Source organism: Brachyhypopomus gauderio, chromosome 5, assembly GCF_052324685.1.
Source record: "Brachyhypopomus gauderio isolate BG-103 chromosome 5, BGAUD_0.2, whole genome shotgun sequence".
Classification (NCBI taxonomy): Eukaryota; Metazoa; Chordata; class Actinopteri; order Gymnotiformes; family Hypopomidae; genus Brachyhypopomus; species Brachyhypopomus gauderio.
In genome coordinates, this window is record NC_135215.1 from 2,482,354 (window position 1) to 2,554,442 (window position 72,089).

The following is a 72,089-nucleotide window of genomic DNA, read 5'->3' on the forward strand; positions in this document are numbered from 1 at the left end:
CAGGGCATACACATAGAGATTGTTCATGCAACTGTAAAGAGAGTTTTTGGACCATAAGTCACTTATAGTAAAGCATTAAACTGACCACACACACCACACACTCACCCACACACACGTACCCAACCTTTCATCTCATTGATTTTGTTCAGCAGACCCTGAAGCCCACAGCAATTTCTAATGTTCCTTGGTACACACACTTATTGATAGACTGCCAGAGAGAACGTCTTTGGGTTTTTATAAGCGTAACCTGTCCGTGCTTGTCCAGTATGTAGGAGACGGTCATAATGTCCACCTGTGAGGTCATCAGTTCCATACCGAAGAGCAGATCACCTGCCACAGGAGAAGCTTGTTCAAGCCTCGGGAGGGATGGGTGTGTCACTTCTCACTTGATTCCATATTCAGACCTCAACTCTTATTCCCTAAACCCTTCCCTCAAATGAGACACTTTTCATGTAGTTCAAGAAGTGTAAGAAAGGAATAAGGCTGAGAAGGGAAAGCAATGGCCCTTGAGGGTTTGTCATTTCATTTTGTGGTGTAAAATATGAATGTCATGCCTTTACTATTTGTCTTATGTCCTAAATTTTAAACACATTTATTGTAGGAACAGCTGGCCGTTCCTGATGGAGAGAGAGCAACTAAGACACGGCGAAGACTCCCAGGATGCTGTGTGCTTCCCCGCAGGCTGTAAGTAGTTTAAATTGAAAAGTGTTAAATATTTAGTAAGTGTTGGTCCGTGCATTGATCTGATTTATTTAAATGTGTCTTATTAGTTTTAATTAGGTGTTGGAATGTCTTACTGTCATTTTGGATTGTGGGTATTTTAGTTATCAAGTCCACTCCCTGCCCCCTTCCTTTTTATATGGGTGAATAAAAAGGAGCATTTCAGAACATTTTTAAATCTCTGGATTCTCTGCTACAATATACACAATTCATCATTCATGTTTCTGTCCTTCCTACTATTCGTAATACTTTCATAAAAATCTCACAGGATGGTTAGTGTTAAAACAACACACTAAGACTAAAATGGGAGTGGAGTGCACAAAAATAATGGAGAGGAATGGAGAAGAGATGAAGTTCGGTTCTGTGCCAGCCGCACTGCACCCTGGGAAGAGAGAGGGCCCTGTGATCTGGCTCCTGAAGCCGGCCACAGACCGAGCCGCCCAGCAGGATGGTGGCTACACTAGACCTTCCAGCAGCACACATCACACACGCGGTCTTTCACAGCAAGATGACACTTTCAAACGTAACCGAGACTCAAAAAGATGACTCATCTCCAACCTGCTGGGCTGGCCTTCGCCTCTGAATCCAACTTGTACTTACATAGGTTGGTGGAATTTGTTTTTACTGAAATATCTAAATCAAAAATATATTAAACATTCCCAGTAATTACTAAGGAGCCCAGTTCCTTCAAGGTTTTAAAAATTTGTAACCGTGAATCTTTAATTTGTAAAAACAAATCTTTAATGTTTAATGTGAAATCACATGAGCACCAAAACTCATATTATGATTCCTGCCTATGGGTTACAATAGAACATGTAGAGAGACTCAGACGCCCAAGTGGCTGGTTGATAAAGCGCATGAGAGATAAGGAGCTAAAGGGAATTGAACTCTTAATTAAGATTGATCCAGTCCCACAGGGCTGGGACAGAAGTGTCCATAAATCTCAATGTTTTCTCACTCAGTTTGCTCTGAGCCATCATTTCCTTTGTCCCCCCCCCCCCCTCCCCCAGCTCTGTATTAAAGCTATAAAGCTGTCTTGAGTACAAGGGATGTTTTGAACTAAATTCCATTGTCTTCTGGGATTGTGGATTGTAAATCCTTTTAGGTCTCAAGACAAAGAAGGCCTAAACCGTGTCTGGAAGACCGATCCACAACCTATCCCCCTCCAGTCTAGACCACAATGAGTTGATGGCAATGCTAACATGCATGTGGAAAGGCTCCGTGATGCCTTGCCTGAGTGGTGGATGGAGGAATGGCCATGAATGTGTGCTTGATGCAGTGTAAGGCACAGTACAATGAAACACTTCATTAGAGCACATCACCAACACCTGTTGGGTACATAGAAACACCTATCAAGACATGTAACATTCTACCCCCCCTGGGGCAAGTACTATTTAGCAGTCCGGAGGTGCAGCCAACAACCGAGGCTTAGGTTGCAGATGTACTCTTTGCCATCTGTGGCCAGCAGTCTCCAAGGACACGACGAGCTTCACTGTGTCTGGAAATAAAGCAATTCATGGATCTTCACTTTTTTTCTTTTAAGGGAACCAAAGGTGAGCACTTTGTTGCCATTGGAAAAGTACAAATGTGCTCTCGGATTATTTGCTTTTAAAATAAAATGTATGCAATTGCAATTAAAAAACCAAAAACACTACTTTTTGCAGTTTGTGTACATGTACAGAGTAGATGAACAGCCAACGATGTTGGTTCTTTGTCCACTCTGAGAGGCTTTTCAACATTTTCAATGGCATTGTGGTGTGATATCAAGCCCACATGGGTTTGCCAATTAGCAGTCAGGACAGTGTGGCGATGCACAGCGTGCCTTGAGGAATGTGAACACTCTTCAATCAATTTCCTGTGCACTGAGAGGCTTAAGTTGGTTTTTCTGACAGAGGCACTAATCTGAAGAAAAGGTGGTTTTCCTTCACCTCTACAAATATCACAAGCTGTGAAAAAAGGTTACTTGTGATTTTGGAGAGAGAGAGAGAGAGAGAGAGAGAGAGAGAGAGAGAGAGAGAGAGAGAGAGAGAGAGAGAGAGAGAGAGAGAGAGAGAAGGAAAGACACTCTGTCGATCTCATAAACTCACAGCTCTCATGGGGAAATCAAGTAGAGAAAGTAGTCAGATTTCTACGAAAAACAACATTTCCCAGACTGCCCAAACTGAACAACACAGCACACAAGCCCACAGGCCAAATAAGCAGAGAAACCTTGGGGCAGCACATAACCTGCTTTGGTCTACTTGTGTACGTGGTGCTCTTTAAGCTGCAGATACGTGCAAAGTTTTCGGCCAACAATTTCAAACCTGTTTCTCCCTCATGTTTTCAGACGGCAACAAACTCTATAAAATGTTAATGAATATTCATATATACAAAATGGCAAGTGACAACCCTTTGTATGTGTCCAACACACAATTCAGGATAAGGCAGTCAGATTGATAAGAACATTATTGCATTGTATTGACATTTTTTGTTTGTTTGTCTGTTTTATTGGGGGTGGTGCACATCCCTAAAACCACATGATTATGGTGGGGTGAACGTCCTGTATGTAGATTCATCGCTGTGTCCTCCAAAAAACTGATAACATGCATCCTTCCGCCTCTCTCTCTCTCTCTCCTTCTCTCCCTCATCCATCACTGTGATCTGTTTATCTTCTTGCTGTGGAAACTGGAACTTGATGCAGTTGCTTTCTGAGATTGTCTTGTTCCTCCTACTTTGTTGCTGAAAGTGATTCCACCACTTACATCCCCTATGATAAATGGCCCTCACTAGGATCCTGCCATTCTAGATTTATCTACTCTTTGTATATATTTCTCCATGTAAATTCAATCAATCCCGTGATATTGACAGATATGACAATTGCTTTGGCTCACTCACCAGAGAGAGCATTATTCAACATCAAGTTGAAAAGGGGACCACTTGTAAATTGATTTCTTCTCTTTAGTCAGTCACCTCTAGTCATACTAAAAGACCTTATTTTAAAATCATTGGTATGGTAAAAAGGTCATTATTTCATTATCTGAAAATGCTATTGCGTTGTTAGTTACATGCACTGTAGTGCAAGGAGACTCTAAATCAAGGTGACTTCATAGTCAGGATGACATGATGAAAAAAGACGCCGTGCGAGTGAGCAACACTTGATTTCTACCCTGTTGAGCTCTTTGTGTGTGTGTGCTTTCAGTGGTTCACTCCTTCTGTCACATCCAATCACGTCTAAGCGTTTCTTCTGTGTGAGGCTCCATGATAAAGCAGGGAGCCCATCTGCCCAGTCTTCTCCCTACGGACGTGTCTCACAACACGCTCTGTTTGGTTTATACTTCACCTGCCTCTTTCAGGTGTAAGGCCTCTATCTAAATTGTAGTAGAGGGAGCTATTCTCTCTGAACCCATCTAAAACTCCTCATCTATAACTAAACCTCCACTACCGATATGTACTAACGGATGTATATATTGGTACAGTACATGATTGGACATTTAGTGGGCCGGTCATTGTTTGCCATACTGTGAGAGCTGTGGGGATTGGGAGGACGAACCACACAGACACAGCAGCGTGCTAGACGTCTCTTTCGCGCGCACATTGTTCGAGAGCTCGGGACATCTCAGGACATCTCAGGACATCTCGGGACATCTCGGGACATCTCAGGACATCTCAGGTATGTCTCAGGTACGTCTCCCTCCTCTGCTGCCTCGCTGTCTGTTCACATCCCAAGCGGCAGTGTTACTATTGTCGAGGTGCAAAGCGACGTGACCCTTTCCGTAAATTCGTGGCAAAAACGATCAACGTCTGCTTATGCTGCCACAGTGGAGCTTTCGCAGGCCCAAAGAAAACCACCATCAGCATGTCTACAGTCATCTTCACCCAGGACAACTCTCACTCTATTGGTCTGGCACCGGGTGACAGCATCAGTGCCTGAAGTAGTGCCAGGGGTCCACGGGCCTGCCCATGGCCTAGACCTCTACAGGTTAGAGGGATGATCATACATCTTCCTAAATTACCAGCTGTGCAGCATCTCCACACAGTTGTAAGTGCTCTAAAAAAATTGGGGTGGTACCTGGTGATGGAGAGAGGCACTCTCTCTCTTTTTCTCCCATCCGTTGCCTTTAAAGAAGAAAACTCCTGCATGGGGAAGACTGAATTGATGTGACATTCCTCTAAACCTAGCGTTTGACAGGACGGTGTAGGTACACCCTCCTGTTGATTACATGTTTAATGTGGCATCATACCACGCCGTCTTGCGAAGTCAGATGACAGACCTGGCTTGCCTGTTTCCTAGAGGTGCAATGGCAGATCTTTCTCTACAGTTGCTTGGAAAGCTCATATATTACGTGCCTTGTATTACAGGATTAAAGGATGGACAACCAGGTGGTTTTGCTGACACAAGATTATGGCTGTGTTCGGAATAACCGATTAAAAGGTCAGAAATGCTTTGCATGCTTTGCATTTTGACAAATCACCATGTTTTGATCACACGGATGTTGCGGTTCAAGCTGTCTGTTCCCTGTGCACTGGCTGTAAACAAGGGGAAGCTGAGGTCAGATGGGGAGCAGTATGTTTTATGGATTGCCCCTGCATATATTCTAACTTCTCAAAAACAGGATGTTCCGTTGGAAATGATCTATAGATCAGTTAGACTCTTGGAGTTACACTCTGATAGTTATCTTACTTATTTGCATTCAGTGAACGCATCTCTTAGATCCCTCATATACCCCACACAAGAAAAATGTCAGAAAATCATTTTTTCCCTGATCAATCCACTTTTGGTGTATTTTTAGCAATTTAGTTTTAAAATAAGACAGAATGTACATTGGCTTTTACTCAATTGACTTCAAACCACACATTTTCCTTCAAATTGCGTAGGCAGACTCTTTAGTTTGAGATTTCTCTGGAAAAACAGCAGAAGCTACTAGTGCCTGAGATAGGAATGTTCATCTTCTTCTGGTTCCATTACAGTGATACAGTGAAGTGTAAAAGGTTCCACCACAGTTGCTACCAAGAAACACATACGAATGTAAAAGAATACACTGAGTTTTCAGTTTATTAGCAGTGCCTTCTGTATACTGTATCTGCATCTGTGGGCAATCCATCTATTTTTGCTCAGTTCTTTGTATTCTTTCATATTTTATGTACTCAGCAATTCACTAATCTCTTTCATGAATTATCTATATTGAAAGGTGCAGGTGAGGCCTGGATATTTTGTACATAAATTCTTATAAATCAATTTATGCTGTATTTATTCTGAGTAAGCATAAACAATAATTACAAAGTACATTTCACAGTATAGATACAATAAAAAAACCACCTTTTGATCAGAACTGGGTCACTAATGAAAGAGACCTAAAAGGCTGACACAACACACACAGGCTGTAGGACTTTGATAATGTGGATTAGAACTCAAATGTATGAATACTTAAGAGTTACTGCAGGAGGACTGCTTCTGCAGCACAGTCACACACAACACGGGTTGTTTTTATATATCTTATGAGGGAACTCTACAAGAACTTGTGCAGAATTACAAAAAGTCCAGATTTTGTGTGTAAAATGCTTTGCAGTACAAAGTCAGGATTATCACAGTTCATTTTTTAATTGTCTTCACAGGTCTTCAGAGGGTACTGGGATTCGGTTAATAATCCATTAATTTTAATAATCCATTGTGCTGCTTTTACAGTTCTACAACAGTAATGCTCAATTGATTTTGAGCTCTGAGAACAGCCTTAGGAATCAGGGAGCAAGCCTCATAAACAGCTTTTATTTGACCGAACCTCCAAAGAGTCAATTCTGTAGATTGTTTATGCCCTATGTGTAAATATAATTAAGGTTCTAAAGATGCATCCCAGCATTACGTTATTGGAAATGTGTGTAAATTATTTCTGTTGTTTACTGATGTAAACCTATGATGTCATCATGGACATGGTCCAGCGGTGCATGTCTAAACATAAATGGAGAGGTGTGGGGAGGTGTGGGGAGGTGTAGAGAGGTGTAGACAGGTGTAGAGAGGTGTGGGGAGATGTGGGGAGGTGTAGAGAGGTGTAGGCAGGTGTAAAGAGGTGTGGGGAGGTGTAGAGAGGTGTAGGCAGGTGTAGAGAGGTGTGGGGAGGTGTAGAGAGGTGTAGGCAGGTGTAGAGAGGTGTGGGGAGGTGTGGGGAGGTGTAGAGAGGTGTAGGCAGGTGTAGAGAGGTGTGGGGAGGTGTGGGGAGGTGTGGGGAGATGTGGGGAGGTGTAGGCAGGTGTAGAGAGGTGTGGGGAGGTGTAGAGAGGTGTGGGGAGGTGTAGGCAGGTGTAGAGAGGTGTGGGGAGGTGTGGGGAGATGTGGGGAGGTGTAGAGAGGTGTAGGCAGGTGTAGAGAGGTGTGGGGAGGTGTAGAGATGTGTAGACAGGTGTAGAGAGGTGTGGGGAGGTGTAGAGAGGTGTAGGCAGGTGTAGAGAGGTGTGGGGAGGTGTGGGGAGATGTGGGGAGGTGTAGAGAGGTGTAGGCAGGTGTAGAGAGGTGTGGGGAGGTGTAGACAGGTGTAGAGAGGTGTGGGGAGGTGTGGGGAGGTGTAGAGAGGTGTAGGCAGGTGTAGAGAGGTGTGGGGAGATGTGGGGAGGTGTAGAGAGGTGTAGGCAGGTGAAGAGAGGTGTGGGGAGGTGTGGGGAGGGTAAAGGCATTGGATATATTTTTTTGTGTGAGAACTTATTGAAGGTGGCCTGTTATTCACTGAAGGATGAGTAAGCATATTTGAATGGAAAATGTAGGCACACAGAGGTCCTGAATTCGGAGTTTATACTGTGGAGAAAACACCATAAACCTTTGACACATGCTAGATGAATAGCAACTTGCCTCTCAAAACATCTCAATGAAAAACAATGATATAAAATAGTATGAAAACTTGCAAATGAATAATTTCAGTGTGAAGTGTTACTGGTATTGCAAAGAATACATTTTTTTATATACTTAAAAAAAACATTTTCTCATATTTTCTTGTTCTGTTTTGACCAACCATTAAAAAAAATGCTTGTAACGACTGACACAGAGGAGGCAGATGCAGGTGCTGACATGGGCAAGATTTATTAAGTGCAAATCTTAAAGAAGAGTTGTAACAGTCCAGGGTCATCACAGGCATTCAGATACAGAACAGTAACCGTAAAATACGTAAAGACATGACGGACTAAAGTAAAACCCCAAAACCACTTTAGAAACTAGACAGATACTTGGAACTGACAAAACAAAACAAAAGGCTTACACTAAATATCAGTGTACAGGTTCAAACCAGCCAGTAAAAACACAGAGGTTAGAAAATCAGGGGCTTCATACAATGACCAGCAAACAGGAACAAAAAAATACAGGGTTTAGCTACACAGTGAGACGAAAAACAAAACAAATCACCGCTGCTAACAACAGCAAGAAGGCGAAGTTACAAATGACAAGGGCGTGGCTACAGAGAATACATGGGAATACAAAAATTTGAGCACAAGGAATACAAAAACAAAAGCACATGACAGGAGAAAAAGGAGGAGCTAAAGGGAATATGAAAACAAGATATGAAATATGAATATGAAAACAGGTGGGGCAGAGCCAGATGTGACAATGCTGGCCTCTTAAAAGCAATAGCATAAGTAATAATATAATAACACTGTGTATTAGCAGCTAAAACACTAAAACAGTATTTCTAATACTAGTCTAACGGTGCAGTTCATGATTATAGAGTCATGATATTGGTCCTCTTAAAAAAGGTGATGTGATTGACGTGGTCACATAAGCCATTCAAATGGTGCATTTTTTTTTTTTTGGAATGTACCAAAACGGACAAATAGAAAAAAGATCGATGCCAAGTTCCATCCATCAAGTTCCGAAACACAGCATTCGACATTGCGATGACCACAAAGCAGACGTGTTAACATCAGAGGAGCTACTGAGAGCAGCAGGGAGAGGTTCTGCGTGATGTCTCCTCGCCACAGCTCAGATGCTCAAGAAGCGCACCAGGCGCTCTTCATAGCCGCTACATCACGGTGCAGAAAAACCATCCATCTCGTTTTCCTTCTTCTCCATTTCTCTGCCTGGTTCTTCGGAGGTACCGTGACACCTGCCATGCACTTGATTCGGCACAAATATGAAACCTCTTCACCGAGCTCTTCAATATTGTCTGCAATAAGGGGGCCTTCTGTGGAGATTCACTCGATGGCTTGTTTCAGATCAAGCAGATCTTCTCTCACTCCCCACTGTTTCCCATCTGTTGTCTCTATGAGACGAGGAGAGTAATTCGAGGCTAGACTCCAGATTCATCTGTAATATTTCCAAAGCTCAATAATTCATCAGTAACAAATGAATTGAGAGTATTGGTGTAACAGTACTCTGTAACTGAAATAGGTTAAATCATTAGATTAGATGAGACTGAACGGTGAGAACATTGGTAAATTGCCAACTGATCTGGAGAGCTATCTGTGCTGTTTGCACAGTCTATGTCTTTATGTTGCAGAGGAATACATCTCAGAAAGGAATGCCAAGAAAACCCCAATGCTTTGAACAATAAGGCATCTCCTATCTGTTTTTAACATGCAAAGCCTTAAAAAGACATAAAGGTGTTTGCGACGTTTGACGTAAGTGTGTTGTAGGCGCTCGAGTCACAAGGCCACTAAGTGCCCCGAGGAAAAGACCAAGGTCGACTGTGTTTAAGTCACTCGCCTGCTCCCGCCATTAATCAGGAGGGAGGTAGTTCAGTGCAACACGGTGGTGCGCTGAAACTCCCACTGATCTTCAAGGTCACCCTGCTTCAGCGATGTCACCCTGCACCTCCTATCTGCAGGAGCGGCCGTATGCTAAAAGGTAGGTCCACGACAAAGACTGATTTTACTCAATTAAACGGTCTGCCACAGAGACGAGGGATCAAACTAGCGTTGTTTTGTTGAAACGGCCCATACAAATGAAAATGGTATCATTAGCATCTGCTTGCTGTAGATGACGTTTAGCTTAAGGTCTTGGAGGTTTGCTTTCATTGTTATTACATTTCAGAGTAATTGTGTGAACAATGTCTGGTACAAAGAACTGCTGTCACCTTAAATCGAGTCCTCGTCCTACAGGTGAAAGAGACAGTCCGTCTTCTCCCGGGCCTGCTTGCAACTGTGCAGTTTATGAGTGAGATCCTGCCCTGAACAGCCTGACGGGGGCCTGGTGTCACATTCTCATAAGTCAAGGTAAGCTGTTGGGGCCTGAAGATATGAGATGGTATGATTCATTCCTCTGAACATTAGGATTCAGTGGTAATAGAAAAGAGGGAGAGGCCACAGCCCCTCTAATATGGGGATTTACTGCAGTGAAGAGTCAGCCATCTCGGGGGCACAGAAAGGGCCGTAATAAAAGCTGTCCTTTCAGTGCCCTAAGCTAAGGTGCCATGAATCAGGCTCCAAACACAAGGTGCAAAGAAAGACCCCAAATCACACTTTGTTGCACATGTACAATTTGAGGGTAACAGCACAAAGCTCATTAGAATGTAGGACACGTTCCTTTAATGTTGGGACATTGCAGTCACGACCAAAACATGAATGAATGAATGTTAATTCACCAACAGTTAATTCTTGGCTTTTTTAAAAAGCTTTGCTTGTGTTTTGAATACCGTAATGCAAATTTACATTTATGGCATTTCTCATGAATACTATTCCCACCTGGCACAATATCCATGCACATAAAAGAGGATACTTGGAGATGGGACAATACAAGGTAGCAATTATGCCATCATCACCTAAGAGTTGCCAAGCAACAGAAACCACCCATCTGGCTGTAAATTTCTATAATATACAGATATTGTGCCATGATAACCTGGCTGATCACCTTTAAAATTAAAGAAGAGTGGCGTGACAAGTCGATATTTATTCACTGATAGATACCTAATGAGAGCAGGGAGTTCGTTGTGACGGGTACATGTGTCCAGCAGGGTCTACAATTATTCATCTTAACTGTATTCCTAAAAACCTGATTTCAGCAGATAATATGGGGAAGGACATCATTAGTAGCAATATTGTATGGGGTTGGTAAAAGTGCCTCTAAATAATGCAGGCATTGTTTGCTCAAGAACTATTGCTGAGGACATTTTACCCTGGTTTAAGTGTGGTTTTATAAGCCTAGACTGCTGCTTCCTGGTTTTGCTAACTGCACACTGTAAAATGCTCCACAATCAGGGATTTGAAAATCCCTATCGTGAAGAGACCTCTTCAGTCACTATTTGCCTTGCTGCCATCGAAGGTCATTTGCTCAGTGTGAAATGAACTACTCAATAATCTTAAATCTCTCTCCACCTTTCACCTTCACTGCCTTAAATCCCATAAATGCCTCAAGTCTAAGCCAGTGCTTAGATTAGACATAAAAGAGACGTCCTCGATCATGGTAGGTTAGATGAAGTGCAGTAGTCCTCCTTAACTCACTTTACCAGCTGTGAGAAGAGAGAAAAGCACGTTATTTTCATAAAATCTCAGTATAAAGTGTTGAACAAATAAATAAAAAATAAAGTCCTGAAATAAAAAAAGAAAGAAGGGTAAAGTTATGATAGCTCAAGAAAGATTTGACAGCTCAAAGCTTTCTTTCCCCTTTTCACAGTACGTGAAGTCACAACACAGACTTTTGCTTGACAGTTGAGATTAGAGGAACCGTCTGAAGCATCTAGTTAACCCACGGAGGTCTGTGGTGTAAATCTTGTCACATTATGTGATTATATGGGAAGAAACTGAGTCAAGAGACAAGCATATGCAATAAGCCTAATGAACATTGCTGTCTTGTCCTGCCTGTATTCCCACAATAGCTCTCAGGGACTGTGGCATTGAGGGAACAGGGCATAATCCTGGTGGGGCGAGACTCGATGGATGAGCTCTTTAGAGTTGCTCTGAACTGTCTTTGATCATGTGCACCACACGTGAGGAGTTCTGTGGGACAGAGGGAAGTGAGATGATGAGGCACCTTTCTTCCAATATAAGGGGTTAAATCAAAGGCTCTTCTGCACTGTATATTTTCTTCAAGTATAAATTTAAGGACTTGTCTCAGGTTGAACCAGGCAAAATATGCATTATATATTTATCAGAATGAATAATATTAACCCATGTGTTGGAAGATTGATACTGTGAATTTCTACTGGCTAACATATTTCATACTTGGTTTTCCATCCACCGATGCCATGTTTTCATTAGTCTTCATTCCAACAAACTAGTGATCTTAGCTAATTAGAGTGTGATATAGATTAGTGCACAGTATTGTTGCCAGTATTGATGCAACGTTATGAATAGATTTTTTTTACAAAATACTAAACAGTAGAGAAATCATTCTGTCCTATACGTGCAGACCTACATAGATGCAAAGATGTAAGACACTGAAGCTTCCTGATCATTGTTAACCTTGCGTGGTCTAAAACATACAACTTTGCCCCTTGTAAAAACCACTGTGGCTCAACAAACATCAGAGCCACACTTGCTGAAAAGGGCATTCCTAAAGGCGGTTGTATATGGTGTGTTGCCCATTAATACCACAGAGCTTTAAAAGATTTCGCTGTGGAGTATGACTCTGACATACAAGAGCACTGCTATAAAGGAGCACAGCTATCACAACCCTCCTTACACTCACAAATGAAGTCATAGAAAAGGGAAACCCATTAGTGCTCCCGTCTTAATGACGGAAGTCTGTGTGGAAACAGGGCACAGACCCACAGACCTGCAGATCAAGGACAAAGCAGATGGATTGCAGAGAACTTTTTTATTATCAAAATAAACACTGATTTTACCATGTTCGTCGGGGAGTTTGTCATGGCTCAGAGGAACCGCTTGCAGCCCTTTAGATGCCCCACAATGTTGTTTTCATCATAGTATACAACAGCAAAGTACAGCATATTTTAAGAAGAAAACAATTCTAATATATTGAATAATCTGCACTGTCAGAATTCACACTCCTACGCACTGGATGTGTGAATGTCCCCTTTATTTTTTGTGTTAATCACCGGCTCTGTTCTGTGGCTGATGTTGTTAACCTTGTCTTAACCGTCAGCATCTGAATCATTTATCTACCTCAGACCAATTCAAGTTCATTATTTTCTGACTTATTTTCTTAACTGACTGTTTACCCTTTTGTCTTTTACATTTTTGTTTTAAGTTGAAAGATTGGAAGATCATTTTGAAGATGAGGTCATTTTTGTTGCCTTTTGACCTGTTTGCGTTCAGTTTAGACCCAGCAATGAGTGTAATTATTTGTTGTCCAATAACTAATAATTTTTTTCAGACTCCTCAAGGCAACCAATTAATTCTCAAATTAAGGAGATATTGAAAACAACAATGTACTTAAATCTTTCCAAACAAGCTAAAAGATGACTCTCTAAAAGTAATAAAACCATACCAAAGTCTTTTTGATGTTGTTTTTCCATAAGTAACTCGTGCTGAGACAAAAAAAAAGTACATTGGCTACAAGGAAAATTATTCATTTTGAAAGCTTAAATTTCCAATCTGACATAGGGTACTGGAATAAGCGCTGCCTGTTAGCAGGTGATTCATCTGTGTGATGATCTGGAGAGAGGTTCGTGCGTAAAACAACTTGTCTCTTTCATCAGGAGCGTGCCAGCCGCTCTAGTTTAAAAGCTTTGCTGAGTCCACCACCATAAGTGTGTCTTTCTGGTGAACGCAATTTTAATGCATCTCAGAAGTAGCGATGTCCTTCTTGTCTGTGGCGGTTTAGCCGGGGAAATGGGGGGGGGCATCGACGATTCTGTTAGCTATTATTCTCCACGGTCATGTATTTGAGAGCAGCGAAACCATATCGACGGGACATGTTCTGTTGAAACTCCTCTTTGAGCGTCTTGAGACAAACGCGGGTACTGTTCGTTGGAGCGGAACTTGGTGATGTCGAAGCTGGGTGCGTGGGGCATGTGGATCATAAAGGCGTTGGGCAGAACCACGAACTCGTATTCCTGCAAAGAGAACAAGTGGATTTATCATGTTAGAAAAAAAAAAGTATTTTTATTCATCGATAAAATCTGAAGTGGACTGGAGAGACATTACTAAGAACACAAAAGAGATGCAGTCTGAGCTTAATTCGTGTTTTGCAGGTATATCTCATTTCATGATCCCATGAAAATAAAAAAAAGATATTGCAAGGACTTGATGCAGTTGCATCTTCTTAGTGGAAAGTAATAAAATTCAATTCTGGCTGAGGTAAAGGACGCTGTAGAAACAGGAGGGGAATAATTCATGTGAACAAAATGAACCAAACTAAGAAATGTATGAAACAGACTAGATATTTTCAAATCCATCACTTTTTGATCCATGTTAATGACTCCAATAAATCATTTTCTTTAATCAAATTTACAAATGTTCTCATAAATTACCAGTTAGCAAGATCTGTAAGTGTATAATTTAATTAAGACAGAATCTTCCCAGGTTATAAAAATGTTGAAAAAAAAGCTTTGTTTAGTATCATACGAACTTTGCATGTAGATGCATAAAGAGGAAAAAGGTGTATTGATTATTGATTGATGGAGGACTAATGTGCTGCATGGTCTTATTGCTGCATTTTCTTATGTATGTAAGCTTAGCAAGATCAATGCACTGTGCTCTTATTGACTCATTATGTACATTATGCGCATTAATGCCCCATATCAACATTAAATTCTTTATTTATGTTTTTTAAATGTTTTCATAATAATAATTTCAGCTGCATTTTTGTCGAGTTTGAGGGAGCAGACACTTCAGATTAGATGCATTACCTGTGCGTCCAGCTCCATAATGTGGGCCACCTTGTTCCATCCGAATCCCACAAACCTGCGGTCGTACTCGGGACTGTCCCTCCGTACCATGACGTAGGGCTCAAAGTCGGCCTCCCACTGCACTCTGTACGGCGTCGTGGCCGTCCGCCATTTCGCAAAGTTAGTTGGGGCGTGGCCTTTTGTCCACACATGGTACCTGAGGTATTAATTAACAAATACTACAATGTACAAAATAGTAGAGAACTTAATAAATCATTAATCAAGGACATAATTAAATCTACGTTTATCATTCTAAAACATAGCACATTTTAAATGCAAATACATAGAAATGTGTAAAATCCACTTAGCTGGGGCTACAATTTAAATGAGTGTGTCCACTCACTTTCCTGTGAAACCACAGATCATAAATCAAACTGGTCTCATATGAAGGAAAGCTGTGAGCATGTTCCTTCATTCAGTTTACCAGGGCTTGCCCTAGATACCACACTGTAGGCTGCCACTGAATTTGCCATGCATCAGTGTTATTCTAAGTTCAAAAAACTGACTTGGGAGTCTCAACATTGTGCAAAGAGAAACATATGTTGAGCAGTCTGCAAATGACCAACTGACCGCCCTGATATAGATTTAAAGAAGCTAAACAATTGATGGAGCAAATAATCTGGTTTGGAGACTTAAATGGCATAATTTGAAATTATTTTAATCACGTTAATCCTTGTGACGAAAAGGTGTTATCAATTGCAAGTTCAACAGCATAGTATACTGGATAAGACTCCACAAATGAACCGTACTGGTCCCTTCTGTCACAGGCCGCAGAGTTAAGGTGATTTGCTTGGAGGGTTATATTTGCCTTATCAAGTTATCTACCTGCAAAATGACTGGGAGGAACTACTGTTCCGATGAGGTAATTGATGTAATTTAATGAGGTAATTAAAGTTACTGATGTTTCCATGCAGTTAGGGACCATCTCTGATCCCTACTGTACAATTAACACCATTGCAACCTCAAAGGCTGTATATCCTAGGGTTCTAATGGAGACCTTTTTTGAGCTGAAACATCCAAACACCATGTCTGGGGTTAAAGCAGCTATACCTTAGAAAATATAACAGCCCCCGAGTGCCTTCTCTCACAGACACTGGGAGCCAGTGACTAGTATGTTACTTTTAAGGGCAAAATACGGACAAAAACTATCTAGCAGGTGAGCTTCAGGAGCAGTAGTTTATAAAACGTTTACCTGAAGGTGAAGAGGGTGCCCATGTCCAGCTGGGACAGAAGTTCAGCCTTGGATTTGGGGTAGGACAGCCGGTAACGCAGTGTCTCAAATGCAGGCACCACCAGAGCCTTCTTAGTGTTACTCATGTCCAATTGGACCACCGACTTCCTGCAGGATCATCATCGTACGGTTCAGGTACTCAATACCAGCTGGTGCCCATAGTCTGTTCTATACAACGGCATCAGCATTCTCCAGAGCTTCTGGAAATTCTACTTGGAAAACTTCTGAAGCTTCAGAACTCTTAGACATCACCACAGTTTAGAGGTTTTACTGTGTCCCTTTCCAATCCTGTAGGAGCCGACCTTACCTGAGGTACTCGTAGAGTCCATACATGGGCAGGAAGTCGATGTCAGACAGGAACATGTAGGGTGTGTTGACCTGCCTCATGGCGACGTTACGCAGCAGGTTGACGGGGTAAAACTGGCCCTCCTTGTAGACGATGTGGTATCCCACGTTGCTTCTGCTCATGAGCACCTCAGAACCCTGAGCGTAGCGCAGGAACTGCTGGGCTTCTGCGTCCGACAGGTAGAGAGCCAGACTGATGGGGCCCTCCCAGTGTTTACAGATGGCCTCCAGCATCTGCAGTCTGCACCACACAAACATTAAAATTGTATTAGCCAACAAACCTTAATCTGCATTATCAAATTGAGCTGTTAGAAATGCAGGTTTTCCTGAAATAAATGGACAAATAACTCTTAGATGGTGCTTCTTAGCAGCATAGGACTTTAGCATGCCACTAAAAGCTTGGGAGAAGTCAATGAAAGCGTTCATTTATCAAACACGTCTTGCAAAAGAAAATCAGTAAAACCTTCATAGGCTGAACTTTATTGATGTTACCAAGCCAATGATGCCATTGTACCTCCATTAGCAAGACACTGTCTTGCAGAGCTCAGAGAATCTGCTGCAGTTTTTTATAAGGAGTTCACTAAAAGTGCAGATCTCAGTAGTATGTCCACTAGTTAGATCACTGTGGACTTCTATTGCACTCCTTTAACTGTAACTAATCAATTCTGACGATTAGTCTTTTATCATCAAGATAAGACAGATTTTATGTGATATATTGTAGTAGTTTAATGTAATTTTAAAGCTCTGTGAAATGCATCTCTGAACTGAAAAATGAGCTGCTAGTTCCAAGGCCTTGATAAAAGTCATCCCGTGCCATCTTAACATTAGGAATACCTGATTTAATACTGAAACACTGATCCTATTTGATAACCAGTCAAATTAAATGGAAGAAATATTAGTAAAGAAAGAAGAAATCTTTATTGCCTCTCAACATGAGTTAAAGATTTCAAAGTATCTTCATGACTCTGCCCACGAAACACACATTTTCCAATATAATTATTATTTTCACCAGGACACTTAATTTTATTCACCTTATGCGAGTCATTACAATTTTTCTGATACCTTCCTGAAATTTTAAGCAACATAAACATATAATGAATGGGGGGGGGGGGTCTTGAGTTCCTCCATACCTGTCCATAGAGAGCTGGGCCACCAGCGTGACGTCAGTCTGGTCTGCGCTGGGCTGGTACTCGTAATGCAGGAAGTAGAGGTGTGTGCGGTGAACGGTGAATCGCTCCCGCCGGAACTCATAACACGGGTCGTCCTCATCGAGCTCCAGCAGAGTCTTCTGGAGCTGACGCACCATCAGACACACGTTAGAGAGACAGCATGAAGGAGAGCATTACAGCACCACGCTCTGGAGACTCTGGAGACTCTGGAGACGGCTGCAACTAATACCTACATGCCTATTGTGGGAGCAGGTAACCACGCTGTTCACATGCACTGCAAAGTTGTATCTACTTCCTAATCATCTAGTCCACTTTCATGAAATTCTATCAATACAAATACAACTCAAGGTGGTGTACCTACATTCTCACTGTTGTGGTCGGTCTCACTGGGGCAGCCAAACAGCTCCCTCCTCAACAGGTTGCCGTCGTACTCCAGGAAGGTCAGGTAAAGGTTTCTGAAGAATTCTACGTGTTTGTTCTTCACCCGCAGCTTCTTAGGAGAGTTCCAGTGGATCACCTGTGTCATGAGACACATCACACTTCATATGATAATAATTAATTAGTCAGTACGTCATCAGCATGGTATATTGGTGAGATTCGTCTAAAGGCTCTATGGCAACTGAATCATCCATATAATGCTCCATACAAAACCACAAGCAAAGCCCTGTGGGGAAAAAAATTGTGTTTATTTATGCTAAGTGAAAATAGCATTAACCACACAGATCGCCTATTTACCCTAAATCCACTGACATCACATGCCAATAATACACCAATGAAATCTTAACCGTACACATGAAATTTGGCCATAATACTCCCGAGCATATCATGCAGGAGTGGTCTGATGAAACTGGAGCTGGCTACTGTGAAATCCGTCCCCGTGCATTAATTTACAGTGAAACGTCATGTCTCATCGCAAGGTCATATGGGTAGTTGTATGTGTACAATTTCAGAATTCAGAAGCCCTCTTGAAGGACACAGCCCTGACTGTCGACAAGGAGATGTCCTGACCAGCAGGTGCAAGTGGCTAAGCTTTTGAAACACATTAAACATTGTCTCATTTACTCAACAAGAGCAGGACAATTTTATGATGGCAGAATTTATTTGAAATCGTTCTTTTTTATATGTATTGCTATTTTCATTATTTCATGTTTATTTATTTACTTACTAAAATAGCTACTTATTATAGTTACTGATTCCTCTGTGGTCCAGTCTGTCATTCAAGCGGAATACTTTCTTCAATAAAACACCTTTCATTACACCTTCAGACCAAAAGATTAATGTGCTGCAATTGGTTAGGAGCAATTCAAAGCTTTACCTTGGTTAAACTGCATTACACAACTGAAATGTAGCCTACCATAGATCAGAAAAAAACATTTTTAGAAAGCACAGCCATATAAGTCAGAAATAATATAGTACTAATCGGACAAGAACAGTAATCAGGCACTGGAGTGGGCTGTTGGTAAGAATGCTACTCTAAGCACTTATCATGGCAAAGCAGTTTTATAGGTTTATATGAATATAGGTTATGGCCAGGTCAGTTCAATAAAGCAACATGATGCATGATTAAATGCATGATGAAATGCATGATGTGAATTTAGTATAAGAACTGCAAATGTTTTTTTTTTTTTTTTACATTGCAACATTGTAAACAGTATCAGGCATTATTTGCACAAAGTCTACATAGTATTCTGCTTACATTTAGAATACACAGTGTGATGTTTCTATGCACACTTGATGTAAGTAGTCAAATGGTACACTTGTGTAGATAGCATTACGTTGTTATTACAATTAGAGTAAATAGCACCTGCAATGCAAAGTTCCAATGCTCATTTTGGGATTTGGCATGCTATGTGATCAGTACTGACAGATGCTACACTGCTACATTTTACTGAGATTTTCCATCATTGCAACCAGCCACTGCTGGTGCTAAAGGTTTTGAGGGAGGTGCAAACAAACAAAAAAATCAATACAAAGGTACACAAAAAATGTTACACACATATCCAAGTGAGACTGTAAACAGTATATGCTTAAAATATATGCTAGTTTGGTCAGGATTTGCTCTGGTTGCTAGCTTAGCTACCAAGCTAGCATATAGTTTATTTAATGGCAGTTTATTTTTCAAAACACACAATCTTAAAGTCTTCACACACTCTCAAGTGTCCCACTGGAATTGCAATAGGTGGTACATTTGTTATGTATTTGTAACTTAAATATTTGTAATGTAATACAACCAAACCATTCAGTCACATAGCTATTTGTTGTGAAACAAAATACACTTAATTTCAAGGATTTCAAGTACTTTAGCCAAAATTCCAGCACTTTTTAAATCAGGAAAACGCAACATTAAAACTCAAGCATTTTCATGGATTTCAAGTACCCGTACGAACCCTGAAATTGGGTCTGTCCAATCTAAGCGCCTTTATCCTTTTTTCCTCAAATGAACACCTGGTGAAGCGGTTTGTTTGTACGGATATAATTAAATTTTTATTACTTTGCTTGAAATTTTGTGCCAACTTGAAATGAAACTCCTCTTAGTCAGCTAACGAGCTGTCAGAATGCTAAATTGTCAAAAGATAATCCAATCACATAAGAGGTAAAATAATGAACTATACTGATATAGATAAAAGTAGGCAGCAAACTTTAAGGCAACCAATTAAAGAGCTTCTTCAAATCACGTGCTTGCCAAAAGTTTAAGGACCTACATAGGCTTTGTCCAAAATGCAGTTACTTCCCTCCTATTCAGTACAGTAAAGCAGTATGCGATAATAGGTAGTATGTCCGAATATATAGTATGCATTAAACAGTAAGCGAAAAGTACCCAGATGGCTTACTGAATGGGGAGCCATTTTGAAGTATGTGATAGCAGCACACTGTCTTATCCCATGATTCAACTGAAGCACTTAATTATGATCGTGTGATGCCATATGTCAACCTCAGTCATACTACATGTAGTATGTCTGAGGTTGTATGCATACTGCCCAATCGCCTACTGAAAGAACATACTGCTTTAATTATTGTGCAGTTTGTACTGCATTGAAATCTAGTGCATACTGTTTAAGTATGTCATTTCAGATTGAGCCATAAACACCATTATTCTGGCGTTTCACACACAGGAAGCATATGGTATACATGTATGTAACAGAAATTAATCTGATATAATTTTTAATAACAATAACGGCCAGTACAATAATCCCTCGTTTATCGCGGGAGATATGTTCCAGAACCACTTGTGATATCCGAAAATCCGCGAAGTAGAAAAGGTATATTTATTTAAGTATTTATACACTATATTAAAGCTTTATAAACCCTCCCCACACCTTTACATAAACCTTTCCCATTCACTTAATAACCATCCCCACACTGTTCTGTGCATGTGTGCTTGTCCAGCGACCAGTCGTGTTGTTTACAATCTCATGTAGGCGAGTAGCGTCTCAGGCAAGTGATGCTGTTTTTCGTTTCCGAGAATATGCACTATTTACTGTAATTCGTACTATTTTATTATTTATAACATTCCTTTATTGTTATATATACATTTTTATATTTTTTATACATTTTGGGATTTTTGCATGTAAAAATTAATAAAAATATATATATTTTCCGCTGAACGAATTCCACAGAAAACCCATGAAAAATCGAAGATCTGTGAATTATTTTTCCCATTAATATCTTATAAAAACCCACGAAAGAGTGAATCCGCAAAAGCTGAAGCGCAAAGTTGCGAGGGATCACTGTATTACTAGTTTCATAATGCTTTTGTAATATATAATTTATATAAGTTTATATGTCTGAGTAGCATTTATTCTCTTCATAATTTGATGGGTGTGGCGCCCCAGCGCCCCCTACTGACGAGCCGCCACTGATTGTAGTAAACATTTGCAATTACATCCCTAAAACCAAAGATGGACATTTTGAACTTGGTTTATAAAGTCATAGTCATGTTTTAAAATTGTTGTACTCAAAAAACACACAGACAAACTGATCTCTGACCTGCACACATATAGATATTCCACACACATTAAGTCCTTCCAGTGTCCCATTTACGCCTTCCTCACCTTGAGGTCGGAGACGTCTCTGTAGCACTTCTCGGAGCGCGTGTGATCGGACAGCTGGACATTCCAGAAGCAAGGCAGCTGGTGTACCAGGAATGGGTTCTGTTTGATCACAGCGTTGAAGATATCCTGTAAAACACAACAGAAGGCCTTACATTCCCTTACATCAGATGCACACAACACACGGAATCTGTGAGAATTACTGAAATGGACTAGTCTCGTTTGATATAAAACAGCCATACCTCAAAAGACCTCTAAAACACCATATGACTCCATATGACCCGACTTTTAACTGACTACAACAGCAATAAACCAAATAATATACTCAATGAGAAAGAACAGGTGTTGGGCTTGGTGATTGGTAATCTAAAGGCACTAAGAAGACAGCACAGACTAAACTACAGGACAACAACAGAAGAAGATAAGGACTGACAATAGAGCCTTTTAAATTACACGAATGACTTTATTTGTTTATTTGTTTGTTTATTATGAATGGTATAATTTTGTAACTTTACACATTACATGAAATGGATGTGCAAGGGTGGTCACATGAGCTTTCATGATGTGTGTGTGTGTGTGTGTGTGTGTGTGTGTGTGTACCTGATCTGCTAGTGATGTGGACAACATGCTCATCAGCTCTCTCTCTGCTGTCAGTCTCCACATCTGCTCCCACCTGAGCTTCCTCAAACGATCCAGCAACAGAAGAATCACACCTGTAAAACACACACACACACACACACACACACACACACACACACACACACACACACACACACACACACACACACACACACACAGAGAGAGAGAGAGAGAGAGAGAGAGAGAGAAAACATAAAGACATAAACACACAAAATGTGCTTCCATGAGGTGAACATAACCAAAGGAGCAATCTGTACACCAATTAATTCTATGCTTTATGTAGTCCTCAATGACCATATGGCATGATAGCATAATGACATAATAGGGCATGATATGAAAACATTATGATATATAATGGCATCTAAGCTTGTGGTCTGTGTTGAGGGGAATACGCTCATTCTTGGCAAAACTCTCCAGGATTTTAAGAGAGCTAAGAGATTACACAGATGAGAAGGATATTGCGGGGAGGAGGGCACGGTCAGCTTTCACAAGGCACTTAGATGTTACCGAATAAGGAGATTAGATTATATGCTAAAAGACCAAACTTTAAGAATGCTTTAAGTGGAAACTTAAGGTAAGTATTAAACAGGTTTGAATCAGTCTAAAAACAATACCAACATTTTTATTTTACACACACATCATCTTGCCATTGTACTTGAGGAGGGAGCCACGGACTCACCAGTGTTGAAGCCTCTGCCGAGAGCAGGCCAGGGACGATGGTTCTTCCAGAGATTCCCCAAGTACCAGTCACTCTGGTTCTCCACCAGTCCCAGTACCTGCTGACCTGAGAGAGGGAGAGAGAGAGAGAGAGAGAGAGAGAGAGAGAGGCTTACAGATGCAGTACAGATGACACAATACTACTAGTTTCTCTCATTTTAAAAGGTTTTAAGTTTCATTTGTTTAGGTTTTTATCCTATCAGAGCGCTCACGTGCAAGTGTGCATCTATAATTGCCACTGGATGAGAAAGTCTGCTGAGCAACTTTAAATAATCATAGCTGACGCACAGATATTTCTTGCTGATTGATTTCAGATATTGAAGTTGCAGCCCCGGTTCTTGTATTAAACTGATATTTTTGTATGTGGTTGTGGATTGACTGTCTGAGCACCATATGATGTAACTTTCTTAATGAGATTTTGTTAATCTTTGCATACATTCTCTCTGTGTGTGTGTGTGTGTGTGTGTGTGTGTGTGTGTGTGTGTGTGTGTGTGTTGGACAGCATGTGTGTGTATGTGCATGTGTGTGAGTGTGTGAGCATGTGTCTGTGAGCAGGCATCCCTGGTGACCTTGTCAATGATCATTAATGTGTGTCCATGGCACATAATCTGCTTAAAAGTCACAGACTGATAGAGATCTCCTCCTGCTGCAACAATGATAATTGCTTTCATGTGATACAGAGCATCGCCTTTCTACATGCAGCTATAAATAGCTATTCCTAACAGGCACTCAGCATTCCTGGCTTAGGTTTTAATGTTCCTGTAAAGCAGTGTCAATGGTGCGTGGAAAGTTTTACTGTTTTGTAACCCTTATAAATCTCTAAATTGCCTGCATTGGCTTTTGCCTGAGAGGCAAGACCTCTAGTGAATACATCGCTGATTTGAGGATCAATAAGCAGAGAAGCCAACAGAGAAAGTTAATTAGCCATTTCAAGGCCGGAGAAGTTACAGTTGGAAGCAAAAAGAGTTGGGTTTGTATGAATAGACTTCAGGGGACATATTTCATGTAAAGTAAGAAAGGCTTTCTGACAAAGTCTGACTGCCGAAAAAGACGGTCCCTTACAATACAAATATTTGAAAAGAACACTATACAAAGCAAAGCTGCAAAAATTCCTAATGTTATGAAAGAGCTCGTCAGCCTAGGTTATAAGAGAGATGACATATAAAAATCCCAATTAATTTTTGAAAAGTATGCATAGTTTTGGGCGGCACGGTGGTGTGGTGGTTAGCACTGTCGCCTCACAGCAAGGCGGTCTGGGTTTGATTCTCAGTCTGGGCTGCTCTGTGTGGAGTTTGCATGTTCTCCCTGTGCCTGCGTGGGTTTCCTCCGGGTACTCCGGTTTCCTCCCACAGTCCAAAGACATGCGTGTTAGGTTGATTGATCACTCTAAATTGCCCGTAGGTGTGAATGCGTGCGTGTGTGTTGGCCATGCGACCTGCCCATGGTGTACCCTGCCTTCGCCCGGAGATGCTGGGATTGGCTCCAGCCCCCCCGTGACCCCGACTGGCGGGATTAAGCGGTTCAGATAATGGATGGATGGATGGATGCATAGTTTCACATTTACACACATACTTTGCTACACTTCTCTCATTTTCACCCACACTGAATTTTAGGGAGAGGAGGGTATTTGTTTTTTTTTTTGTATTCAAATTATATACTGACACATTGATTCAGGTGTGGATGTGACGGGCAGGGAGTGCGAACAAAAAGGAAGCGATCACGCCAAGTCTCAGGGAAAAAGGATAGTTTAATGAAGAAGTGCGCAAACCAAAAACCCGTGCAATAGTCCGAATTAAGGATATAATGACCAGCAGTCAACTGGTACAAAGACAAGACATATATAGGCAAACAAACGACCCTCAGGTGAGACGGATCACGGGCTCCACCCACCTGAGGGACGCACATGACGTCACCAAACAACAACAACAACAGCTGCTGTGGACGGAGGCGGCCGGTAGGGGGCCGCCTCACCGTGACAGTGGAATGTAAGGCTTTTCTCTTACTGTTACCTGTGAGGAAACCAGCCACATATATTGAGTTCTTTTATTCAGGGACACACTGTCCATCCCTGGCCTGAAAGGTGCATTAAGGCTGTAGAACAGAATATTGCTCACTGTCTAACAGATGTGGATAAATAAAGAGCAATCCGGTGTTGCACATGTGTTCTTGGCGAGTGATGTGCAGTGAGATATGCTTTAGTGTACTTCAATCAAGGGCCACTTTTTAGTGCCTGCAGCTTAGGCGCTCTGGATGATTTCAAATGGAGACATGCAGCTGCTCACTGAACCTACACAGCGTTCATATAATGGTATGGTTTCAGTTTCATTAGGGATATTATTGGGCTGCAATGTGGAAAAAATGCACAGATCCTACAATGAGCCCCTGAGGAACCCCAGTGATTGCAATAATGGCTCCTCCGGAGAAACACACGCAGGAGAGCTCGCTGTTCTGTCTATGAATAAAAGAGCAGGTGGGATGGTGCCCAAAGGAATGACCCCTTAATAAAGACTGATCCACTGCAGATATCTACATTGCTCTGAAATATTAGCCCCACACAGATCTCTATAGTCATCTTAGCCGTGCCAGTCTTTGCTATATCACAGAAGAAGTGATTTTATGGAATAGCAGAGTTTGTAGCTCCCTCATGCTGTGCACAGATTTACATGCACTTGCTAACCTCAGAGCTAGTCTGAAGGACTGTCAGGAGGGTTGACTGCAGAAAGCAATCACTATACTCCCTATACTTTCCTAAAAGTAATCAAATACTCAGTGTATACACATGTTATACATAGTCAAAGAATAATGCTGTCCAGGATGATAAACAAACTTCACCATTGAAAAGGCTTAAATGAATTCAAAGAGGACACGTCTAATAATGCAGATAATGACTGCAGAATACTAATAAATAACAAGTAAAGGATGAAAAACCTTTGAACTTGTGAAAGACAGCCCACAGCTCGGCGATGTCTGTGGCAAAGGTGATGTCTGTGTCCAGAACGATGACTTTCTGCAGGTCAGAGGGCAGCGTCTTGGTCAGAACGAGCTTCATGAGGCCGTAGATACCAGAGTAATGCTTGTTGGGGATCCATGAAACCTCAGACTTTAAAAAAAAAGAAATAAGAGTTAAAAATATACAGCAAATTATGTAGAAATTATGTGTTCAACATGACCTGCATTAGTTATTTAGTTCTAACCAGATTCCAGGAGTTCAAAAGGTCATGTCATGATTATTTATCACCCGGTTCAATGCACTAAATTATTTTCCTTTGTGGCTTAAGCTATTTAGCAAATCCAGACTGTTTACAACTTAGTCCTGGGCAGGACTTTTGCTTTCTGAACTATCAACAAATTCCCTTCTCAAATACAAAGTGCAGGAAGCAAACACCAGAAACAGCACAGTGTGAATTTGAACCACTGCTCTGGCGCTGTGAGCTTACCTAGAATCTGAATCATAACTTACTTTCAATTCGTCTGCATCATAGAAGTCCACGCGGACCGCCGGCACCATCCAGGTGTGGAAGAGAGAGGCCAGGATCTGCTGGGCGATGGAGTCCGTGATGAAGTGGAAGTGGAGAGGGTTCCGCCTGTCACACAGAAGGAACACTCAAGGCACTCTGAGCAGAAGGAGGAGTGTGTGCTGCTTCTTAACTAAAGTAAACACTCTAAAGCCCATTCTCCTTTAAAACCTCAACCAAGTAGAGGAGAGTGAGTGGCAGCGTGGGTTAAGAACCCTTTTGCTTAGTGTGATAAGTAGCAGCATTCTTAGCCGTAGCTTCTTACCACTGCCTGATTAAGACCGTACTTGAGATTCAAGTGGTTTTTTTTTTTTCCATTTCATTCAGTGTTGCCATGTTAGGCTTTTCGTTATCAGTAGATGTACCGGACATGGTGAGACTCTGCTAAAACACTTTCATAACTGTCCAATACAGGCTATATACATTGAACTACAACTTTTATTATTATACTTTAAACTATGCTATTGAGCATTTGAAACAATAAAAAGTGGAAGGTTTCACTCAGTCAGGGTGTGGCCTTGTTCTGTGAGAGCAAAGAGTATTTATTTATTTAGATAAGTCATAGAAACAGACAAAGGTTGGTCCGTGTTTGAAATCTCTTGGACTTTCTGCAGTGTGGGACATCTGACTGAGACACCCTGGTGCCTTCTAGGTAACTGGTAAAAGGCCAAAGTATATGAAATGCACATATCTGTCATCTGTGCCAGAGCTGCTTTCTTTTTTAAACAAGGAGAGGGCAAAAACGCCCCTCAACTGTCAGGCTGAATTGAAGTGGCACGGGAGAGCAAGACAGACTATCACGACTGTCACAGTACTGCGAAGGTGCCCAGTATTCACAAGGCCATGAGAATCAAGTTCCGACATTTGATGGGATCTGTGAAAGGAACACAAGCTATGAAGGCAAACATAACCCCCTTTCACGCAACAGCTATAGAAATATAAGCCACGCTTGTTTAGCAGTACACCCCAGTAAAACAAACAGCGAAACATATAATGGCGTGTCGGTTTCGCCACAAGGTTTAGCATCATAATTGCCACTGGAACTGCTTGCATATGTGCTATTCAGCAGCAGTTGCAATGCCGGGCACTGACCCTAACTCACAGAGGGAACACATGGTTACATAACAAAAGCACATTTTCAGGATGGAGGACACACACTGAGCCTAGAGCGTGGACTGTAAGTTGGCCGCTGATTTGGCAGGCTGCGAGTCAGGGAGCAGAGTCCTGCTGCTGTCATTATCTGGTAGCTCCGGGCTGAAGAGCAGGACTCCCGCTGTCTCCGTGCTGCGGGACACGGGAGGAGGTGCTCAACCTCACCAGAGGGAAGCTTTCACCGTGGGTCACGCCAACCGGCCCACAACACAAAGCGCCCCGCCCGGGAGACGGCAGCAGCGGCCCGGCTGGCCGCACGTCTCGCTGTGTGGCCCCCAGAGCTCCGTTTGGTAACATGGCCCGAAATTAGCAAAGGCTAAAGCTAGCTCCAGAAATTAGGATAAGTTCAGACACGCTTGGTAAGAAACCACATATCCATTACGACGGTCCAGCGGGATCCAATATAGACAAATTAATGAGCTGACAAACGGAAAGCTGCAATTACTTTTTAAGCTCTACCAAAAAAATAAAAAAAAACCTTATGCAAGCGAAACGGCATTATGTTTGAACTATTTTTAGAATGTGTATTGTTTCCATGGGATACATACACGCCACGGTTATACCTTCAACTTGCTGTCAGTGCATTATTGTGATACAGAGGAAACAGCCCCATTAATCTGAATGAAACACTGGAGGATAATTAAATTTTATGGTATGTCATGTCAAAGCCCCCGTCAGTCCAGCACTGTCTTCCAATGTTCTTTTGAAAAGAGAAAAATATATCATGTTGGAGGTAATGCAAAGGTGCGCTGCTGCTAGGTTCAAGTTCAAAGGTTGCTGAAATGTGAGTTAGCACGTGGCTTACAAAAATATGAAAACTGTGATTTTTTAAAAATATTTCTGATAGGGCTCTCTCTACCTCATTGAACAGTGTACACAGTGTACATAATATAGCTGTGATGTTAAATGATCTGTTAATGAAAGATTCATCTTGGACAGACATACTTAGCCTGTACTGAGCGTGCAGGAGGGGTTGAGATGACACTCATGAACTCATGAACACTCATGAACGGTCCCATCCAGCGCCTTTTGTTATAGAATAGTTACAGTATATTCATGAGGTGCAAACATCCGCAGGAGTGCAGGACTTTTACAGGTTTAAAACTGCATACCTGCTGGCGCTGAATGGCAGCAGGAAAAAAATGCTCAAGGTTTTGGAGGAAATTCGAAAAGAAGAGTGGAGAGTGTCTGGCCCCAACAGGTTTCAGGTTCAGACTGAGGAGTTTATCTGAAATCATCATTTCCAGATGCATCATAAATCTCTAGTACACTTGGCGTCTGCCGTACCGCATTATGCAACCTTGGCGCCCAGGAACGGCGCTTGAGATGACAGTGGGCAACGGTCTCGGACTGAGACTTCATTCTCTAATGCCAAACAATCAATTTGCAGAGCAAGCCAGAAGAACTATTTGTCCGCTTTCTTCTCACAACCTTCATCTCTCTCTCTCTCTCTCTCTCTCTCTCTCTCTCTCTCTCTCTCTCTCTCTCTCTCTCTCTCTCTCTCTCTCTCTCTTTCTCTCTCTCTTGGTCTTGCTCTTTCCCACTCTCTATTTCTCTACACTGTGGGACTTTGTTTGGGAGAAGAGGAGGAGAAATTGGATGAGAGCTGAAGTTCATGAAGGTTACGTTGCCAGGCAACAGTCCACAGTCGTGAGAGAAGCATATTCAGATTTGTAAGGAAAGGACAACAGTGCGGCCAGAACAGACAGACAGACAGGGAGAGAGAGTATGTGTGTCTCTGTCTGTGTGTGTAAGAGAGAGACAGGAAATTTGCTGATCGGACAGTAAAATCCGAAGTTACAATGAAGTCGCGCATACCTGATGACAATGCAGTTTTGTTTTGATTTTGGTTTCACACTATTGCAGTCGAGGTTAAAAATACGCCAGAGCGTACTGGTCCCCAAATGGCCCAATAGAGGAACATCTACTCAGAGTTTCTAGCCGAGAATGAGGAGGACCTTACCTGTGGAACAAGACCGACTTCACCAACGTCACCACATCTCTGCTGGCGTTGTACCCTGCGCAGACTATGGCCATATGAATTGTCTGAACAGAGAAAAAGTGAGATTGAGAGAGACGGAGAAAGAGAGAAGTGAATACATGCCATCAGGAGACAAAATAGTTCCTCTAAGCACTATTTTACATTTCTGAACGCTAAGCACCAATTTGGGTGTGCAGAGCTGCACTAAGGGAGCACTGTTTATTTTCTGTTTAAATCTCACTCCGATATCCAGATATGAATCTCACTACTGACTCTGCCTGAAAGCTCGTGTGAATACATTATGTCCTCATTATGAATACTGAATACATTATGGTCTCATTACTCTCATTAGTGCACAGTTAACACAACATGACATTTCATCTCAAAACTGCCTCCATAGTTAAAGCAATACTGAATTCAAATTAATTAATGGCTAACTACAAATTAGATTTTTATACTTTTTTTGTACCATACACTGCATGGTGAGTTTTCTTTACTCAAATATGAGATATGTGCTCCTAGTTGAAATACTACAGCACTAATGGCTTGCAAGACACTTTCCCCAAAACCAACCCAAAGTTGAGAAGGTCACTGTCTCAGACCACATGAAAGCAAGCCTGTAATTTCCAGAAAATGACACCTTACTAATTTAGTTACGAAGGTGCTAAGTGAGAATCACCTCACACTTGTCCACGACCGGCAGAGAAGCACAGTCAGAGCCGTTGCCCGCGGCAATGCCACGCTGCGCGTCCACGCGCCTCGACCCTTCTCCGCCAACATGGGCGTGTGATTGATTGCCATTGCGACCGCCGCTGTCAGGGTTGCTGTTGGTGGGGTTCCTGGGCGGCTGGCTCAGTTCTCTCCTGAGGGCGCGGTTCTCTTCTTCCACCTCTCGAACCCGCAGCTCCAGAGCCTGGCGCTCACCGGCGCCACCTATCGGCGTGGAGGACTGAGGCTCCAGTGGAGAAAGAGGCAACGGCTTCACTGAGGACGTGGATAGCCAGAAAAAAAAATAGATGGTAGTTTGCATATGTTGACATTTATCAAAAAAGAAAAGGTTGTTTTGCAAGTTGAGCAATAAATCAACAACACTGTAATGCACAACTGAATAGAGAAACCAAGGAGCACCACATCATCAAATAAGGCCAGAGGACACATGTTATTCTCTTCCAGTTATACACTAAAGCACACACATGCACACACACACACACACACAAACACACACACACATACAGACAAACACACCCAGTCCATTCATACAGCAAGAAAGTAAATGGGTGTGTGAGCTGTTATTACATGTATTGATCATGGTCAGGGGACAGATAGCTTTACTGTATGGCACCATCACTCATCTCAGCACTAAGCCCCCTGTGAAGCCTTCCGCAGGTAGGGAAGAGAAACTACAGAAAAGAAAATGAGTAATATGGATACCAGGCCTAAAGCCATTTATTACACTAAAGATATTTTCAATAAACTCCTAATCCACCATTCTTTAAGCTGGTGGTTGCCTTAAGAAACTCCATTTGTGTTGTTTTCCTACCAGAAAACCCTAATGAATGCCGTATGTAAGCAGGCAGACTGGATCTCAGGAGGCATCTTTGTGATGAAAATGTAAGACAAAATTAGATTCATTTCCAAATTTGACACCAGAGATCTTTTGGGCAGGGTAACCCCATTAAGAGGATACAAGGAGCATAAAGATACATGGAAGATAACAGTAAATGACGCATGGCAGATGCTGTGAACCACAGGTCGCCTCATTGGGTAAGTGAGCTCTGATAAGACTTTAGTGATATATAATCGACTTTTGTCTCTCCTTCTTTTGTGGCTGAGTCCATAATGAAGGCAGTTAAGGTTTTAGAGTAGTTCTCATAACACCCACAACCTCTTTAGTCAACAAAGTGGATGATCCATTCTGAACAGCTCTGGCCCATGCAACCTCGGACACTCACTTTCAATTAAAAACAGATTACTGTTGGTTTGTTTTTGATGCGCACAATTAATTTTACATCACAAAGAGAGAGAGGGAATTCTAACTGGGGTCGTGTGATGACCCAGGGGAAACAGACAGGGCTGTAAATTGCTTTGGAACATCGCTTTGGCTAAATGATCCTTGCTACTGTGTCCTTTGTCTCTTTTAGATGCTCTAATCAATTTGCTGAGGGAGTGAGTGTCTAGCTTGTGTCTCAGTGCCGAGAAGTGTGCTCTCGTCTGAACCTACATCCTGACTCGGTAAGCTATACAATGATACAATATTAGATATGTTTCATTCCTAGTTATCAGAAGAATGGACATGGTTTTGCTAAGTAATTTTCTACTGAATTTAAATAATCTTTGAAAGTTTCTTACCTAGACATTGTTATCCATGAAACCCTTTGTATTTGCATATAAAAATTAAAGTGTTTTATCTGAAGGACCAGAACCATATGGTTTCTAAAAGAAGATAAAAGCCCACGCCTATGGCGTAGCATGCAAAATATTAATCTTTAATCAATGTGTGTGTGTGTGTCTGTGTGTGTGTGTGTGTGTGTGTGTGTGTGTGTGTGCAATAACACACTAATTCTTTTTGATTCAGGGATTTACAGGCACCTGACATTGCATACCTTTAGCTGACTCATGTGAAGCTAAGTGCCTATAGTGATACATTTAGTACACAGCTTTCATTATCATTTAAACAATTATAGTAGTCCACTGGGGTTATCCATTGTGGGAAAAGTGACTTTGAAACTAATCTTAACCACATAAAGCACTTCATAAGCTGCATTTGATAAAGACTGGAAATGGCCAACAAGTCATTTGCAGTAAATGCATTTTAGGTTTTTTGAACTGCGGTCACAAAGACGAGAGCAAACATGGTAGTATGAGCAGTGATTTGCGTTCTAATATATTTACCCTGAGAGTCTGAAGAGCAGGGGGTGGGGTGAAGAGGGGGGGGGGGGGGGGAAGGGGGGTGGGGAGGAGCCATGACCTTGGCATGGCATTACCCTGCTGTTATTTCAATATTATTTCAACATCCAGCCAAAGCTCTTCAATGGAAGGGCAGGGCAATTTCATTCTGGCTCCAAGCCAAAATTGAAATGTCTCGGGAAAGGGCAGGAAATATAGTTTTGCATTCTGGGCATGTTAGGAGAGGATACACTGCCTGGACACCGGGTTACCGTAGCAGTAAACTCATAAATAAATGATGTGTAAAGCACAAAGAAAGGACCAAGCCGCTGTCCTGCCTTGTCCTGTGCTGCGATAAGACAAACTACAAGTGAGGGAGGACTTCTGTTTCGTAGTTTTTGAGTCAACTTTGAGGACTTCTGTTTCATAGTTTTTTTTTTTTTGTAAGAGCTGAACACTCTTTGCAGAGACTGATGCTCAGATTTGAGGATCAGATTTGAGGCTCAGATTTTAAAGTCTTCAATTAAATATGTTTTGTTCACTTAAAAAAATAAATTTCAATTCTCATGCCATCACAACGATGAGGTCAAATAGCCTATGAGTATTGTAAAACAATGATAAGCAGTAAACAAAACAAAAAAATCCCTGTCTGTAAATAACCCGCAAATGAATGGTGTGGTAGAAGTTTGTAATCAGAGATTTATTAGAGGCCTCACAAATCTCATGGCAAATCTCATCAGTCAGTAAGTTAAGATATTTAATCACTCTGTAATTTCAAAACACCATTTACAAAAAATAGGGAATATTTTATTGGGACATATACAGACATATCATGCAATATGTTTCTTTCTTAGCTCTGATCAACTCTTAATTCTGTTGTAGCATGAAGTTATGCCAGTAACAGTAGTTAGAAAGCATGTAGAACACAGCAAAACATGTTTCGTCTAATTAAATTTTAATTAAATTCATTTCAATTTAGATTAATTACTTTAGTATTAATTTAAATTAACCAGTTTAATTTACATTTTAATGAACTAATTCTATTAATTTTAAGAGGTAATACGTCTCTAATCATTTCTTATAGCTTTATAGAAAGTGCCACCAGTTTCTTCCAAAATCCCAGCGTGCACTTCTGATGTGATATAAACCAATTCTGTGTTGTTTTGTAGTGACCTTTCCATGTAGAACTCAAAGTCAACTATATATACTTTGATACGTGTTGCTAAGCTTGCAGAAAGCCTATTTTCTCTAAACAGATTAGTGCATTTTTCTTTGTGTTTTTCTTGACATTTCTCACTGCAGGCCGAGGTGAGTGTGCACTAGTCTTGTGCAGTGTAAGAAACTATTTTTAACTTTAACTGTTGCGTCAACAAAGGTCAGCCCTTTTGCCCTGAGAATGGAGACGTATTCCTTTCACACTCGCAGCTCATGACAGATAATCAAGAGTGTGATTTTTTTTATCTGGACATGTTTTGCTGGCATGTGTGGTCAGTGGTCAAATTCCACTTGTTTGATTCCTTACTGGATGCCAACGTTGTTGAAATTCTGATGGCTTGAAGGGTATAAACTGCCCTTTATTTGATGACTGCAAGTTGTCCATGTGCTCTGGGTAAACCACATTCCCACTTAGTTTTTTGTTGTTGTTGTTGTTGTTATTTCATTGGTATATAGCTGTATAGCAATGCTATTGCTGGGATTACAGTAGGACGTTTTTAATTACCTGAGGTAGTTGTCTATTGCAAGCCAAGGCCATGCGCTAGATCACTTAGTTAATATCTATTTTATCAAACAAATGTAGATCCCATATTTGCATTCTCCCTCCCTTTATAATCGTTAATTCGGATATATCCATGAACTCACGTGGTCCAGTGAAACCTTTTAATATAGTTTATCTAAGATAGGACAACACATTCAATTCCTTTTATTATAAATATGAAGACATGATGATAATATGCTGAAACGAATCAAGCAGTAAACCTGGTGCGCACATTTATTAGCCAGATTAATTGATGTACACTATTCAAGATGTGTTTTCCAATAAATGTCTTTAACAGTGGCTAGTGTTAGATTCTGAGGTGTAGGGGTGTATCTACAGGACCATCTCTGGAAGTGTTTCAATCCAGAGGCTGAGAAAGGTCTTGTCTTATGATGGATTTTTAAACCACTGTGTGAGTAATGTTTTTTTTTCACCTCAGCTGCTGCTTCAGGTATTACTGTAGATATTACTGTGACCTTTTCATTTTTCCAGGGTTACTGAAGGCCAAGTGATTATCAAGTCACTGCAGGACCTTTTTTCCCCTTTTCCTCACAAACAAAAATTTTACACTTTACAAACTGACGACAAAGGTAGTGCTAAGCATTTAGCAAGTTTGGCCTGTATTACACAAAAGCCCATTCAGGGGTGTCTGTATGTGTGCTTTTACCAGTCATAGGTGAGTAGCTTATAGAAAAGCCGTCAGATTGTAAGAATGTGGCAACTGCAAGGCAGGATGGGTATTTACAGACCAGACTTGACATGTCCAATATGCATTAATTCTTCAGCGTGAACTTCCTTTTGTGTCTGACTGCTGAGTCATTGTTGAGTGTAATGGGCTTTTTCTGGGTCACTCAGAAGCAGAATTATGTCAAAGTCTTCGTTATGCAAATGCGGCTTTCTTCCAACTTAGCTAATAATGTAAGAAATGAGAAAGGTCAAGGTGCCCGGATAGTGCTAATGAGAGCACATCTGAGAGAGAGAGAAATATTCTTTAGAAAGAAAAGGGAAAAAGATCACTCAACTATCTAAGGAATTAATGGGGGTTAAAATTTCATACACACTGTCAAACATCATGCCATCAGAGGCTTCAGACAGAACTTAATTAATTTATTAAGCCAGAGTAAAAAAACCCAGATACAACAAACAAGGTATGGTAAACATCACGAAAGCAGGGTACACCCTATTTCTACAGGCCTGGCAGCATCTGCACGGTCCAGAGCCCCTACCTGTGAGGTTGGCAGCAGACAGGTAGAACCAGGTGAGGGCTGGGACAAAGAGCAGAGCGAGGGAGGCAGCCAGGAACTTCCTGCGCCCACGACACATTCCCAGCATCCTCTGGGGCAGGAGAGGGGGCGTTCAGGAGGCTGAGTGACCTCTTTGTGGGAAGCAGATGTTTGTCAATGGGGGCATGGCACTGTGAAAAAGGTAGAGGAAAGACAGAAGGAGAATGAGGAAGCAAACAAACATAAAACACAATAAAGTAGAGGAGAACTATGAGGAGAGCAATGATTTCTCCATTTATCTCCATAGTTATGACACGCACACACACAGTCTTGCATAACATCACCTTGGGTTTTACAGAACAGTTTCCTTAGGGCACCTCAGCAATCTCTCAGCAAGATATAATGCTGTTTACCGACAGTGTGATCAAGCAGTTTGGTTACATCAAGGTGATATAAGGTTGTGCTACCAGTAGGAATATTGTAAGCAGATACTCAACAGTGCACAAGCGTACACATCCACACCACAGAAGAAGACTAGGAGACTCTGGTTTAAATTGGAGATGACCGATTCTGTTTTCTCCATCTCCACGAGGCAGCTCATACCGTTGAGTGGAGTAAGGGCAAATCAAAACAGAAGAGTGTGAAGAGAGAATCGTGCACCAGCGTTGTCTCCTCGGGTAAACTCCACATGATGTTCCCCAAAGGTGCAAGAGGAAAATCAATTCACCTGACCATAAGTCACACGGTCAAGTCAGACAAGCTAGTCGGGGTAGAAACGGATTGCTCCTGCACCCCCATATGATGCTCTCTAAGGAGACACGCTCACAGCGTGTTCCCACTCACGTTGCCACACAGGCCCGTAGCCCCGCCAGTGAGATCTGAAGTGTGCTGAGACCGGGGCCCTCTGCTCGGCACTACAGGCGGGGCAACAGTCGGTTTCATCCCTTACCCTCCAGTGGGAAGGATCCATATTTAGACATCAGCCCCAGGCAATCCAGTGTGACAGTTAACAAATGCGAGAGACCGCATGGCTTTCGCTGCCGCATCACCACCCAGATACTTCTGTTCAAGTCCTTGGGAATCATCAGCTGTGTATGTATGTGTGTGTGTGTGTGTGTGTGTGTGTGTGTGTGTGTGTGTGTGTGTGTGTGTGTGTGTGTGTGTGTGTGTGTGTGTGTGTGTGTGCAAAGGAAACCCGAGGCATATCGTGGTGGTAGCAGGGGGATGGGGACCAGGTGCCACTGTAACAGGCAGAGAGGACAGGAAGATGAATGGCAGGAAGCAACTGCCCCAAAAACAGCTCTACAGCCATTGTGGAGGGAACACACTGCAAGCGTAGTTAGAGTGAAGGCACCATCATCATCATCAGCAAGCTTGCAGACTAAAAGCATCGGCTGTACAGAACAGTGTAAATAAGACAAAATAGGGAGATTTGCCTGTTTATAAAATCACTTAGAAATCCAAACAAAAACATTACTTTGGCTGGAGAAAATGTCGAACCTTAAACTTCCAAACTCCAGTATCTTAGCCATTAATCTTAAGGTCTTTTATTCAGCAACTACTGTGAATTATTCAGCAACTCTACTGAAGCTAATATGAAAGGTATGCAGTTACAAGAGTGAGGAATCAGAGTTTGGGCCTGCCGGCATGTTCTTGGAGTGTAAGGGGTTAAGCACGATTTGGTGTTTTCAAAGTCACTTTGAAAGTCTGGGAGAACAGTGATTACATCCTTAAGAGTATTGGACTGTCATTCCTTTTGGTTAATTGGCTCCTAAACTCACACATGGGAAACAAGGATACTTGATGCCAGCACAGACTGCATAACTAGGCCATGCTGTGCAGCGGTGTCTTAACCAGCATATTAAGCCCGTCACATTTACTCCAATCCAACACCTCCCCCGTCTGAGGTAATTGGGAAAGTGTATTAATCTCTCCAACGGTAACACTCGAGGAAGAGTGCACCTTTCCCCAGCTTCCTGTCAGGCAGCCAGTCAGAGACGCTGGGAGGTGCAGATCCTCATTGGAGCACCTCCACTACACCGCCCGGGCCCCGTCTCTCTCTCGTTGTCCTTCTCCGTGGCCCCCTTCCTCTACCCACCTCCCTCCAACCTCACTCTCATCATCATCAAGAGGAGACGCTTGCACCGAGATCAGCAGTCCAGTGCATCATGGGGGTATGAACACGCCGAGCACTGCATGCCCGGGGAAAACGTCCTGATTAGAGGTGTAGAACATGTTTTGTTTTCTGTTACCTTGCTTAGCTCTCATTAACATGCTATAGGGCTATAGGAGACCACTACGGTTTGACAGACACCCTGTTGGCAAGGAGGAGATTAGGGTACTGGTGTGCTCTGAATAACAAACTGTAAGATAATAAAATCTGTGTTTCACAAAAAAAAGACTTGTGTCACTGCTCATATCAAAAACAACTCTCACAACCTGATTATTATTGCATAAATAGCTAATAAATAATTATATTATTCATATAAAACAATATAAAATAGTGTATCACCAGCCAATGGAGAAAGAATAGTTTATTTCCTTCTAGTAGAAAAGAGACACCAATGAAAGGAATAACGCCCCACACTATTACCCCAAAAAGGCAGAATGGTGAATGATTTCAAATGACCCCAGTGTACACACTGAAGTTGTGAAGTACAGAATAAAGTTCTTCCTTTTAACCATCAGGCAGTAATGCACATTTAAGCTTTTTCAGTGTAAATTTAATGCTTTTTTTAAGCCATTTCTGGACTTTGTAGAAAGACTTTATAAAGGAATACATTTACATTTACAAGAGCCATTCAAACCTGAAATATTCCTTTAAAAAGCACGAGTGCACAAACAATGAAAAAATGACAGTGAAAATGGTGGATAAAAACTGACTATATGTTGTGAATGGATGTGTGAGTGCTGGCGTGAAAATATACCAGCCAAAGCTGCTCATGAGTACTGTGATGTTAATGAGAGAAGAGACTCCTGCATAATGGGAATCATTCATTTGATTGCTCCCTTGATAATGCAACAAAACTAAAAATTAATGTGAAAAAGAAAAAAAATAGGGTAACACAAATTCAAGAGTATTGCACTTCTTACGTCAGGAATCTCAGTAAACACATGCAGTCAGACATAGCAGATTCTGGTGTCCTCTTCCATGGGACATCTATTACACATTTACTTCATAATTCTTCTGATGTCTTCACATGAAGTTTCGACAAATAAGGCCTGCATTTCCATATCAGATCTACACTGAGGTTCCTATACCCGACTTAGGAACTGTTAGCACGGTAGGTGCTACTACGTTCAAATACCATAATCCACACAAACACAGAACAAATAATTAATGTAATACATCAACAGCATCAACATTCATCTTCCAGTCCCTCAGCCATCTGTTTGACAGTCCTCCCCCTTATTTTCCACAAAGACATTCTGATCTAGATCAGCATGGCTATGAAGCAAACTTAGAACGGAAATAGGCCAGACTGACAACATGCTAAATTCTAATTATTGCTAAGTTCAGAATGTAAATGCACTATTTATCAGCCCCGTGCCTCATACTGAATCAGAACAAGCATCTGAATCAGAACAAGCATCTGCTTTTGTCACGGATACATGGTCTGTCTGTCATCTCGGCCGGCCTCAGTCAGTCACACGTCTGCTTTGTAATCTCAGAGGAACTGTCCCATAAGAAGCTCTTGTCAATCAATCTCTATACAATAAAGAGATTCACTCTCGCCATAAATGAGGTCTATGGAGTCTCGCCATCACACTCATAGCATACAGTCATTCTGCCGCGAGAAGCGCGTTCAAATATGCATGACTACATGTACATCAAAGTTTGAATACACACGCTCACACCTCAAACCCCTCCATTAACGTCTTATCTGTGGGGCCTATGGGAATGTTAAAGAAGAAGAAAACAGCATTCGGTGATGGAGCTAGCGCTCCATCCACAGTCCTGTGTAACGCGGTGACTCACTGCAATAGGGGAGGTCATTAAGCTCCGAGCTACAGAATGCCATATTAAAACTCACTCCACTTATGCAAATGGTGCTCTTAGAAATGGCATACAGCCTCACTTGAATCTATAATAAAAAATTAGCACATTAGACATCTGGAGCCTCCAACCATTGAATGACCTGCCGAGTTTGTCTTCATATATAATGTAAACACACGCCATAATATATGGCACACCTTCATCCCTTATGTTATGCTGTGTGTGTACATAAATGGTATATATGTTGTGTGTGTGCATAGCATGTATACTACTCTGTATAAAATAACGCTGCAGGAGTCAAAATGTCAGGTTTCCACATTAAGCAGATGTTTCATTGCAGACAGCGATCCTTCATCGCTGTGTAAGCTGAGCTGTGGAAGTATTTTGCTTGCACAGCCAACGAAGGACCTCTTAGGACCTCTTAGGACCTCTTTCTGAAATGCCCTTTGTTTCTTTGGAAACCTTGTGTCCTACACTAAAGACTTTAATACCTCTGCATCTTATATATATGGATCATTTGTGCATATGTGCAGACACTTTGCCTGTCAAGACTTTGATAAAGGGGTTGAGGTTATGGTCTGTGAGACATCCACTGGTATGTGTTAATCTGTTTTAATGTGCTACACAACGCCAAGCCTTTGATATGTTGTGTATAAGGTAGCATCATCATCATCCCTTAGGCCAGGGGTAATCAATTAAATCTTTCCGCGGTCCATTTTTGGCAGATAGCTCAGACCTTAGGTCCGGGTTCGCGGTGGCGAACGAAAGTTGTTGAGCGGGGGGGGGGGGGGGGGGGGGGGGGGGGGGTGGCGAACGAAAGTTGTTGAGCGGGGGGGGTTGAACGTAACACTCAAATGGGTGGTGACCGTAACACTCGTCTAAAAATAAATTCTCCGTTTTAAAATATAGTCTCCCGTTAAAATTTTTTTGGCATTTGGGTCCGTATCCAGTTAATCAGGAATGTGATTGGGTCCGGACAGGACGGCGTTCGGGTCCGGATCCGGACCGCGGTCCGCCATTTGGTGATACCTGCCTTAGGCAGTAGAGTATGAACAAATATAATAAGTTTGAGATAAAAGGGAAATATAAAATCAGCAAAAGAAAGCATATCAAAAATACAAAGAGTTTCTATGTTGCCATGGGGTGTTAGGGGGGTGGGGGTGGAGTCTAGCTGTGCCCAGTTTGCAAATTAGACAGGTCCAGTGATTGCAAGTGATGAAATGTTTCTTCACAGTATATTTTAAGCCAGGTGAGGCAATAGGTTCAGTCGAGGTAGTGTGAATACAACCATTCCAGGGACCATGGAACTGGAGGTGGTTATCAGAAGCCAGGTAGAGTTAAACCCACTCGGCCCATCAAAATGCACACGGACCTGCAGTTACGGATGACGAACAGTCACACAGAGATCCACGTCTTTGTTCAGGCTGAAAACAAAGATCTGAAATCTATTATGAACTGAAAAAGCAGACATAGTGCCACTGACAAATACTGCTGAGGTCTGAAAGTCTCACAGAATCTCATTCAAATCTTCTGTGCCAGCTGGGCCATTTAAAAATAATGAATAATGCCTGAAATAGCAGATATATATATATCCAGGTTCCTGAGTCTCCACCTCCATGGTGCAAAGTTTTACCAATGGAAACCAAAGTAGAGTCCATACTGTCTGAGGTCCACGGGAATGCAGAAAGCTATAGTCTTACTAAGAAAAGAGGTGGGAACCAGGTGGGAGAAATAGCAGGGTTCCTCTTACCCCACACCGATGCGATCAATGTGCTAGCCACACAGTCCAAACCCACGCAACACCCATTCACTCGCTCTCTCACTGAGCACTCAGCGCTGCGTGGGTGGCTGTTTAAATGCTGAATTGGCAGGCTTCACGTGCTTCAAAGAGTGGCATGTGTTAGACTTCATTCGCCCACGAATGACGATGAGAGTGACCTATAGCAATGGGAACTGATGTCGTACCGCTGCAAGAGAAAACGGGCAAAAGCTAAAATCACGGTTCTGCAACCAGAAACTGCAGCCTTTTAATTTGTCAAAAGGCATTGAGAAATTACTTTTGTGGCATTGAGCAGGTCCCTACACTTCCAACATGAAATCAAACTCTATATCCATCCAATTGGGAAATTTCCTCAAACAAACTTTTTTTGTTTGATTATTATGGTTTGTTTTTGTAGTTCGTAATGGAAGTCGGTGTATTTGGGGCAGAAACGCTGTCGTGTGAGCTAGTGGAACCAAAATATAAGCAGTAGCAAAGCGTACAGTTCTACATTACAGAAACATGAGTGTTGCTGTATTAATTTTGTTAAACAAGAATCATGCACAAAGCTTAGCACTACCTCAAAGTACATGCGTTACACTGCAATAATAAAAACATGCTCCTGGAATCCCACCCCACAGGTTCTGCAGAGCCCTGAGCAATGTTGTCAAATGCTTTCTTCAAACATGTGGAGTATGGCTCCAAAGATAGAACATCACCCCTTGAGAGTTTCCAGCAAAGCTCGTCAAGTGTGTCGACAGGACTGCGTCATACGGTGGGACCCTCGTGGTGTCCCACCGTGACTCCTCACCCGGCTGTGTGTTCTGCTGGGCCCACGGCACCAAATGACTACATACACAGCACAGAATGTATTTAGATACAAATACTCATTGCTTATACTTTCTGCTGTGCATTGGTGGCAACCGCGGGCCTCGTCTGTAAACTCTGAGGAGAGCCAATGGGAGGTGAGTAAACACACTGACAGTGGGGAAGGCAGGAATGAGGGGGGTGGAGTTAACTGTAGGGAAGGGGAGAAGGACTGAGGGAATGAGTAATCGGAACGGAATCTGTTCGCTTCAGAGGAAGAGCGCGTTGATGCTAGTAAGCTAAGATAAACCGAAGGACGATTCACTCATGGGTCAACGTTAAAGCATTTAGCTGAGCAACCATTGACAAAAACACAAATAACTTGAAACATTTTTTTTTTTATCTTCTATTAAGTATAACTGTCATCCCTTGCAAGAGCCCTGCTAGTTCAGGGACATGTTTAACCACTTGCATAACAAAGGTTTGTGTTCGGCTGACAAGGAAGCGAAGCACATTTTCTGATTGAGGTTGGGGTGGATCCCTGGATATACAACTGTCCAAAGGGAACACAAAGTTCTCTGATCCCACTGGCATGCAATCTGCCAAGCAGCCGGGCATTGGAACAGGAGCAGGAAAATATTGGAAGAGCCCTGGTCCACTTGCCCGTGTGTCTAGGAGCGGATGAAGAGGTGCCAGATGAATATGGGGGCGACGCAGGATGTAAGTGTATCCGTACGCAGCGGCGTCAGCAACACTGAGCATGTGGCACTGGGGCAAAACAAAAACAAAAGCAAAACACCACACCAGCAAAAAAAAAACAAACAAAACACATGCAGCAAATAACATCCTCAGAAGAACAGAGGAGCATCCCAACACCCAGCCCTGACGCTCAGGATCGTCATAAGCTCCTGCCAAAGTAATTACGACCAACACTCAGCACTTCATAACACGAGCTCTCCCGCTATGTACACAAGCAGTGCAAGGCTGCGTTTATGTACGGCTGACTTGAAAAATGCATCTGTTTTGCATGGTAATGGAAAGTACAGGCTGATTACACTTTGCACAGCATTGTCTAAGTGACTTAGCAAACACGATAAAAGAAACCCTGACTTTTGCCATTCAAGTTTTCCTTGTTAGACACGACATCCTCGTACTAAGGCATTTCATTGTGCAGTGACTGTCAGAGGGTTAAGCCTTTGTTCCTTCTTAAAGTCAGATTCAGTGACACGTTTCACCTTAATAATCAATGGGGACACTATTATTCAATCACCAAGGGTCATGCAAGTAGCACAATATGCAATCGTGGAAATCTCAGGATAGAAATAAGGTCATGGAAATAGGGCATCCATTAAATTCTACAGCTACAAATAAAATTCTTCAGGGACCGTGATACTTCCTGTTTCCATTTTAAGACAGAAAGAGGAGTAAATAGGTAGGTTTAAGGAAAGTTTAGATATGCCAGTGATGTTTGGAGTTTTACCACGACCCATAATCGTAAGAGTTGCAGCTCATGCAAAACACATAAGACAATTGTAATGACTCTAATCTTGAGCTTTAAAAGAAGCTATTGCGTGATGTCTCTTGCTAATTACAGTCTGAACATCAACTATCACGGGAACCACACAGACTAGTATTTAAAAAGCATTACAGTGTACTTTAATTTCGGAAATGTGGCAATTCGAAGTCCACAAGCCAAAATGACAAAGACTAACTTTTGGAAAAACTGATCTCAGGCGAAAAAAAAATATACGCTTCAGAATACCATCAGGGTGACCAAAATTAAATATCTCAGAAAGCAGACAATAATCTTGAAACGTGATGGCCCGCTCTTTTGCCTCAAGTAACAGTAACGAGTAATGTATACATACAGAGCTTTAAATATTACTGCTTGACTTAATGTTGGGGCTGAAAGTTTAAATTGCTTTAATAGCTTAACTTTCCCAACAGCTTAATTTGTTACCGATATCTCTGAGTAATGTATTTGGTGTGTACATTGGACGTTTGTGGTGCCTTTAAAACTCATTTGTTAAAAACTCCTCTATGTGTTATTATACAAATCTGCAATAAATATTTACACCTAAAGTTAAACTTGGCAGATTTTTATTTTTTTTTCATTTTGCTGAGATGTAAAGATGCAACGGAATGACAGTGCTATTAGCCAGTGTTTGGAGTTTGCTTACCTTCAGAGATGATAGCGACAACCCCGCTTCGCAGCCTCAATGGGCTGCTGTACAGAAAGCGTGGCTATTTTAGTCGGTAACAGGGTGAAATATTGAGCTCGGCTAAAGCGGCGTCAGGACCCTCTGCGAGCGAACAGCTCCCACAGCGCGCAGACGGGCGCGAGCACACGGACTCGCGGGTTTCCCTGAGTGGACAGCTCCGTTTCAGCGCGGACCACAAGACGACGGAGCTCCCGTCGAATATGGCACGCAGCTCGAATAAACCCTTCGCTTGCGGACATATGCATTAATCGGTCAGTCTTGCAAGTTTGGGAGACGCATTCAAACAGGCCCTGCTTCCCATTCGCCTCCACTATGCTGGAGATTCTGACAAAACGACATTACGAGAGTTCTCCTAACTTCCCTACAATGATATCAGACAGTGATGGAGTTCCAAATACATTTACACACAGTCGCCGTCGTTGTCGAAAAGGACTGCGCACTGAGCTAAGAAAAACCGGGGCAATTCATTCAAAAGTTTCAACAGATTTTACATTGTCTGTTTTAGATAGGTGGTAAAACACAACGAGGACGTGGTACCGGTATGCTACGGCGGTAATTCGGGTTATTCCCCAAGTGTCTTTCTCGACAAGTGCCTCACACAAAAACACAGCTATGACGGATCGTCGAGTCAATATGCACTGCTAGGAAAGTTGCACCCAGACGTACAAATTCCGCATTAAAAAGAATGCGATAATTAAAATTCCACTCTCGTTCGGCTTGTCATCACAGTCCCAACATAGAAAGCGTGTCTGTGTTCATTTCTAGACTACCGTTTCATTCCAAATAGTCCACAGTGTCCGAATTCAGTCAATGCAATAGGCCTGTTTTGTCCACTATCTTTCTTTTTTTATGATTCATTATCTAAGACCGCCCCAAATCGCTAGTTGCATATATGCTCTGTGACGGCGCGGTATACTCCGACAGTGGCTTGAACACAACAGTCCCTTCATCCCAGCATCCTCGCGTAATGACAAGCTCGGAGGATCCAATCCACGCGCACCTCAAAGATCTTCCTTTTTCTGCAACTGCGCTCGGTGTAAAACGTGGCGAGCTATTCTGTGGACTGGACTCTTAAATTTCTGGCATGTAAAGCCTGGTCTCACCGCACAACACAAGCGAGATAAGAGACGGGATTGTTTCGCCTTCTCTCATTGAACATCCCCTATGATTGGTTATCTCGACGAGACAAACTAAGGTCTGAATAAACTACGACCTGTGCTTTTTTTTGTGTTTTAATAATGAATTGTGATGAAGGAATTAAACACAATGAACGTAACTCGCATGGTAATTGTCGCTACTACGATGGGTGGGAATAAAACCCGAAAATTTCTCATTAATTACAATTCATAGTCGATAATTACGTCGTGGCTAAGAAGATAAGTCACGATTGTGCTTGAAGACACGAAAAGATAAATCAGTAGAGTTTTTACTGTAATACAACAGACTCTATGATATGATTAGCTGTAAAACTAAACTGGAACGTTTGATGAATATCATAGTTGTTCAGAAACTACCTTTTCCAAAACTTTATAGAGAAATTGCCGTTTTGAATGGAGCGAAAATTATTTAGGGGCTTAGTTTGAATATTCTGCTTCTAAAGAAGTAGCTGAACTAGCCTATTACATGTTTAAAACGAGATAAAAACAGAAAGTACATTTAATGTTCACCCCTTTTGGAGAACTCGAAACAATTTACATATATTTTAGACACAATAGACATTAAAAGCAGCTATGTAGTTGACTGAAATAATTAATTTGTGAATTTCACTCTTTGTTAACTCTTTGTTATAAAAATTGTATCTCAAGGTGAAGTCAAGATTTTGCTAATATCTGTGTTGCCATGGCGCAACAGCACAATAGAAATAATCATGTTTCATTCTCTCCTCCTCTCTTACCCAATGAGAAGTCTTTAATTAGTCATCGTTAATGAAGGTCAGAAACACTGGGACGAATTGTTCGACTGAGTGAAGATTTCAATGGACCTTCTTGTCATTTGCATTCACAATGACCCAACTAGGGCATAACACCCCATCACAGTTTTGAAATAATGGTAATAATGTTATGACTGGTAGGCCATCACAGTACTGCTAAGTGCAATATCAGCCCCCTGGTGTTTGTAAGAAGATTTGGAGAAGAAAGAGGCAGTTAGTAATTCTATAGATGCAAACATAATGGAAAGAGCTTATAACTTAAAGGTGGACTCAAAATTGCAATAAATGTAATAGCAGAAGAAATCAGCCCTCTGTAACAGGACTATTCCTGAATGTGTTTAGCATCGAAAGTCAGGGCTGACAGAAGTGTAGAATGAGCCGCCACTAAAGATTGATCTGCTCCACTATGTGACATGAAAAATTAACATAGTTGTTTTATCACTACAGGCAAAGTCATTCTGAAAGAGCAAGTGGGAAAGAACATGAAAGAGCATCTTGGTAGTTTGGGAGCAAGACACACATAAAAACACACACACACACACACACACACACACACACACACACACACACACACACACACACACACACACATACACACACACACACACACACACACACACACGCACGCACACACATACACACACACACACACACACACACACACACACACACACACACACACACACACACACACGCGCGCACACACACACACACACACGCACACACACACACACACACACACACACACACACACACGCACGCACACACACACACACACACACAAACTGTGTTTTCCTGCTTTTCTCAGTACCTGGAGCATCCATGTGTTTTGTTGTGCCTGTCAGATCTAATAATGTCTAAATAATTACCCTCCGTGAAACAACAGGACAGAGCAGAGAGCACATCTGTGAGTTCCTCCCCAGAGGCTGGCTTTGGTGACAGAGTGGAGATCTGAATGGATCTGAATCTCTGCCTTTTTCAATTTACCTTCTTGTTAATGAGGATCAGGCTATAAAGACACTCTGTGCAAAGAAGAATTATTCCCCCCAACAAAGGGCAACCAAATGAGGCAATATCTCATTTTTTCCCAACTCCGGTGAATTGATTCTCAGTGTGAAGACAGACGGAGTCTCTTAGAACATGAGGTAGGTATCGCAAGGTCTGAACAATGTTAAAATCTGCCAGCACTGGAGATTAAGGGAACTCAACCCCAAACACAAACTGGCTGTCTCTGACTAATTCATATGCTCAGCTGCACCTCAAGAAATTCAGAACCACAAACCACAGATAAACTGCAGGACCTTGGACAGCTCCTTGAGGGCAGGGGAGCCGCACTGGAAGAGTATTGTCAATAGAGAAGTAGAATACATGAAAGCAATACTTACTCTCTGTCTTCTCAATAAGTCTTCTTTTTCAAGGATAAAGTATAAGGCTGTATGAACTCTTATACTACTGAACTGTAATAATAGTGTTCATGTTATTTATAACAGACTGCAGAGCACCAGAATTCACCTACCAAAGTTGAATGCAGAATTAGTACAATATTTTAACTGTAATGAAATTAGACAAAAATGCTTAAATGAAAATGCCCACTGAAAGCATGGGGACAGGAAAAAGCACTGCATTTAATGAAGCCATTTTTGGATGATCTGTGCATAAATATACAGAAGATCCTTAAATGAAATGCAACTAACTACTGGAAACCTGCATGGCTACTGCAAACTTGCAAGATTCCTGTAAACCCGCAAGACTCCTGTCAATCCTGCAAGGCTACTGTAAACCTGCAAGACTCCTGTAAATGTTCAACTCAGGGTTTTCATCATTTCATCATTTTCATCATGGAATCGGTCACCTTAGTCTCATTGTGACCAACAACTACTGGGGGAAAAAGAAATATTAAAAACCTTACCACAATAAAGTAGAGATAATAGTCCTTCCCTAATTTGGTTTACTTGGCTTGAAGGCCCGGTCCAAACACCTCTTAATGACATGTGGTTATATTGGTTATTATAGAGTGTAATTTTTTACATTCAAACCACAGCCCTTATATTACTGGAAAAGAAGAAACTGGTTTACAGATCAATGCTGGCTCATGTGTATGGGAAATTAATCTTAGTGTCTAGTTCTGAAAGGGGAGTCTCTTTGGGTTCTGCCGGTGTTCTTCATGACAGAATGAAGAATCAGGTCGTTGTTTATGGCTTCAAAGACGGAGCACCTCTGTTTAGCATTACAAGCAAAACTCAAGCTAATAGGCCCTGGTTCATAATTACACCAGGAGTCAGTGTGTTGGATACTTCAGTATTCCGCAGCACAATGGAGCCGGTTGTTTAATTCAGCCCTCGACATGAAGAACATGAGCGGGGCCTGCAAGTGACATGGAAATGAAACGGGAGAACAACCGTGCGGTTATACCGCTAAATTGACTGCATATGCAAAGTAATAGCAGTAGATAATGACTACTGTTTTGACTGTTGACTGCCGCTTTGACTTCATGTAATGAAATATGGAGCATGCAAAGTTAAAGTAGCCCTAGATGTAGAAGCATAAGGATGAGCCTATATTAAAAGCACACAAGGTGAAGACGAAGAAGTCACGGAACCTCAAAGTGTAAGTCGCACTCATTTGGGAGGTCAGCCTTATTATCGCCAGCGGGCTACAATGGACTCCCAAATTGATTTAATTATTCACTTAATTTAACAAGCCTTTTGCAGAGATTAAACGGGTGATCAGCTGAGCAGATTATTCGATAACCGAATGCTTAAGCATTCCGAGAGGTACGCCACGCGCGATGTGAAATGGTGCGCACAACGTAACTCAATAAGGTGTAGAAATAGTGTTCCGACGATATTCAAACACAGATCAGCACTTAGTGAAGCGATGAAGTGAGAAGAGATGGAGGGGGAAATAAACACTTCTGAGTTGTGTGAATAATGCCTTGTGCCACTTATTCAGCCTTTTGAGATTTGCATTAAGTCGCAGCTTTGACGTCTCAAGCTCACAGCCCTCAAAAAAAGCTGAAACTGCATACAACATTTGTGTACTCCTCACCACGGATTAGACTACAGTTAGACCATTGACGGAGTGTTTGATTAACACAGGGATAAGAATTCACATAATACACTCCAATAATACACTTACAATATGGGAGCACTCAGTTGTCACATTGAGCATCAGCAGAACAATACATCCATGCAGGTGAATAAAGAAGGGGAAAAGTACACGGATTTAGCTTGCCGAAATTGATCTTGATCTTTAAGACATTAAATAAAGGTTTCCATCGTTCTACATAATGTTGAGGGGGAAAGGCACAGAGGTGATTTGTCATAATTATCGCCACAAAAAAGCAGATATCACACTAAATTAAAAAAAGAAAGAAATATATAAAGACCAATCTCTCCATGGTGTAACAGAGCACTTTTTTACTGAAGCTGCGAGTAAACAAGCCCAGAGGCCATTTAGATGTGTTTTTGCTAAGGCAGTTGCTAAGAGGGAGTCGTGTATTACCAGCATATGGGAGAAGATGATCTGCTCTGAACATTGACAGTACTAGATTGTGTCCAGAGGTAGACCTGAAGACAGCATTCTCCCAAGCTATAGCTCATTACCAAATACACACAGATGGCAGTCAGTTAAAGAGAGCTTTTAAAGCTTGGGTTTTATCATTTTCCTTTTTTGTTCTTGTGTCCAGTTACTGTCTAGGCAGTTACTGTCACGAACCATGTTTCAATTAAATGTCATTGACACGGAATTGTAATATTATACTGTAATAAAGATATTTAATAATTGTTATGAGAATTTTTATGAGATTTAGAAGGGAACCCACAGTCAATAAGCAAATCCATTCCTAATTTAAACCGTTATGCTATAAAGCACTTTACAGATTTCTATGTATTGTCACCAGCTAGTGAGTCTTGACTTCACTATCCCTGCAGTACAGATTGGAGCATCAGTGCTGATACAAGTTCTGATACTGATTACCTGCTGTTACAAACTTGTGAAAACCTACTGTGTCTTCCTGAAAGACGCCAGTGCACGCATCATGGATGACCATACTGAACCCAACTTAAGAGGGATTTTTCCCCCCAGAATTGCTTAACACGTCTTTATACAGGCAGGCATTAAAAAGGACAATGATGTTCACAAATAAGAAGTCACCCTTGAAGCCCTTTAAAGGAAATCAACATTAATGTCCTTTATGCTTGTGTGCAGTGTCATCACTATTCCATTTCACAACCATCCACCCCAAATCAAGATCAGACAATGAACTCATGGACTGCATCAAGGAGCTATTGTCTCAGTATGGTGATGCCTGTTGGCCTTTGGGTTAAACAGAGGAATGAGGAATGAGAGTTATCCTGTTGTTATTCGCCTGTGCTTTGCTTGGTTTTTATTTTTATTTTTTTGGTCTGATAATCTGTCTTTTTTATTCTATTATTTATCACTAGAATCAGACCTGACTCAGCCAGCCTTCTCTAATGAGATGGTTTATGTATGCTCAGCTAATTAATTTGTGATTTCCTCGCATTAAGCATGATATGCTATCTTTAGCCAATATTATTTCCTATTAGAGTGCTTTAATCCAGAGTGAGAAATTTAGTGAGAAATATTTTCTACATCTAGTCAGACAGAATTAAATGCCTTTGTGGTTTTACTGTTCTGTTAAGAAAAAAAATTCTTTCCACCAGGTATTGCTGTACTGAATGCTGTTCTGTTTACAAGGGTTATATTGACACATGTTCATTTTTATAGGCTGGATTCACATTGGCAAAGTGAAATAACAGGAAAGTAAATAACAGCTTTCAGTTTTCAGCATGGCAATAATAGTGTTTAAGCAGCTTGATCCAAACTAAAAATCTGATCTCTAGTACATTTACAGCAAAGACATAAAGACGTATAACATTAAAGGCAGGGCACAAACTAAACAACACAGACATGCATTTACTGTAAATCCCTAAGGATCCGTTATTATAATGTAAAAACAAACATGCCATATTTGTCAATTGTGATTTCCTCCCCAATTGAAGTTAGTCCTCCACACACACACACACACACACACACACACACACACACACACACACACACACACACACACACACACACACACACACACACTAGTGATCACTAGGGGGCTGTGGTGCCCATGTGCACACACACACACATACACACACACACTAGTGATCACTAGGGGGCTGTGGTGCCCATATGCACACACACACACACACACACACATACACACACACACTAGTGATCACTAGGTGGCTGTGGTGCACACGTGCCCAGAGCAGTGGGCAGCCCTAGACCTGCATCTAGGTAGCAGTTTGTGGTTCAGTGCTCAAGGGCACTTCAGTCATGTCCTGGGGGCTGGGAATCAAACCCATGACCCTCCGGTCACAAGAGTAGTTCCCTAGCCATCAGACCATGACTGCCCTTATTGCTGTTATTATCATGCAATCACAAGACTGATGTCATTTGTCTTCCCAAATGACATCAGCACTTGCACCTAAACATTCTCTTTCAGTCTGAGGGAACGAATGATCAAGAGCTGATGTAGCAAGCCAAGCCTGCAGGTATAATACAGCATGGGTAGGTCTTTTTTGTAGTAGGTCTATACATGATAGGTTTGTAGGTTCAAACTGACACTAGAAAACATGTACGCATGTACGCATCTCACCATAGCCCAAACATATAGTATGAAACCAAAGCTTACACAAACACACAGCTGTGATTTATGAGGTACATCAAAATAAATCTTCTTAGGTACATTAAGGGTGGGAGCGGGGGAAGGTACTTTAACCATATATACCCAACCTGATGTAGTCTGAATTAAAAGCAGTATAGTGCAGTATCCATTTTCATTGCACCAGAGGAAACATTGTGCGAGCCTCCATTGATCTAAATTACTCAGGAAAGATTAAAGTCTACATGCAAGCGCCATATTTACAGAGTGGTCTGGCATAAAGGCTGGGGCACATGTTGGCCACTCCCCTTTGTGAGACAAGGAGAGAGGATGTTAAATTGTGTGCACTAAGGTGGAATTATACACAGAATCCAGTTGAAATGGTGTATAAGAACATAATATTCTTTAGGCCCAGTTCTGATCTGTGAAGAATCTGTGATCTGTTCCTGTTTAGTCCCCCCCCCCCCCCCCCCCCCCCCCCCGACCCTGAACTGGGTTAAGCCTTTTAGAAGATGAATGATTGAATGAGTTTTGGGAATGCCATTCACCAGTCCGGCAGAATCTATATATACTATCTTAAGACAAAACTCTGAATTTATAAATTAATTATGAATACTGGGTTGAATGAGACTTGTATCTGGCAGTAGTGGTGAGGAAAAAATAAAAATGATATATATAGTCAAGTAACACTATTACATCAGGGGGAATTTACAGAATCAGACACAAAACTATTTCTTTGAGCAATCTAAAACTGATCAAATGCAGTAGGGAGGTGTATTTGCTTGTTCATTTCAGTATTAGTTATTTAGTGCACTTACTGATAAATCTTTGGGTTGCAAATTCAACATGGTTTCCACTACTGGGAGAACTGCACACTGCAAAATGTTCTAGACATAAAGCATGATGTAACCGACAGCAGGAATGCATGACATTAAATTATTACGTAAGATATGAATATGGCACTTGGGTGTATCTAATGAAATGGAGCTAACTGGATGCATGTTAAAAAAGGAGTAAAGCACAACACATTTGATTTAATACATCATTTAAAAAAGTTAAATTAATGCCATTTAATGTTTTGTTCAACGCTCTGGTAGTATGTCAGCTCTCTCAGTAATGTTCACAGCCTTTCATATATCATGCCTAGCCTTGAATACAGGAAAACCATCTAACTAGCGCAAGAAAAATGCAATATGTCTTCAGCATATGCTGAAGCTATAACTTAATTTTTGTGTGGCAAGAATGTCTGAGAAGGATACAAAATATAGGAAATAATGAAGTCCAATTATTAAAGTCCCTGTAACTTGTTCCAGTTACTTTTCACCATCAGTTTTGATCTCAGCACAATGAGAATGAGGAGAATGATCCTGAGCCAGGACTCTTAGCCTCTTAGTCCTAATACGAATAAATGCCCTCATGACGTCAGTGTTGAATAGTTGCCGAGACTCCATTGGGACATTTGAAAAGGATTTGGTGGAATTTTTTTTTTCCTTAAAGGTCAGCAACAATTTATTCTCCTTTGAATCAAACAGTATGTTATTGTCCTGGGAGAAATGTCTACCTTTTTGGCATAGATAACACTGGTATGACGGCCTACGTGCTTCCCTTCCAAGGTTGGATTGCTATTACTCAGGACATGTCAGAGCTGATAAATACTCTAACCAGTGTCAACAGAGCCTACAGTGAATGAGTAACCTTAAATATTACCCAGTGGATCATTGTCAAGCCCACACACAGCCATTAAACCAAAGGCATCTTCACGACTGGGAGACGCGTATGTGCAAAGATTTGGAAAGTTCACTAGAAGTGATTCAGTTTCCACGCTGAACATGTATACAGTCTGTGTAAGCATCAGACTCATGAGCTTATAATGACATAACCAAATAAGCACATTTTTCTACTTTAGGGCAGCTGAGAAATACAGTCTTTTGTGTATTACCATTATTCACCACATCATGCTGTATGCTCAGAAAGGGGCATCACTGTGAAGCTGAAAGGGTTAAAGGCCAGAACTGAGAACTATAAGGAACGGGTTTGAATAAAGTTGAAACGTTTAGACAGTTAAAGGCTATTTAGGCAACAAAACAATGTTTTAATCAAAACTCCTCTGTTTCTGTATCTTACCTAGTAGAGTAAGTAGAACCAACTGCTAACGACAGCAAGGTCAAGGACCTGACTGCCAGGGAGCACACATACTGTCACTCTGATAAATATGTAAGGTGCTCCAGATAAGCACAACCGCCAAATGCTGAAAACATACTGAAAAATGTAAAACGTCCTGAATCTTTCATTTCCTTGGAACACAACAAATGGTGCGTTCTATACAGAAGCCACGAGTGACTATAGAAGACTGTTGATAGATGTATGACGGAAAGCACTGAAATTGAGTTCTATTAACCAATTAATGAATACCACAAATGCCTAGTGGTTGTTTCTGGTGTGTACATTATGGTTCAGTAATTTGTCCATTTGTTTTCTCTTAGGCATAATGAAATTCACATATTCAAATAGAAACAGTACTTTGTGCTGTCCCATTATGTTTAAAATGAACACTCCATTAGGGATTACTTTTTTATTATTCTTTGCAGTTCTTGTTTGCTGAAGGAATGCAGCTCCGATCTTATTTAACATATGTTGCAACAAGGCAAAAGCCCTGAGAGAGGTATTAGGCAGATGCAGTGTGCGCTCCGTGCACTGCACTGAGCCTGCTAAAACAGGATATGACAGATCTGGGTCCTGGGCACAATAAGAGCTCCACATTACTTTAGGTCTTTTTTCCCAAGGCCAAATCTGAACTCCTGTAACCTCAAGACTCCTTGTTTAACTTGTAGACCAGGAGGAAATCACTTCTGTTGCATGTAGAGCCTGACGAACAAGGACAATACAAACCATACTACTTTGTTTTAAATGGTACAGGACAATATTTCCATTTTATGACTGTATTCTTGAGATGTTTTAGTGTGTAACCTACATAGTATGTGCTCTTTCTCACAATCAATGACATATGTAGATGCACTGGTCAGCCTGTTGTCCAGTGTTGGCTGAGGAGACACATTTTATCCCCCCAGGATGCAGTAACAGCTTCACCCTTCCTGCTGGCCATGTCCTTTGAGGCCTACAGAAGCCTAACTCTCCCTATCCTGCATGTTTTTGTAAATTATTCTGACTTTTCATTTATGATTCCTTTAAGGTTTACAGTGAAGTCTAGGTTTTTTAAGTTTTCATCTCTGTTCCTCAGCACACTGGATTGTAAATGAATAACTAGAGAATAATAAGATTTCACTTATGGTTTTTAATCCGTACTGAATGATTGATTTATTTATTGTAATCGCTATATGTCCCCAATTCCAATGGACAAAACCAGACTGACATAATTAAAAAGCATTTGTCATGTTAAAACATGTTTTCACACTTCTCTTCTGTCTAAATATTTATCCCAGATCTCATGAGACTAACAGAAGCTTTTCACTATGGTTCATGGAGCTTATTATTTCTAAAGCCCTCTTAACAGTAAAAAAAAATACAACGAAAGACACAAAAGGTATCCAAGTCAAAACTGAAATAATAATTCCAGTAGCTTTTGTGAATAATGAGTGCTACCAGAGATCTTGGTTCAGTCCCTTATTATTTTTAAGGGGGAGTGATGAGAACACAGTCGGTCCTAAGCATGAGACGTGACTGAAACCATGAAACATGGCGTCAAGCTGTTTGCTGGAAGGAAGAAAGCAGACGCCACAGTGAACCCTGCAAACATATCTGCGCTGGCCCACCGTGGGCTAACCGTGGTGTCTACTTCACCTCTCCAGCTAAGAGCTTTACACCAAGCTTCTTTTCTTCTCACTACGCATGGTATGTTTTCGTGCGTTATGAGAAAATGATTATTGTGTTGTTTTACATGAGGGTTGCATGAGGAAAAAAAAATCACATATGCTGTAATAGGAGGTAGCTGCCTTCTGAAGAGGATTTCTGGATTATCCCGGACTCTGCTGGCGACTGTCCAAAGCTTTTCTGTTTTTTCCTTCGTCTGTATTTGTCGAGGTATTTTATATGTTTGTTTGTTAATGTTTTGTTCTTTTTTTTACAGCTGCCTGCTCTATAGACGGATACAGTCCCCTGCTCTATAGACGGATACAGTCCCCTGCTCTGTAAACAGATACAGTCCCCTGCTCTGTAAACGGATACAGTCCCCTGCTCTGTAGACGGATACAGTCCCCTCCTCTGTAGACAGATACAGTCCCCTGCTCTGTAGACGGACACAGTCCCCTGCTCTGTAGACGGATACAGTCCCCTGCTCTGTAGACAGATACAGTCCCCTCCTCTGTAGACAGATACAGTCCCCTGCTCTGTAGACAGATACAGTCCCCTCCTCTGTAGACGAATACAGTCCCCTGCTCTGTAGACAGATACAGTCCCCTCCTCTGTAGACAGATACAGTCCCCTCCTCTGTAGACAGATACAGTCCCCTCCTCTGTAGATGAATACAGTCCCCTGCTCTGTAGACTGATACAGTCCCCTCCTCTGTAGACGGATACAGTCCCCTGCTCTGTAGACGGATACAGTCCCCTCCTCTGTAGACAGATACAGTCCCCTGCTCTGTAGACGGATACAGTCCCCTCCTCTGTAGACGGATACAGTCCCCTGCTCTGTAGACAGATACAGTCCCCTGCTCTGTAGACGGATACAGTCCCCTGCTCTGTAGACGTATACAGTCCCCTGCTCTGTAGACAGATACAGTCCCCTGTTCTGTAGACAGATACAGTCCCCTCCTCTGTAGACAGATACAGTCCCCTCCTCTGTAGACAGATACAGTCCCCTGCTCTGTAGACAGATACAATCCCCTCCTCTGTAGACAGATACAGTCCCCTGCTCTGTAGACGGATACAGTCCCCTCCTCTGTAGACGGATACAGTCCCCTGCTCTGTAGACGGATACAGTCCCCTGCTCTGTAGACGGATACAGTCCCCTGCTCTGTAGACGGATACAGTCCCCTCCTCTGTAGACGGATACAGTCCCCTGCTCTGTAGACGGATGCAGTCTCCTGCTCTGTAGACGAATACAGTCCCCTGCTCTGTAGACTGATACAGTCCCCTCCTCTGTAGACGGATACAGTCCCCTGCTCTGTAGACGAATACAGTCCCCTGCTCTGTAGACGGATACAGTCCCCTGCTCTGTAGACGGATACAGTCCCCTCCTCTGTAGACGGATACAGTCCCCTGCTCTGTAGACGGATACAGTCCCCTGCTCTGTAGACGGATACAGTCCCCTGCTCTGTAGACGAATACAGTCCCCTGCTCTGTAGACGGATACAGTCTCCTGCTCATTTTGCTGCTGTTTTAATACTCTCAGGAGTTTTAGAAGCCTGTTTTGTTGCTGTTATTTGTTTGTTTTGCCCCCTGACTTTTCTTTGTTTTTGTTGTCTCTTTATGTCTTTGGGCATTTCCTGTGAAAAACCAAGAATGCCATGACAAAAAAAAATTGCACCAAAAGGGTGAGAAAATATTGAATTAAATATTAAAATATAAAATTTGTTATTGCTCTGAGACTTATTGCTTTTTCTATAAACACCTATTATTCCAGTGACAAGGACCAACAAATCTGGCTAATCTGGTGTGAATTTAAGATTATTTTCAACAGCTTCATTAGCAGGTTCATACTCATATAGCCGTAAGATTCTGATTCTCCCTGCTTGCATTATTATATTCAGTTTTGCTTGACTGGAAGTGTGGGTCAGCAAGCTGTCAGTCAAGAATCTTCACAGGAACACTAGTCCCATAGCCAAGTCTGTCTTAGCTAGGAGTTATAAGCCAATTTGTTTGATTATAAGCAGTGCTTTTTAATAGACTGTTTAATATTTCACTATTCTTTAAATTTTTTTTTTTTACAATATATTACCCTTTTTAATCTTGATCGTTATATTGATTTGTTTCCTAATGTGCCTTTGTAAACTCATGCTTGGAAGCATGATATTGATGTAAACAGCAATGTGGCCATTTTGGTCAGTTCAACAAAGCATGATCTTATGAGTTCAGAGGTCGCATATAAATTGGTTTGTTGGGCCAAGATGTTTGCCTGCTTACGGGATACATATTTTATGTATAAATAAACAAAGAAAAGATGACAGTTACTAAAAGAAAGTATTGTTTGTTGTTCTTTGCTATTGGTGTTTGGTTTAGCTGCCAGGATTGCAGAAAGTCCAATTAGAGTGTTGTGACCCCAGCTAGATTGGTCTGTGCTACCAGGCCGTGTGGGATATAATCATTTTATTCCATATTTGACCTTTTATACATTACCAGAAGGCAGAAAATGCAGCCACCATGTCGATTTCTTCATTTTGCTCACCATTATAAGCTATTGTTCAATAAGGTTAGGGCCCCAATCTTTTCCTAACTCCTCACTTTAGTGGTCAAAAGCAGGTGGAATCCTTATTTGCTATATTGCTATGTTGTGTTTCACTGAAGTCCTCTGCATGCACCGGTAAGGTAAATAGTGGATCATAGAGTTTCTTACTGTCAAATGTTAGGCTTCGTTAGTATGAGAGCTGGGCAGTAACTGAAAATGTAACAACAATACATAATCACTATACAAAACGTTAACCCTATAGTCACAGAACAAAATCATTAGAATACTGGTATATACAGTATTTTAAATAAGCTGATTCTGAGCATGACTACAATTAAAGTTTACAAGGATTACATACTCCTTTTCTTTTGATCTTTTCTTTTTAATGGTTCTAATCAAGAGAACAGTAAAATAAATATTTAGTTTGAAGCTACTAACATTTAAGAACGGTCCCTTAAGACAAGACTACGGTTCTATCTCACCGTTCTCTGATTGACAATTACCTTTGAAACATGCATGGATTCATTTGAACATGCTACCGTTGATGTGAAACAGATGAGAATCAGAATCTTAATACACTGACTTGAATCCCAAAAACCATCACATAATTCTATATTTCTCATTTCTCTGTAGTGCATGCAGTCTTGTCATGGCCAAAACGAATCTTGTAATACCAGAGAGAAATAACGTCATCATCACTACTCTCATCTCTCTCCTGACTCCCACTTAATGGCCCAAGGATGCCCCCCCACCCCCCCCAAGGATCCCAAAAAGCTTCCCAAAGTCTCCAAGTATTCTTTCTCTTCAAGCTTGTCCAATTTGACACCCTGTTTATGTTGGGGAGGGTGGACACACACTGTGGATGCACAAACTGTGGATAAATAACAGGAGGCCACATTTTGCAACAACAACAATAGTTTGTTGCTGCAACACCGTCCTCCTTGTCACCAGCCTTTCCATCTTTTTTGTGCAAGACTAAAGTGACTCAATACAACCTGAAACACCTTCACCCGTTCTGGCTGCATTCTTGAAACCTAGTGGATAAGTCGTAAAACATCCTGAAGAGGGTGGCAGTGGGTTTTCTGCATTCCAAGCACAAACAAGGGTCTTTAGATCTGCTGGGTCCAGGAATCTCTGCAAGTCACAGCTGGAAATCTAACCCATCAAACAAAGCAATCAAACTCTCTGTCTGCCATTGTCAATAAATTTCTTGCCGCCTTTCACCCCTGTCAGCTGATTCAAGTATCAATTGAAGAGCAGTTCCTTTTGGCTTTGCATTCAAAAGGCTGAATGTCCAATCAATATCAAGAGTTGAAACCCTAGAAGGATGAGGCTTGGAAAACTGGAGTATAGCCAGTCTCTCTGCAGTCTATACTCCTACAAAGTGGCTTCAACGTCAGCACCAAGGATGCCTGTTAAATATTTGTTAGACACAGACATAATGGTCACAGCTACTTCATAAATACTTAAAATAAAAGAATTGATTTTAAATTATTGTTAACAATGAGAACAAAGTTTTGTGATTGCTGTTGATCAGCGGTGTATAATCCAGGTTCAGAAAGTAAAAGTCCTCACCAGGATTTTGCTCAAGCTTGCTAGATTTTCTAATTAGTGCAATCCAGGTAAAATGAGTGGAATCAACGCAATCCAGGAAGCCTGAGAAAAATCCTGGTGAGGACTTTTACTTTCTGAACCTGGATTATACACCTCTGCTGTTGATTGGCACTAAATGCAGCAAAGAGTTTCAGTATCCCTTATGCTGGTTGCTCCTCAATATGCATATATTATTACATTTGGCAGAAATGTAATAACGTAATCTGGCAGTTCCATGTCAATATTATTAGAACCAAGTCCATGTCAAAGAATTTCAGGGAATATTTTAGTGCTGAGTTATTGTGTCATTTACATGAAAAATGATCTATTAAACCATTATCAAAGCATTAAGCTAGAGGCAACTGAGCAGAGGTGGCTTATAGCACTTATGTCCTTTAGTAATACATCACACAGGCAACAGAGCTGCCCTGTCTAGAGGATTTTAACAAATATATTCAAGCTGTTCTAGCTGGGGACTAAATTGCTTCTACCATATACAAGGTGTTTAGTAATTATTGGTTTAATAAGTCCTGTTACACACACTTCCATTTCCGAAAAAAAAGCGTCAATAGTCCAAGCACCTTCTCAGTCAGGTCTGAGCCTATTAAACTACAGCAAATCAAATAGCAGGTCAGTCACCTGATTCCCTGTTCTTCTGCGTCTCACCCAGATTTCCTGCTAATGAGAAAATTACCACCAGCACTCCAGAGCAGGAGTGCACCTGCGGCAGACTGAACCATTGGTCTGGAAGTCAGGCACACTATCTCAGCACACACTCAGGCCAGCAGAGTGATCTCAGGTTGGGGAGATGTGCAGACCTGGAGCACAGGAACAAGCAGCAGAAAAGTGAAAACATCTTCACATTCAAGTCTGAGAAGCAGTAAAAAAAAGTAACATAATCTATCTACAGGAACATTGGCTGAAGGGTCATATTAAAACTGACATATTAAAACCCTTGTTGTACTAGGCTGAGTTGCCCCTGTCTGCTGTCTGCTTGCTGATTGCACACGAGAACGCCCGTGAGTGCATCAAGCTGAGATGAAAGCAGTCAAGCTAACAACTACTCATGCAGTGAACACAATGTCTGAAATTTCACCTGTTGACTTCCAGGATTCAGACTGCAGTGCTGATGAGGGAGATCTTACGCTGGTGCTCGGTGGGCCTCAGACACAGGGGTCCAGTCAGAAGTCAATTCCCAATCAGAGCAGGGGAAAAGCAGGTCAAGGTCCAGAGTCCGAGCCATTAGCTGAAAAATTCATGAAGAGTTATGGGGAAGAGTTGAGATTGAGGCAGGCTCTGAAGGTGAGGATCCTGGCCCTCGTAAGTCCACTAAAGCAACACCTTGGCAGCATTCAAATTCCCATAAATACGGTTGTGCCCTTATTTGAAAAAAAAAAATTTTGGCTGAGCAATCAGAGAGAACCAGTCCTACAGAGGGGTCACATCTTAAGTGTGTCTGTTTTCAAAAATATGGTACATACTGTGTATACTATATACACACATACACACCAGGATTGAGCAAGAGGTTGAGCAAGAGGTGTGTTCTCAACATTTTACACTTTACTGTTTAATACACTACAGGTTGCACCAAATACCCCAGGCTATACAACACTGGGTGGAACAAACAAACAAACAAACTAACTTGCACTGCAGTATGTTCAAAATAAAAAGAAAAGCCTACACTTGTGCAATTTTCCTTTGAAAGATTAGAAGTTTACTGACTGAACCCGATAGGTAGTTCGAGAAAAGCAACTTCAAGCATTCTAGATAATAGTAATCTTCCAAAGCCCTATTTGACAAGATCATGAGAGCCTAACACTAGCTAACAAAGAGCCAACACATCACTCAGCTAATTAGTCAGCCCATCTGAAATGGCAGGCTGAGGTAACTGATTTAGTGTGGACATGGCACCAACTCTGTATTGTGTTGTACAGACGTGGTCACAGTCTACTGGTTCCATTTGGATTGGCCTCAATAAGATGGATAAAAAGCAATGAGCAAATATATTGTCAATGTTTCAGCTCATGCTCCCTTTGTTTATGTACAATGTGTACTCAGCATAACGAGTTATACTTCATTGTCATCTGCTGCAGAAATCCCTTCAGCTATACCTATGTGGAAAGTCATCATATAACATTCCCATTAGATCTCTTTCTAATAGGCCTAGGAGAAAATGATTCATTGTGGGCCACGGTTGCGTTAACTGTGGTGATTAAGTGTGACGTAAGGAATAAAGTGGCCAATCACTTTTTTGTATATTCCATCCTTGTTTGTGTCCTTTTATAAGAATGTGGACATGCAAAGTAAGCCAAAGAAAAATCAATATGTACAATTTGAATGGCATAAAGTCAGTTTGATTGACATCATTCAAATACACAAAAATCTTTTGAGCATTTTATTACTTGCAAAGCACACACAAACCACTGGAAACTGGAAACAAAGCTACTAACACTGATAATAGTGATATTTCAGGCAGACCAACTCACTCACAAAGTTACCAAACATATTCACCTAATTTAGTGAGATTAAACAAAAGGCAACCTAGCCCTGCCAAATGGAAATGTCCTACAAAGTAGTGGAGCAAGTTTCATTTCGGCCTTTGGAGCCCAGCCTAACACATTATATATGTAGCATGAGCAGGAATTACTGGGGACACAACGCCTGTTCGTTTGTCTACTCGGCAGCTATCTTGGCAGGATCCAAGCGTTTTTTTTTTTTTAGTTATACAGACCATAATCCCATCACTGTGAATAGTAGAGTGCAAGTTAATCTTCCAAAAACAGATTTGAAATCAAAAGTAAAACACTGGCAAAACATTATAAAACTTCTGACATTTTATAGCTACTGAACATGAACTTCTCATAACAGATCTCTTGAAGAGCAATGATTCTGTAAAGCAGCTATCATGTGAAGTGTTATAAGCTATCCAATTCAGATGTTAAATTGTCTTGACCAATGTGCTTAGAAACTAGAAACTAGAAATGACCAGTGTGCTTAGAAACTAGAATCATCAGTAGTTTGTGTTGAATATGTCCATGTAGTCTGACTATGAAAACAGTCGGTAACAACCAAACACTTCACTCCCAGAGTGATTTGATCCAACACCCAGATACTGGTTGTGCTCTCGGCTGTTTCTTCATGGGAATCATCCAGGCCCAGAGATTGTGATCTGGTCTCAAGATCCTCACGTCCTTCAGCTGCTGAATCACTGTCCTTATCAGGTTGGACAGGTAATACTGGCCCTACACCAAATGACTTTCCAAGCAATTTCCCTGCTGCAGACAAATTTTCAATGTCAGAATAAAATCATGAGGGCTTTGCTAGAGTTATGGCATCAACTGCCTCTACTGCCACCAGAGGTCCTCCTTCCAGGAGTGCTGGGGTCACCATGGATACTACCTCACCTGCTCCTCATTGCATTAATTGATTGCTTATTTAAATCTGCTATACTCAGGATTCATTGTGAAGTATTGCCACTCTTGTAGTTTGCATACCAAGCCATTACCTAGTATTTCTCTTTGTATTCTCTCGTTTTTGATTCCTGCCTGATTGTCTCTCCCTGTTGCCTTGTCCTTTCGTACCTCTGCTTGGCTTATGTCTGCCTGCCTGGTTGTGACCCTGCCTCGTTCGACCCCTTTTGCCTATCCCTAATTCAACGATTCTTACCTGCACATAGATTCTTCTCATGTCCCTGATTCAAAATACTTAGCCTCCAATGGATCCAGGAGTCATATTTAGCCTTCAGACTTCAATCGCGTCTGAAGGAAGGCTACTGGATGACCACCATTATCCCCTACAACACCTCAGTGTGGCTGAAGAAAATCTTGCCCGCACTATCCACGTATTAACCACACGCCCCAAACCCTGGTCTGCCAATGCAATGCGGCTACTTCTGCTATATCTATCCACCTGGCACAGTTGTTAACATTTCATCCTCTGGTGTTCCCTGTATTTCAGGTTGATGTCCACTGATTTTACCCTTGGATGCGGCAAAAGTAGACTTCATGATCTCATGAACCATGAGAGATTCTGTAGCGGCTGGGAATTTTATCGAGAAGACATTTGCCCAGAATCTGTTGATACCGCTTCTCCCAAGTTTGCTTTACGGATGAAGGGCATCAATGGTGTATTGGTTCTGGAAGGATAACGGAAGTTACTATATCCCTTACACTCATGGTGGGAGCTTTATATAGAGAATCTCATTGTTATTGATATCCCGAACATCCCGTTTCAATTAGTATCAGGCCAGGTTCTCAGAACACTCAGACACACTTTCTTGTATATATACTGAGGAAGAAGCACCAGTAAAACCCAAGACTAATGTTCCCCCTCCATTATAGTATACCCAGATCACAGGCACAGGCTTCTGATCCTCCCCTAATAAAGATATATGTCCCTTCATCTGTTCCCTGTTCTCTCCTCGAGTGGGTGCATACGTCTCCCAGCTCTGGTCATCCTGTCATCCAACGAACCCTTGAACAGGTTAGGAGGAAGTACTGGTGGCCAGAACTATCCAAGGACGCCACTGACTTTGCGATACTTTGTGATGTTTGCGCTGGAAGTAAAACCCCCAGACAACAACCAGCTGAATAAACCTCTTCCCATCTTTAAGCATCCCTGGTCACACATCTCAACAGATTTTGTTACTGACCTGCCTCTTTTATAAGTAAACACTTGTGTCCTGGTAGTAATCCTTTTCCAAGGGTTATAGATCAAGAAGACTTCTGGCTATCATCCACAGTTTAATGGATGAGTGGAATGACTAAAGAATTGTCAATGTCAATGTCAATTTTATTTACAGTATAAAGCATGTTTCAGACAACGGAATGTTGAACAAAGTGCTGTGCAGCAATTAAAAGACAAGACACAAAGAAAACAGACAAATATACAAAACACAATAAGTCTTTGTTTCATTATAAAGCCAAAGAATAAAAATAAGATTTAAGTCGGAATTTAAAAACCAACAATGTAGGGGCACTTCTAACGTGTAATGGCAATTGATTCCATAATTTGGGAGCTAAAACTGCAAAGGCACAATCGCCCCTGTGCTTCAGTCTAGATTTAGGGCCCACCAGAAGAAGCTGATCAGCAGATCTGAGTGACCTAGATGGAATATATGACTGCAAAAGCTCAGAGGGGTAAGTAGGAGCTTATCCATTCAGTGACTTATACACAAAAAGCAAGATCTTAAACTCAATTCTAAAATGGACAGGAAGCCAATGAAGAGAAGCTAATATAGGTGAAATAAGTTCTCGTTTTCGTGTTTTTGTTAAAAGCCGAGCAGCAGCAATCTGAACCAACTGTAGCCGTGAGAACCTGGCCAACACCAGCATAAAGCCCATTACAGTAATCAAGTCTGCATGAAATAAACACATGCATAACCTTCTCAAAATCATTAGTTAAAAGCCTCAGTTGAAAGAAACTGGATTTGATAACAGAATTCATCTGTTTATCCAGTTTAAAATGACTATCCATTATCACACCAAGATTTTTAACATGGGGCCTTACATAGATGTCCAAAGAACCCAGGTCATTATAAGGGGGCTGAGTGACATTACTGGGTCTAAAAATCAATATTTCAGTTTTATTTTCATTGAAATGTAAAAAATTTTAAGCCATCCAAGCTTCGATGTCCTCAAGACAATCTAGCAACAGTTTTAAGGAATCTGGTTCTCCTTGTCGTAACGGCAAATAGATTTGGGTATCGTCCGCATACATATGAAAAGAGATACCATATTTCCCAAGAATGGATCCCAACGGAAGCATATACAATGAAAATAAAACTGGTCCAAGAATGAAACCCTGGGGAACCCAACATGTAAGACGTGCTGAGGAGGATACAAAATCACCAAGGCTGACAGAAAAATGTCTGTCAGAAAGATAAGATTTAAACCATTCTAAAGCAGTGCCTTGTATACCTACACGTTGCTCCAATCGAGACAAAAGGATGCCATGATCCACTGATCAAGTGGATCAGGAACGCAGAGACTGACCCGAGTTCTTACTTGGTGTGGCTTTCCACTAAGATCTCCACCTGAGGTCACCTTATCGTAAGCTAAACCTTAGATACACAGGGCCTTTCAAGGCCCTGTATTCTACTGCCTGCAGTACCCATCGCAGTATCGCATGTCTCCTACCTTTCACGTTTGTAACCCTCATTAAACTATTTTAACTGCACATATATCCCTCTCATATTCCCGAGTTGGGTTTGTTACACCCATTATCTCATACATTTGGTTTAAGGTGCTCAGGATGTGTCTTAAATCTGTTTAAGGAGCCCCAATGGGGGCCTTCCCCTTAGCAGCCAAGGCCATTGTGTGCTCGGGCATAGAATGCAAGGACCCAAGAGAGATGCACGCCCCACAGGAGCAACATGCACTCCACTCCCCACAGGAGCAGCATGCACTCCACAGCCCCACCAGATTGGGGCATACCCTGCCCAGACTGCTCCCAAAGCCAAGGTGAATTCAGGGTGCGTCCTGTCTGTTCCATTGTATATGTCTGTCTCACTGTTTATCCACAACCCAGTGTTCCTGTTTGTGCTTTATGCCTTTGGTGTTTCATGTGCCTGTGTGTGTGCCTGTGACTGTCCCTGTCCCAGTGTTTATTGCATCTTTGTTCCCCTCTGTATTCCCGGGGATGTTACTTTAGGTTGTTCCATTGGCAGATTCTCCCCCAGGGTTAGGGTTAGGGTTTGGGGTGATTCTGGAGTCTCCTGATTCAGGCAGTTTCATGCTCTAGACCCAGTTTGGTCTGGTGCCAAACTGCAGACGTTAGCCACTCTGGAAGGAGCTGCCCTCGGTAAGCAGGTCTGTCACAGGCAGTGATGGCTTAGTTACCTTGAAAAAGTAATCCTAATTACTGATTACTCCTTTAAAAAGTAACTTAGTTGGTTACTGATTACTTGATTTTAAAAGTAACTATGTTAGATTACAAGTTACTTTAGTAGTTGCATTTAGCAGCAAAATTAGTTTTTCCAATACTCACTTTATTGGAAATGCATTTGTATCAGTAACAATGTATCTCCTGATATTTAAATAATATATCTCCTAACATTACGTTTGTGTCACTGCGCTGTATTATTTGTAAATGTATTTGTAAACGTAATACAAGTGAACTATTAAGTCAGACAGCTATTTGTTGTGAAACGAAATACAATTACAGTTTCAAGCATTTTTAAGTACTTTAGCCAAAATTCTAGCACTTTTCAAACCTGGAACACAATGCAATGTTAAAATTCGTCAGGTAAATGTTCCTTCTCCTGTTTATGAGGGGTGTTTCATTACACTACCACATATCGTTACGGATAACACTGCACAAAATGACATGAACGCGCTCGCACTCGCACAGGTTCGCGTGCAGCGCGCAGAGTCGAGCGCTACAGTCAGACGCAAAACTAGAACTGAGCCAAGAAGAAAGCAAAAATCTATATTTTTACTAAGGAAAATAAAAATTGTAACTAGGGATGCAAATTATCGATTAATTCATTAATCGTTAGTTGACTGATCTTATCGATCGACTTTCAATTAATCGATAAGCGGCGTTTTTCACCTGAATTTCAGTGTTTCAATAGGGCTTTTAAAAATATCAGCTAAATATACTGCTCAAAAAAATTAAGGGAACACTAAAATAACACATCCTAGATCTCAATTAATAAAAATCTTTGAAAACAGTTGAAAATCTCTCATTTCTACCTGTTGTCTGTTCCATTTGCACAAGAGCAGTTGAAATTGATTCACAATCAGTGTTGCTTCCTATCTGAACACGAAGTGTGGATGACTTGGAGTTACATTGTGTTGTTTAAGTGTTCCCTTTATTTTTTTGAGCAGTGTAGTTAAAACACTTTGTTCAAAAAGTACATATTATGTTATGATAATTATATTGTATTATATTATATATTGCTCAAGTAATTATGCATGAGGAAATTTTTATGGTATAACAAAATAATTCATTTAAAAAAAGGAATAAATTAAGGACTGGCTCAGTTCAATTTGAAACATTAGACATTTAAAAAAATGTTTAAAAAAAAGAAGAAATTAAATAGAGAGCCAAACAGAATATTATTTAGCCCATGTTTGGACAATGTTTCTAGCTTTGTAGTGAACACATGCTGTAACGCGACCGGAGAGTGCCCAAGTTTCCACAACATCATTGAGCTTGTCAGTTAAACTGTCAGCGGTGTGTCTATCCGACATGTTCGTCGTAATCAGCACTGCAGATTTTAGCTGCCAGTTCTCGTCAGCGTAGTGGCACGTCACAGTAATGTAACTTTTCGAAAACGCTCGCCTTCCCAGTGTAGCTGTGATTTTAGGTTGACCAGGTGCACTGGTGATATGCAGGACAGCTGCATGCATGGTGTTCAAATGATAATTGAGTGAGCTAGTGGAACTGTTGTACTTCAATACCGCATTACACACAGAACATTTGACTTCTTTGCCTAAATTAACAATGTTGAAATTGTAGCGACTACTACTCCTCGCAGCGAATTCCCTAACAGACAGGCACTTGGCCCTTTAAGTGACACTGGGAGAGCGGCGCCTGCGCGCGCCAGGGGAGGGGAAGAGAACAGTGCTATTGTTTGAGTTGCGTGGAAAATAAAGTTTCCCTCCTTGGGATTTTCTGGATTACGCAGTTTCTGCCTCGTTTCCCGAACACGCTTCAAAATGGTCCCACACCGCACGTCTTTTCGCCTGCTTCATTTTGTTTTCCACTCTGGTCTTTCGCGACACGTGTTCACCTCTCGTTCTTACGCTCTGTTCAAGTTAATACAGGAGCGCTCTCTAATGATTAATCGTGATTAATACATTTTGATCGAGTAACGTCTTAATCGACAATTAATCGAAAGTCGATTAATCATTTGCATCCCTAATTGTAACGCACAGTTACTTAGATAAGTAACTTTAATCTGATTACTGGGCTGGAAATAGTTATATTTCCTGTTATATTATCAATCAATCAATCAATCAAATTTTATTTATATAGCGCTTTTTACAACAGTTGTTGTCACAAAGCAGCTTTACAAGTGCCGAGTCCTAGCCCCCAGTGAGCAAGCCAAAGGCGACAGTGGCAAGGAAAAACTCCCTAGTTTTTTGCATGAGGAAGAAACCTTGAGGGGAACCAAGACTCAGGGGGGGAGCCCATCCTCCTCTGGCCGACACCGGTCACCATGACAACAACAACAATATAGACAGAATGTAGACAGAATGTAAAAGATGCAATAATGTCCATTTAGACCGAAAAAGATGTAATAATGCCCATCATGGTGTAGGCATCCGGTTAGGCAGGAGGTGGCCGGCCAGGATGGATCGCTTGTCTCTCCTCATCTCATTATTCCTCAAGCAGGCGGGCAGCCATGTGGAGAAATGAAACGGAAAATTAGCTCTGTATGAGGACATATACAGGACAGGTAAAATTATAAACATTTCTGGAGTGTGGCAGATATTACTCGTTACTGAAAAAAGTAGTAAGATTAGAGTACTTGTTACTTGCTGTGTTACTTACTGACATCACTGGTCACGGTACACAGTACATGAAACATTTGTCTACTTTAGCTATTTATTTTAAAAAAGTGTAGCCTACTCTTGCCTCAGCATCCTGCTTCATCCTCACCATTGTTCTGTACACCAGAAGCTTAACTATACCAATTCCATAGACATGAAGATTTTGAAACTCTGGAGAGGTGCTATGACTGATGGACAAAACTGGGGTGGGTTTCCCGAAACGTTCTTAGCGCTAAGTACTTCGTAACCTCGTACGTTTCATACGAGGTTACGAAGTACTTAGCGCTAAGAACGTTTCGGGAAACCCACCCCTGTTCTTTCATGTCTGGCTGGTTGTCACTAAGGCACTAGGGCAATGACTTTAGAAAGGATGTTCTTGATGACTTTGATGAAGCTCTTTCAAGGAAAATAGAGCAACATTGTAAACTGATGGTAACACTAGACAGACTCTAGTCTCACCTGTCCTGAGTTTCATATAGTGCTTTGGCCTTTATTTTAGGGTTTTATCAACCCTACCCCCTTTTTTATTATATATGTGATCAGGCTGTTGTTTGTCTACACAGAAATGGATGCCCTTTGAGCTGATGTCTGAATTTTTCATGAACACTCTACTTTTAAGCTAAAACTAAAAGATCTCTCCAAGTGCGTGAGGACAACACAGTGTAGAAGCCACTTAAGAACATTTTAAACAATGTCAGCCTACTTTGCTTTACTGCCTCTTCTCATTTTCTTCTGAGCAGCATTAAGAGCATGAAGCAAAAATTTAAGAGCTGGGTATTAAATGTTGATGGTAGGTAAAATTTATGGAAAATGATAGGATTCTTCTTAGCGGTGGAGTGCATCCTTCTTTCTCCATGAGCTCTAACATTAATATTCTGGATATTGCATCCACTTTCTCAAGATTGACAGATTCTCCAGTACCATCAATGATTTGCCCTAGAAATTTCATAGATATCCATATCGTTTTTCTGGCTGTGTTTGAGATGATGTTGATGTTGTGTCTGAAACACAACCTCAAACATTTCTAGTGCCTCTTTTTCACTAGAGGTGAATTCCAGCATATCATCCAATTAGTACAGAAGGCTGCTAAAGATCAGATCCTCAAAGATGCTTAGCATAATCCACTTGAATGAAGCTGGACTATTATACAAGCCCCGAGGCACTCTGTTATACTTGTGCAGTCCCAGTGGTGTTGTGAAATCCATCTACTTTATGTTCTTATACATAAGGATGTTATAGAAGCCAGATATTAAATATCTGATGCTAAAATAAGTGAGACAAGGAGCCCATCTATTGTTAGTTATATCAAATCCAACTTTTTATAATTGTTTGGTTAATGTTTTTGTGTTGTGTCTTAAGATGATATAAATGAAATGTCACTTAATCTTTCAGTGTTAGGATGCACAAATGAAACATTTTGTAGACACTTTGATTTTGTGATGATTTTGTTTTGTAATTTCACTTAATGCATCTGGGTTCTTAATGCTCCTGCTTAATGCTTAGTGTACCTGCTTAATGCAGCTGTAGCACCGAACAAGACGAGGCAGGACATAAGTGAATAAGTGAGCAGGTTTTATTAGGAGCTTTAATGTAAATCGGGATAAATCTCCATAATCTCAGTGCCCATCAAAACCAATGGGGAAACTTAAGGCATTCATACAGGAACGGTTGGACCAGGAGCCAGGGTTGGGATGGAAACCACAGAAGGTGTACGATCTGCAAAAGGGGCAAGAGCCATGGCCCTCATTGGACCAGGATGCAGGGATGGTGCCTTTCTGGGGGCAACGCACGTAGATGGAGGTTGAGGTTGCCGATCGCCTGTCCGTGGTAACCAGGTTTTTTAGCCAGATCAAAGGAGAGAGATGAAACAACCATATTTTGCTCTGCCCAGATACATTTTTAGTAGAGGACAAGACAGAAAAATCTAAAACATGAATGGCATAATTTGTAACACTCAATATAACAATTAGTAAAAAGATCAAACACCTTGCCAGTAATTATGTATGTATATCCCTACATGCATACAGTGGGGAAAATAAGTATTTAGTCAGTCACCAATTGTGCAAGTTCTCCCACCTAAAAAGATGAGAGAGGCCTGTAATTGACATCATAGGTAGACCTCAACTATGAGAGACAAAATGTGAAAAAAAATGAGAAAATCATTTTGTCTGACTTTTAAAGAATTTATTTGCAAATAATGGTGGAAAATAAGTATTTGGTCACCTACAAACAAGCAAGATTTCTGGCTGTCACAGACCTGTAACTTCTTTTTTTAAGAGGCTCCTCTTTCCCCCACTCATTACCTGTATTGATGGCACCTGTTTGAAGTCGTTAACAGTATAAAAGACACCTGCCCACAAACTCAAACAGTCACACTCCAAACTCCACTATGGTGAAGACGAAAGAGCTGTCGGAGGACACCAGAAACCGAATTGTAGACCTGCACCACGCTGGGAAGACTGAATCTGCAATAGGCAAGCAGCTTGGTGTGAAGAAATCTACTGTGGGAGCAATAATCAGAAAATGGAAGACCTACAAGACCACTACTAATCTCCCTCGATCTGGGGCTCCACGCAAGATCTCAGCCCGTGGGGTCAAAATGATCACAAGAACGGTGGGAGGAAAAATCCCAGAACCACAAGGGGGGATCTAGTGAATGACCTGCAGAAAGCTGGGACCAACGTTACAAAGGCTACCATCAGCAACACACTACGACGCCAGGGACTCAGATGTTGCAGTGCCAGACGTGTCCCCCTGCTTAAGCCAGTCCATATCCAGGCACGTCTGAAGTTTGCTAGAGAGCATTTGGATGTTCCAGAAGAGTATTGGGAGAATGTCATATGGTCAGATGAAACCAAAGTAGAACTATTTGGTAAAAATAGAACAGTGAATGCTGAGTTGCATCCAAAGAACACCATACCAACTGTCAAGCATGGGGGTGGCAACATCATGCTTTGGGGCTGTTTCTCTGCAAAGGGACCAGGACGACTGGTCCGTGTACATGAAAGAATGAATTGGGCCATGTATTGTGAGATTTTGGGTGCAAACCTCCTTCCATCAGCAAGGGCAATGAAGATAAAACGTGGCTGGGTCTTTCAGCATGACAATGATCCCAAGCACACTGCCAGGGCAAAGGAGTGGCT

General features: G+C 41.5%; 1 protein-coding gene across 1 annotated transcript; it reads right to left on the reverse strand.

The window, feature by feature from the left end:
* Nucleotides 1–12,409: 12,409 nt before the first annotated feature.
* LOC143514067 (xylosyl- and glucuronyltransferase LARGE1-like) lies at nt 12,410–44,896 on the reverse strand. Its single transcript, XM_077004844.1, is given in 16 exon segments — nt 12,410–13,528; nt 13,530–13,625; nt 14,421–14,616; nt 15,652–15,798; nt 15,998–16,276; nt 17,166–17,329; nt 17,566–17,721; nt 21,257–21,382; nt 21,854–21,966; nt 22,572–22,676; nt 25,538–25,709; nt 26,070–26,193; nt 29,240–29,322; nt 29,937–30,241; nt 35,126–35,313; nt 43,866–44,896. Coding segments are annotated over 15 exon segments (2,274 nt in total). The 5' UTR covers nt 35,232–35,313; nt 43,866–44,896; the 3' UTR covers nt 12,410–13,426.
* Between the last annotated feature and the right edge of the window lie 27,193 nt (nt 44,897–72,089).